Source organism: Oryctolagus cuniculus, chromosome 9, assembly GCF_964237555.1.
Source record: "Oryctolagus cuniculus chromosome 9, mOryCun1.1, whole genome shotgun sequence".
Lineage (NCBI taxonomy): Eukaryota > Metazoa > Chordata > Mammalia > Lagomorpha > Leporidae > Oryctolagus > Oryctolagus cuniculus.
Genome location: NC_091440.1, coordinates 88748059 through 88820147, shown reverse-complemented (window position 1 = coordinate 88820147; position 72089 = coordinate 88748059). Strand labels below are relative to the sequence as shown.

At 39.3% G+C, this 72089-nt stretch overlaps 1 protein-coding gene across 1 annotated transcript; it reads right to left on the bottom strand.

The window, feature by feature from the left end:
* Positions 1-38718: 38718 nt before the first annotated feature.
* LOC100356508 (olfactory receptor 10H5) lies at positions 38719-46559 on the bottom strand. Its single transcript, XM_070048337.1, has 2 exons — positions 46541-46559; positions 38719-39677 (listed from the first exon to the last, which is right to left on the bottom strand). Exons 1-2 carry the CDS (start codon positions 46557-46559, stop codon positions 38719-38721), a joined length of 978 nt encoding a protein of 325 aa, XP_069904438.1.
* Between the last annotated feature and the right edge of the window lie 25530 nt (positions 46560-72089).

Genomic DNA, 72089 nt, shown 5'->3' with positions numbered 1-72089 from the left:
TTTCAGAAGATCATATCAAATTTACTAAGGAGTTTCAGGCTCTAACTCTTGTCTTTAACTTGACCTGGGATGATCTGCACATTATCTTATTTACTTGTTGCATTCTGAAAGAGAAGCAGCATATCTGAGGCCCAAGTCTGTGTAGATTTCTCTGGTAGCTGAACAACCTAAGTGCTATGTTGTGGGGTCTTCATCAGTTCCAACAACAACACCTTAATGGAATTATCAAAGAGGCCCTAAGACTTTGGAGACTTGAGACCATATTATTTTTTATTATTTAGTATATCAAGCTTGTAAATTATGATAAAGTTAAAGAGGTAACATATAAGGAAGAAAGTCCAGCTTTATTCCAGGGATGGCTATTAAAGTCTTAAAGAAATATACTAATGCATACCCTAGCACTTTTGAAAGATAGATTCTATGTGATTTTCATTTCATTGGTCAGCACCCAGAGATTCTGAGGAAGCTTCAGAAACATTCTTGGGACCCCAGACACCCACAAACTACATGCTAGATACATTTCAGGTGTTTAATGATAGGTACAGGGCTTGAAGAAAAAGGGTATTCCAACTTGGGAAGCAGTCTAGGCAGCAGGCTTATTGAATAGCAGTCACTGTAATAAGCACCTGGTAATTTCAGGGTTAGCCCAGGGGGTATTCATCTATGGTAAATAAACTCAAGAGGATGTTTCAGGTGTGAGAAGCTGGAACATGGGTCTAAGAAATGTCCCTGGCTGAAAGTTCCACCCGGCTTTTAACCTCAATATAAATGAGAGAATCATTAGAAAAGGAGTTGTACTTAGCTTGAAGAGGCAGGAGGACTCCCAGTTTCCTCATGCCATTGCTTGAGGACCGATAGAGCCTGGAAACTCACATGACTCCACAAATCCATAAAATCAAGTCCTTCCTAGAACCCTGTAGATGCTGCAGGTAATAATATTGATTTTCTAATCAGTATGATAGCCAATTACTCTGTACTGAATTCTTCCCAAGCTTGTTCCCCCATCTCAGCAGCTCAGCCACAGAGTCCAGCCTCAGCCCAAACCCTTCCAAGCCCATATTGTTATCTCAAAGGACCTTTAGCTTTAGCCCAAGCTCTCCCACTGTCTCAGCAGCTCTAGTTCAGACATCCCAATCCCCTTCCAGCTGATTGCACCACATCAGTCAGAAAGTGAAGGTTCTCTCTCTCTCTTCCTCTCTCTGATATGTGTTAATTGGCAACTCTCTGCTGTAGGTTCACCTGGGAGTGAATTCTCCCAGGCTTATCATTTGAATAAACCTGGTCTGGCTGTTGTTTCATGCTTTGCCTACTCTTACAATGCCCCCCCCCCCATTGTGGTCCTGGTTCTTTGGAAGCTCATACAGCTCATACAGTCATCAGAGTCCCTGCTTTCTGAGTGTACACCTCTCCTTCCACCTGATGTGGGGAGTATCATGGCCCATCACATGTCAGGAGCTTTGATACTCTGTGGGTGATGACCAAGACTCTTCCTTCCTCCAAACTTTCCTTTTCTCTCTGAGGTGAACCAGTGGGTGAGCTGTCTGGCCCTTGTGGAACCCATCACATTTGGAGGGAACACCCAGCCAAGCTGTTCCTGTGTGGCTGAAACCCTGTTCACCTTTTACTTGCCCTTTCCTGTCATCTCCACTTTCCTTTCAGGAGAGAAACAGTGGATGCGTGGGACCAAGAATAACTTGGTGGGAGAACGTGGTTCCCTGGCTATGGTTACGCCTTGGTAAGATTAAAAATTTCCCAGGTGAAAACTGGACCCTGAATGTGCAAAAGGGTGTCTGAGAGTCAATCTCCCCCTTTTCACTTTCTTACCTTTCTGACCTGACCAAGTGCTTCTCCTTGGTGCAGGGGAGGGTTTACAGTTGCATCCATTTTGTGGCAGAGGACAGACTTTCATTCTGTTTTATGGCTGAGTAGTATTCCCTACTATCCCCGATGTCTTTATTCACTCATCAGTTGATGTACATCTGGGTTGATTCCATATTATTACTATTGTGAATCAAGTTGCAATTAACATGGGGATATAGAGAACTCTTTCATATATTGATTTTTTTTTAGTTTAGGTAAATTCCCAGAAATCGGACTGCTGGGTCCTATGGTAGACCTATTTTCAGCTTCCTGAGGTATAATCATACTGTTTTTTACAATGGCTGTACTAGTTTACATTGCCATCAACAGATTAGGGAATCTTTCGTCCCACACCCTCCCAGCATTTATTGTCTTTCAATTTCTGTATGAGAACTAGTCTAACCATGGTGAGATGAAAGCTTATTGCAGTTCTTGTTTGCATTCCCCTGGTGGCTACTGATCCTGAGCATTTTTTCATGTGTCTGCTGGCTATTCAAAGTCCATCTTTTGAAACAAGCCTGTTTGACCCTTTGACAATTATTTAACTGGGCTGTTTGTTTTGTTGTTGTTGAATTTCTTGAGATCTTTGTAGATTCTGGATATTAATCCTTTAGCGGGATGATGAGAAAAGAAACATGCTTTCCTTTTCCTGGGTTGGGTGAGTAGTCTGCCCTTCCCGCTGTTAGGGCCCCAGGCCAGACTCAAAGACAGCACAGTCCGCAAGGCTCTCCTGTGGTAATATCACCAGTGTCATGGGCTGCCACAGTCTGCTCTCATCTTGAATATGAAGCTAGGGTATCCTGCAGCACTCTGCTGTGGTACTCATGTGTGGTGTCCTAATTCATTGCTGAACGTCTTCACTTTCCACACTGTCCCTTTTCTCTAGAATTTCCACTGCAAATTTCTCTCCAACTCTCCCCTGGGAAGGCACTTCCTCCCCATTTTCAGCTATCTTCCCCTCTTATGAAGCACTACATCTTTTCCCTATTCCGCCATCTTGGAATCTTCCAAAAGATTTAAACTTTTTAAAATTAAAAATCCAATTAAAAAAGAGAAAAAACCACGCAGGTTCAAGGACCACTATGATCTCATGTGTTCCTGTCATTTAAAAATATACCCACTGGGGCTGATGCTGTGGTGTAGCAGGTAAAAGCTGCTGCCAGCAGTGCCGGCATCCCATATGGGTACCAGTTTGAGTCCTGGCTGTTCCACTTCTGATCCAGCTCTCTGCTATGGCCTGGGAAAGCAGTGGAAGATGGCCTAAGTCCTTGGGCCCCTGCACCTGCGTGGGAAACCTGGAAGAAGCTCCTGGCTCCTTGCTTTGGATCAGCACAGCTCTGGCCATTGTAGCTGTTTGGGGAGTAAACTAGCAGATGGAAGACCCCTCTGTCTGTCTGTCTGTCTGTCTGTGTGTCTCTCCCTCTGCCTCTCTGTAACTACCTTTAAAATAAATAAAACTTTTAAAAAAGAATATACCCAGAGTTGGAAAGTCCATTTGTATGGCTGTTTTTTATTTCTTATGTTTATTTTAATTAACTTTTAACAGATTCCATAAGGTTTGTAGATACCAGTCTAAAACATCGTAATATTCTCTCCCTTCCTCCCTCCTTCCCACATTTGTTGCTTTTGCCTTTCTTTCTTGTAGTTATTTTTCAGATAATATATTATAAATACACATCATAGTACAAAAGTTTTCTACTTCATCAGATAAGAAGTCTCACAAGTTAAAAGCAAAATGCACAGTTTAGTGGGAATATAGCGGCACTGTGGCACTGCAGGTGCTTTACCTGCTATGCCACAGCCTTGGCCCCTGAATTATCTCTTTCACAATGGCTGTACTGGTTTACATACCCACAAACAGTGAGTTAGGGAACATTTTACCCCATATCTTTAGCAATATTTATCATTTGTTGATTTCTGTATGAGAGCCAGTCTAACGTGGGTGAGATGAGAGATCATTGTGGTTTTAGTTTGTATTTCCCTGGTGGTAGTGAACATTTTTTTCTAAAGATTTATTTTATTTATTTGAAAGACAGAGTTAGAGAGTGAGGTAGAGAGACATCTTCTATTGCTTTCCCAGGCCATAGCAGAAAGCTGGATTGGAAGAGGAGCAGCCAGGACTAGAACCAGCGTCCATATGGGATCTTGGCACTTCAGGCCAGGGCTTTAACCCACTGCACCACAGTGTTGGCCCTGATCCTGACCATCTTTCCATGTGTTTTTTGACCATTCAAATTTCATCTTTTGGGACAGGCCAGTTCCAGAATGGGAAAAAAATATTTGCTAACTATGAAACTGATAAAAGATTAATATTTAGAATCAATAAAGAGGTAGGAAATTTAACAACAACCAAACAAACAATCCAGGTAAGAAATGGACAAAGGACACAAGCAGGCATTTTTTAAGAGAGGAAGTTCAAATGGCCAATATACACTTGAATAAATGCTCAGGATCACTAGCAGTCAGGGAAATGCAAATCAAAACCTTAATGAGGTTTCACCTCACTACCATTAGAATGGCTCTCATATGGAAATCAAAAAACAAAATATGGTGTTCAAGTACTCTGGCCTCAGAATCAGCCCTTAAGGCACACAGATCTGGCTGAAAAGCCCATGAAAGTATCTCAGGCATGGAAAGCCAAGACACTCTGACAAAAAAAAAAAAATGACCTAAATGGAAGATCCTAAATGGAAGATCTCTGTGAGTGAGATCCCAGTGGAAAGAACAGGTCATCAAAGAAGGAGGTACCTTTCTCTGAAGGAAGGAGAGAACTTCCACTCTGACTATAACCTTGTCTAAATATGATCAGAGTCGGTGAACTCAAAAGGCTTCCATAGCCTTGGCAACTCATGACAAGAGCCTAGGGTGATTACTGATGCCATAAACAAGAGTGTCAATTTGTTAAGTCAACAACAGGAGTCACTGTGCACTTACTCCTCATGTAGGATCTCTGTCCTTAGTGTGCTGTACATTGTGATTTAATGCTATAACTAGTACTCAAACAGTATTTTTCACTTTGTGTTTCTATGGGGGTGCAAACTGTTGAAATCTTTACTTAACATATACTAAACTGATCTTCTGTATATATAGAGAATTGAAAATGAATCTTGATGTGAATGGAAAGGGAGAGGGAACGGGAAAGGGGAGGGTTGTGGGTGGGAAGGAAGTTATGGGTGGGGGAAGCCATTGTAATCCATAAGCTGTACTTTGGAAATTAAATAAAAGTTAAAAAAAATGCTGTTTAAGATGTGGGGGAAATGGTACACTAATCCACTGTTGGTGGGACTGTAAATTGGTGCAGCCACTGTGGAAGACAGCAATGAGATAACTCAGAAAGCTGAATGTAGATCTACCTATGATTCAGCCATCCCACTCAAGCAATTTACATAAAAGAATGAAATAAGCATATGAAAGAGTTATCTGTCTATCCATGTCCATTGTAGCTCAATTCACAATAGCTAAGATATAGAATCAACCCAGATGTCTATCAATCAAAGACTAGATAAAGAAATTATGGTATATAAACACTATGGAATACTACTCAGCAGTAAAAAAAAATGAAATCCTGACTTTTGCAACAAAATGAATGCAACTAGAAAGCATTATACTTGCTGAAATAAGCCAGATCCAAAGTCAAATATATGTTTTACCTGATCTGGGGTAACTAATATAGTACCTAAAATGCAGTGTGTTAGAGTGAAATGGACATTTTTTCCAACTTTTATTTAATAAATATAAATTTCCAAAGTACAACTTTTGAATTATAACAGCTTTTCCCCCCATAACCCCCCTCCCATCTGCAACCATCCCATCTCCCACTCCCTCTCACATCCCATTCTTTATCAAGATTCATTTTCAATTATCTTTATATATAGAAGATCAATTTAGTATATAGTATATTTTTCCAGATCTGAGAAGAATGTCTTTGGAATTTTGATTGGTAGCACATTGAATCTATAAATTACTTTTGGGAGAATGGACATTTTGATGATATTGATTCTTCCAATCCATGAGCATGGAAGATTTTTCCATTTTTGGTATCATCTTATATTTCTTTCTTTAAGACTTTGTAATTCTCATTGTAGAGATATTTGACATCCTTGGTTAACTTTATTCCAAGGTATTTGTTTTTGTGGCTATTATGAATGGGATTGATCTTAGAAGTTCTTTCTCAGCCAAGGAATTGCCTGGGTATACAAAGGCTGTTGATTTTTGTGCATTAATTTTATATCCTGCTACTTTGCCAAACTCTTCCATGAGTTTCAATAGTCTCTTAGTGGAGTTCTTGGGATTCCCTAAACAAAGAATCATCATCTGCAAAGAGGGATAGTTTGACTTATTCCTTCCCAATTTATATCCCTTTAATTGATTTTTCTTGCCTAAAGAAAACTGGCTGAAACTTCCAGTACTATATTGAATAACAATGGTGAGAGTGGGCATCCCTGTCTGGTACCAAATCTCAGTGGAAATGCCTCTAACTTTTCCCCATTCAATAGGATGCTGGCCGTGGGTTTTTCATAAATTGCTTTGATTGTATTGAGGAATGTTCCTTCTATACCCAATTTGCTTAGAGTTTTCATCATGAAAGGGTGTTGTATTTTATCAAATGCTTTCTATGCATCTATTGAGATAATCATGTGGTTTTTCTTCTGCAGTTTGTTAATGTGGTGTATCACATTGATTGATTTGCAAATGTTGAACCATCCCTGCATACCAAGGATAAATCCCAGTAGGTCTGCATGGATGATCTTTCTGATGTGTTGTTGCATTCTATTGGCCAGAATTTTATTGAGGATTTTTGAGTTTATGTTCATCAGGGAAATTGGTCTGTAATTCTCTTTCTCTGCTGCATCTTTTTCAGGTTTAGGAATTAAGGTGATACTGGCTTCATAGAAAGAATTTGTGAGCATTCCCTATTTTTTGATTGTTCTGAATAGTTTGAGAAGAATTGGAGTTAGTTCTTCTTTAAATGTCTGGTAGAATTCAGCTGTGAATCCATGTGGTCCTGGGCTTTTCTTTATTGGGAGGGCCTATATTACTGATTCAATTTCTGTCTCAGTTATGGGTCTGTTTAGGTTTTCTATGTCTTCATGGTTCAATTTCGGTAGGTTGTATCTGTCCAGGAATCTATCCATTTCTGATAGATTTCCCTGTTTGGTGGCATACAACTCTTTGTAGTAATTTCTGATGACTCTTTTTATTTCTGTGGTGTCTGTTGTTATATTCCCTTTTTCATCTTTTTCATTGATTTGGGTCTTTTCTTTTTTTAGTTGGTTGGGCCAAAGGGGGGGCCAATTTTGTTTATTTTTTCAAAAAACCAGTTCTTGGTTTTGTTGATCTTTTGTAATGTTTTTGTTTTTGTTTTGTTTTTGTATTCAGTTCTATTGATTTCTTCTTTAATGTTAATTATTTCTCTTCTCCTGCCTGTGTTTGGTCTGGTTTGCTGCAGTTTTTCTACATCCTTAAGATGCACTGATAGCTCATTTGTTTGGTGCCTTTCCAATTTCTTGATGTAGGCACCTATTACTATAAACTTTCCTCTTAACATTGCTTTTGCCGTATCCCATAAGTTTTGAAATGTTGTGTTGTTATCCTCATTTACTTCCAGAAAGTTTTAGATTTCTCTTTTGATTTCTTCTATGACCCATTGTTCATTCAGGAGCATGTTGTTCAATCTCCATGTGTTTGCATACACTCTAGGGATTCCTGAGTTGCTAATTTCCAGCTTCATTCAGTGGTGGTCTGAGAAGATGCATGGTATGATTTTGATTCTTTTAAATTTACTGAGACTTGCTTTATGGCCTAGTATATGGTAAATCCTAGAGTATGTTCCATGTACTGCTGAGAAGAATGTGTATTCTTTAAGTGTAGGATGAAAAGTTCTGTATATATCTGTTAGATCCATTTGGGAATCTGCTGTTTCCTTGTTGATCTTCTGGTTGATCTGTCTATTGCTGGATGTGGAGTATTGAAGTCCCCCACTGCTATTGTATTGGAGTCTAAGTATCCCTTTAAGTTCCTTAACATATCTTTTAAATAAACCGGTACCCTGTAATTCTGTGAATTAACATTTATAATAGTTATATCTTCCTGTTGAATTGACCCCTTAATCATTACATAGTGCCCCTCTTTGTCTCTCTTAACAGTTTTTGTGATAAAGTCTTTTTTGTCTGATATTAAGATGGCTATGCCAAATCTTTTTTGGTTTCTGTTGGCATGGTATATCTTTTTCCAACCTTTCACTTTCAGTCTGCATGCATCTTTGTTGGAAAGATGTATTTCTTGTAAGCAGCAAATAGATGGGTTTTGTTTTTTAATTCATTCAGGCAGTCTGTCTTTTAACTGGAGAGTTGAGGCCATTTATATTCAATGTGACTATTGATAAGTAGTGACTTTGCACTGCCATTTTTCCAAAGATATTTCTAATATATGCTTTGAACTTCCTGTGATCTTTTACTGGGAGATTTTCTTCCATTACCTTCTTTGGTATTGATGGCTGTGTTTCTTTGTTTCTGTGTGTAACACATTTTTAAGCATCTTTTGCAGGGCTGGACAAGGGGTGACAAATTCTTTCAATTTGTTTGCTACAAAAGGTCTTTATTTCACCTTCATTCACAAATGAGAGCTTTGCAGGATATAATATTCTGGGCTGGCAGTTTTTTTCTCTTAGTGCTTGGGCTATATCTCACCATTCCCTCCTAGCCTGTAGGTTTTCTGATGAGAAGTCTGCTGTGAGTCTAATTGGAGATCCTCTGAGAGTAATCTGACGTTTCTCTCTTGTACATGTAAGAATCTTTCTTTATGTTTCACTGTGGTGAGTTTGATTACAATGTGTTATGGTGAGGATCTCTTTTGGTCATGTTTACTGGGGGTTCTATGTGCTTCCTGTACTTGGATGTCTCTTTCCTTCTCTAAACCCGGGAAGTTTTCTGCTAGTATCTCACTAAAAAGACCTTCTAATCCTTTCTCTCTCTCCATGCCTTCAGGAACTCCTAGAACCCGAATGTTGGGTTTTTCAATAGTATCCTGTAGATTCCCAACAATATTTTTTAGATTTCTAATTTCCTCTTCTTTTCTTTGGTTTGACTGTATACTTCCCTGTACTCTGTCTTCTAAGTCCGGTATTCTCTCTTCTGTCTCACTGATTCTGTTTTTAAGGCTCTCATATGTGTTTTTCATTTGTTCTGTTGTATTCGTCATTTCATTTTGATTTCTCTTCAATATCTCAGTTTCATGTTCTACTAAATTCCTCATTTCATTTTGATTCCTCCTTAAGATTTCATTTTCATGAGAGAGATTTTCTGTCCTGTCCTGTATGGATTCTTGTAGTTCATGCATTTTTTGATAACTTCTAAATGTTCTTATCATAAATTTTTTGAATTCCATATCTTGCATTTCTTCTATCTCATTATCTTCATAATCTTGTATTGGAGTGTCATGTTCATTTGGGAGCATCACGGTGTCTTCCTTGTTCTTGTTTCCTCAGTTTTTGCATTTGTTGTTTGGCATTGTGGAGATATTCTTTAGTTTCTTCCTCTTTTTTCCCATGTGGTGGCTTTTCTCATTATACTATGACTTAGATTAAGTGGACTGTCTGCTATTGGTGAATCTCTAGAGGCTTGTGGTTGGTGTGGCCAGAGAACTTTATTCAGTTCTTCAGGGTTAAGGGTGTGCCAAACGTGATGCACCCAGGTTTGGTGTGGTAAATCTTCTCTCCCTCTTTTTTTTTTTTATTCGGAAGGGAAGTAATTCTGCTCAGCTGAGCTCTTCTCCTTGATGGCAATCAGTGCCTGAGTGCTAGCCCCAGTGGTTATAATATTTGTCTTCTCTGTCTCAAGGACCACACAAGGATCTGTACAGTCCTCAGTGTAAGCTCAGATTCTCCTGCAATGTCTTTTACCAGGTAGCCAAGGCTACTGAGTTTGTGGCGTCTCATACTGAGACTGCTCACATCTCAGCCTCACTGTGAGTTCTCCCACACACCCTCAAATTTTTTTTTTTCACAGTCCCGGCTCATAAGCTCCAGACATTTACTAGGTCTTAGTCTGCTGTAATTACTTCCATCCAGAGTCAAGTTTTTATGTTTGGCTGAGAGCAGGCACAGCCCCTAGCTGGGGCAGCTGTTATGTATGCCCAGAATGGTGCCTGCTCTATTGTCTTGCATGCCTTTTAAGGTATGTGGAAAGAGAGAATCCTGTATGTACAGACCCTTTTGTTTTTTTTCTCTCCTCTAGTTAGGCTTGTATACTTTCCTCCACAGAGCTTCAAGCCTCATTGCCTCTAGGCTCTTCCTGTCATTTTTTCTGCCAGTGTCTCGGGCTCCTGCGGTTTCACCTCACCTCCCTTTCCAGTGCTGGTGCAGAGGAGAAGATTCTCGGCAGCTGGGCTCCCGGGCCATGGGCACCGTGTCCTCCACATAGATCCACTGTGTCCCTCTAATTCCGGAAGAGTTCCCTCTGCAGTTTTTTCTCTAACTCTTCCCTGAGACTTTACTATCTCCACTTTTATTAAACTATGTTTTCCTGGACTATCAGTGAGCTCCCTCCCTATTCCACCATCTTAGAGCCCCTCCTCTTATGTTAATTTTAATTAATTTTAACAGATTCCAGAAGATTTATAGATGCCAGACTAAGAATATCATAATATTCCCCCTCCTTCCTTCCCATACTCCTTCCTTCTGCCTTTCTTTCTGTCTTGCTTTTAATTTTTCAGATAACATATTGTAAATGTACATCACAGACAAGGGCTTTCTACTTCATCAAATAAGATGTTTTACAAGTTAATAGCAAAAAAAAACACTAGTTTAGTGGGAATGCATACATTGGCTATAAAGTTTACTTAAATTTTAGCTATTTCCTCTCAACTTGTTATGCACAGGAAAAATTTTGTGCAGATTGCAATTCAAATAATTACAATTTTAGACTGAGCCACACTGCCTAGTATAAACGTTCCATATTCTCTTATCATATCATTGTTTGATGGGCATCTGGATTGATTTCATATTTTAGTTATTGTGAATTGGGCTGCAATAAATATGTGGCACTCAGAACTCTTTCCTATGCCTATTCCATTTGGTTTGGGTAAACTCCCAGGAGTAGGATGGCTATTTTCAGCTTTTTGAGGTATTGCCATATTGTTTGACACATTGGCTGTACTAGTTTGCATGTTTTACCCCACATCCTCCCCAGCATTTATTTATCTATCTGTATGAGAGCCATTCTAATAGTATGAGGTTAAACCTCATTGTGGTTTTGATTTGTGCTTTTTTGATGGCTAGTGATCTTGAGCAGTGATCCTATTGGCCATTTAAATTTTATGTTTTGCGAAATGCCTGTTAAAGTTCCTTGAACACTTTTTTTTAACTTTTATTTAATGAATATAAATTTCCAAAGTACAGCTTATGGATTACAATGGCTTCCCCCACCCATAACTTCCTTCCCACCCACAGCCCTCCCCTTTCCCGTTCCCTCTCCCCTTCCATTCACATCAAGATTCATTTTCAATTCTCTATATATACAGAAGATCAGTTTAGTATATAGTAAGTAAAGATTTCAGCAGTTTGCACCCACATAGAAACACAAAGTGAAAAATACTGTTTGAGTACTAGTTATAGCATTAAATCACAATGTACAGCACACTAAGGATAAAGATCCTACATGAGGAGTAAGTGCACAGTGACTCCTGTTGTTGACTTAACAAATTGACACTCTTGTTTATGGCATCAGTAATCACCCCAGGCTCTTGTCATGAGTTGCCAAGGCTATGGAAGCCTTTTGAGTTCACCGACTCTGATCATATTTAGACAAGGTCATAGTCAGAGTGGAAGTTCTCTCCTTCCTTCAGAGAAAGGTACCTCCTTCTTTGATGACCTGTTCTTTCCACTGGGATCTCACTCACAGAGATCTTCCATTTAGGTCATTTTTTTTTTTTGTCAGAGTGTCTTGGCTTTCCATGCCTGAAATACTTTCATGGGCTTTTCAGCCAGATCTGCATGCCTTAAGGGCTGATTCTGAGGCCAGAGTCCTTGCACACTTTTTAACAGGATTGTCTGCTGGTTGCTATTGAGTTTTTTGAGGTCTTTATAGGTTCTGGATTATTGTTCAGTTTATGTTTTTGAATATTTTCCAGAGATTCTTGAATTGTTAATTTCCAGACTCGTTCCACTGTGGTCAGAAAAGAGTCATGGAATGGTTTCAATATTTTTGAATTTGCCGAGTCTTCTTCCATGACCTAGCATGTGGTCTATCTAATGAAAGCTCTATGCACTGATGGAAAGACTGTATTCTGCAACTGGGGGATGAAAGGTTCTGTGGATATCAATTAGGTTCATTTGGTGCATAGTGTAGATTAGCTCTGCTGTTTCTTTCTAGATTTTCTGTTTAGTTGATCTGTCCATTGATGAAAGTGTGATGAATTCTCCCCTTGCTATTGTGTTGGCGTCTCTGTCTCCCTTTAGATCCATTAACATTTGTTTTAAATAGCTAGGTTCTCTGGCATTGGGTGTATATACATTTATTATAGTCATATCTTCTGGTTGATTTGATCCCTTAATGATTACATAAAGTCATGCTTTGTCTCTTTTAGCAGCTTGTGTGTTAAAGGCAATTTTGTCTGATATTAGGATGGCTACACCAGTTCAGCTTTGCTCTCCATTTGAATGTGTACGTTTTTCCATCCTTTCACTTTCAGTCTACGTTTATCTTTGTTGATGAGGTGTGTTTCTTGTGGGCAGCTAGTAGATGGGTCTTTTTTCAAATCCATCCAGCCAGTCTTTTAATTGGAAAATATAGGCCATTTAGATTTATGATTACTACTGATAAGTAATGACTTGGCCCTGCCATTTTCCCATAAATATTCCTATTATTTGTTTTGGATATTCTTTGTATTTTTCCTTGGAGATTTTTTGCCTTCATATTGTTTCATGATGAGGGCTATCTTTCTGTGTATAGCACATCCTTAAGCATCTTTTTTTTAAGGGACAGGGTTTATTGGGGAAACCCAGCAGATTGGAGGGGTGGGGTGAAGAAAGGAAAAAGAGAGAGAAGGACAGTCTAAGAGAGAGACAGAGAGGAGAGGAGCTAGCGAGGAGAGAAGAGAGAGTGAGCAGGAGATAGAAGGGAGAAGAGAAAAGAGCAGAGACAAGAAGGAGACCAGAGGAGGAGGCTAGAGCCTTAAGCATCATTTGTAATGCTGGATGAGTGGTGACAAATTTTTTCAATTTCTGTATGTTACACAAAGTCTTTATTTCACCTTCATTCATAAATGAGAACTTTTCAGGTTGCAGTATTCTGAGTTGACAGTTTTCTTTCTTTTAGGTTTGGACTTTGTTTCCTCTCTCTATAAAATCATATCATCTGCAAACTAGGATCATTTGACTTCCTCCTTTCCAGTTTATATCCCTTGATTTAATTTCTTGATTAAATCCCTTGATTTAATGTCTCTGGATAAAACTTCCAGTACTTTATTGAATAATAATGGTGAGAGTGGGCATCTTGGTGGAAATGCTTCCAACTTTTCCACATTCAATCTGGTGCTTGCTCTTGGACATACACTGCTTTGATTGTATTAAAAAGTGTTCCTTGGGGCTGGTGCTGTAGCATGGCAGGTAAAGCTGCCACCTCCAGTGCCAGCATCCCCTGTGGGTGCCAGTTCGAGTCCTGGCTGCTCCACTTCCAATCCAGCTCTCTGCTATGGCCTGGGAGAGCAGTGGAAGATGGCCCAAGTCCTTGGGCCCCTGCACCCAAAAGAGAGACCTGGAATAAGCTCCTGGCTGGTTGCTTTGGATTGGCACAGCTCTGGCCATTGCTGACAACCGGAGAGTGAACCAGCAGGTGGAACACCTCTCCCTCTCTGCCTCTCCTTCTCTCTCTGTGTAATTTGACTTTCAAATAAATAAAATAAAAAAAACCCCTGTTCCTTATATGCCCAGTTTGCTAAAGATTTTTATCAAGAAAGGATGTATCGTTTGGCGTCATGGCTCACTTGGCTAACCCTCCACCTGCGGCACCGGCACCCTGGGTTCTAGTCCCAGTTGGGGTGCCCGGGTACTGGTCCCGGTTGCTCCTCTTCCAGTCCAGCTCTCTGTTGTGGCTTGGGAAGGCAGTGGAGGATGGCCCAAGTGCTTGGGTCCCTGCGCCCGTATGGGAGACCGGAAGGAACCACCTGGCTCCTGGCTTCAGATCGCGCAGCACTGGCCGTGGCGGTCATTATGGGAGTGAACCAATGGAAGGAAGACCTTTCTCTCTGTCTCTCTCTCACTGTCTATATAACTCTCTCTCTGTTTCTCCCTCTCACTGTCTAACTCTGCCTGTCAAAAAAATTAAAAAAAAGGATGTATCAAATGTTTTTTCTGCAACTATTGAGATAATCATATTAATTTTATTCTTTAATTTTTGCTTATGTGATGTATCACATTTATTGATTTCTGAATGTTGAATTATCCCTGTATACGAGGAATAAGTCTCATTTGGTCCAGGTGAATGATCTTTCTGATGTACTATTTAATTCAATTAGCTAGTACTTTGCTGAAGATTTTTGCATCTATGTTCATCAAGGATATTGGTCTATAGCTCTCTTTCTCTGTTGTATCTCTATCTGGTTTATAAATTAAGGTGATGCTAGCCTCATAGAAGAAGTTTGGGAGGAGAACTCCCTCCCTTTCAATTGTTTTGAATAGCTTGATTACAATTGGAATTAGTTCTTTGAAAGTTCAGAATTCAGCAGTGAAGCCATCTGGTAATAAGGTTTTTTTCCCCCTTGGGAGAGTCTTTATTACTGACTCAGTCTACATCTTGTTTATTGGACTGTCTAGGTTTTCTATGTCTTTATGACTCAATTTTCATAGATTATAATGTGCCTAGGAATCTTCCATTTCTTTCAGACTTTCAAATTTGTTGTTTTATAGCTCTTTGTAGTAATTCATGATCATTCTTTTTATTTCTGTCATCTCAGCTGTTACATCTCCATTTTATTTTTTTTTAACTTTTATTTAATGAATATAAATTTCCAAAGTACGATTTATGGATTACAATGGCTTCCCCCACATACCGTCCCTCCCACCCATTACCCTCCCCTCTCCCACTCCCTCTCCCCCTCCATTCACATCAAGATTCATTTTCGATTATCTTAATATACAGAAGATCAGCTTAGTATACATTAAGTAAGGATTTCAACAGTTTGCTCCCACACAGAAACATAAAGTGAAAAATAATAGATGATTTTTTTTAACTTTTATTTAATGAATATAAATTTCCAAAGTACAGCTTATGGATTACAATGGCTTCCCCCCCATACCGTCCCTCCCACCCACAGCCCTCCCCTTTCCCACTCCCTCTCCCCTTCCATTCACATCAAGATTCATTTTCGATTATCTTAATATACAGAAGATCAGCTTAGTATACATTAAGTAAGGATTTCAACAGTTTGCTCCCACACAGAAACATAAAGTGAAAAATAATAGATGATTTTTTTAACTTTTATTTAATGAATATAAATTTCCAAAGTGCGACTTATGGATTACAATGGCTTCCCCCCATACCGTCCCTCCCACCCACAGCCCTCCCCTTTCCCACTCCCTCTCCCCTTCCATTCACATCAAGATTCATTTTCGATTATCTTAATATACAGAAGATCAGCTTAGTATACATTAAGTAAGGATTTCAACAGTTTGCTCCCACACAGAAACATAAAGTGAGGAATAATAGATGATTTTTTTTAAATGATGATGAAGTCAGATCAGACCTATTGTCATGTTTAATCCCAGTGAGAGTCAAGTTGGGAGTTGATAAAATTTCTTTCTTTCTTTTTTTTTTTTTTTTGCAGAGGATCAGTTTAGTATACATTAAGTAAAGATTTCAACAGTTTGCACCCCCATAGAAACACAAAGTGAAATATATTGTTTGAGTACTCGTTATAGCATTAAATCTCAATGCACAGCACATTAAGGACAGAGATCCTACATAAGGAGCAAGTGAACAGTGACTCCTGCTGTTGACTTTACCAATTGACACTCCTGTCTATGGCATCAGTAATCTCCCTATGCTCCAGTCATGAGTTCCCAAGGCTATGGAAGCCCTCTGAGTTCTCCGACTCTTATCTCGTTTAGACAAGGTCATAGTCAAAGTGGAGGTTCTCTCCTCCCTTCAGAGAAAGGTACCTCCTTCTTTGAAGACCTGTTCTTTCCACTGGGATCTCACTCGCAGAGATCTTTTGCCAGAGTGTCTTGGCTTTCCATGCCTGAAATACTCTCATGGACTTTTCAGCCAGATCCGAATGCCTTTAGGGCTGATTCTGAGGCCAGAGTGATACTTAGGACATCTGCCATTGTATGAGTCTGCTGAGTATCTCACTTCCCAAGTTGGATCACTCTCCCCTTTATTTATTCCATCGGTTAGTGTTAGCAGGTACTAGACTTGTTTATGTGCTCCCTTTAACTCTTAGTCCTTTCATCATGATCAATTGTGAACTGAAATTGATCACTTGGAATAGTGAGATGGCATTGGTACATGCCACCCTGATGAGATTGAATTGGAATCCCCTGGTATGTTTTTAACTCTACCATTTGGGGCAAGTCAGCTTGAGCATGTCCCAAATTATACATCTCTTCCCTCTCTTATTCCCACTCTTATGTTTAACAGGGATCACATTTCAGTTAATTTTTAACACTTAAGAATAACTGTGTATTAATTACAGAATTAAACCAGTCGTATTAAGTAGAACAGACAAAAAAACTACTAAGAGGGATAATGTATTAAGTTGTTCATTAACAGTCAGGGCTATGCTGATCAAGTCACCGTTTCCCATAGTGTCCATTTCACTTCAACAGGTTTCCTTTTTGGTGTTCAGTCAGTTGTCACCGATCAGGGAGAACATATGGTATTTGTCCCTTTGGGACTGGCTTATTTCACTCAGCATGATGTGTTCCAGATTCCTCCATTTTGTTGCAAATGACTGGATTTCGTTGTTTCTTACTGCGGTATAGTATTCTAAAGAGTACATATCCCATAATTTCTTTATCCAGTCTACCGTTGATGGGCATTTGGGTTGGTTCCAGGTCTTAGCTATTGTGAACTGAGCTGCAATAAGCATTAGGCTGCAGACCGCTTTTTTGTTTTCCAATTTAAATTCCTTTGGGTAAATTCCAAGGAGTGGGATGGCTGGGTTGAACGGTAGGGTTATCTTCAGGTTTCTGAGGAATCTCCAGACTGACTTCCATAGTGGCTTGACCAGTTTGCATTCCCACCAACAGTGGGTTAGTGTCCCTTTTTCCCCACATCCTCGCCAGCATCTGTTGTTGGTAGATTTCTGCATGTGAGCCATTCTAACCGGGGTGAGGTGAAACCTCATTGTGGTTTTGATTTGCATTTCCCTGATTGCTAATGACCTTGAACATTTTTTCATGTGCCTGTTGGCCATTTGGATTTCCTCTTTTGAAAAATGTCTATTGAAGTCCTTGGCCCATCTCTGAAGTGGGTTGTTGGTTTTGTTTTTGTGGAGTTTCTTGATCTCTGTAGATTCTGGTTATTAACCCTTTATGTGTTGCATAGTTTGCAAATATTTTTTCCCATTCTGTCGGTTGTCTCTTCACTCTCCTGACTGTTTCTTTTGCAGTACAGAAACTTCTCAATTTGATGCAATCCCAAATGTTAATTTTGGCTTTGACTGCCTGTGCCTCCCGGGTCTTTTCCAGAAACTCTTTGCCTGTGCCAATATCTTGAAGGGTTTCTCCAATGTTCTCTAGTAACTTGATGGTGTCAGGTCGTAGATTTAGGTCTTTAATCCATGTTGAGTGGATTTTTGTGTAAGGTGTAAGGTAGGGGTCTTGCTTCATGATTCTGCATGTGGAAATCCAATTTTCCCAGCACCATTTATTGAATAGACTGTCCTTGCTCCAGGAATTAGTTTTAGATCCTTGATCAAATATAAGTTGGCTGTAGATGTTTGGGTTGATTTCTGGTGTTTCTATTCTGTTCCATTGGTCTATCCATCTGTTTCTGTACCAGTACCATGCTGTTTTGATTACAACTGCCCTGTAGTATGTCCTGAAATCTGGTATTGTGATGCCTCCAGCTTTGTTTTTGTTGTACAAGATTGCTTTAGCTATTCGAGGTCTCTTGTGCCTCCATATAAATTTCAGCACCATTTTTTCCAGATCTGAGAAGAAGGTCTTCGGTATCTTGATTGGTATTGCATTGAATTTATAAATTGCTTTTGGGAGAATGGACATTTTGATGATATTGATTCTTCCAATCCATGAGCATGGAAGATTTTTCCATTTCTTGGTATCCTCTTCTATTTCTTTCTTTAAGGTTTTGTAATTTTCATCTTAGAGATCTTTAACGTCCGTGGTTAAGTTTATTCCAAGGTATTTGATTGTTTTTGTAGCTATTGTGAATGGGATTGATCTTAGAAGTTCTTCCTCAGCCATGGCATTGTCTGTGTATACAAAGGCTGTTGATTTTTGTGCATTGATTTTATACCCTGCTACTTTGCCAAACTCTTCTATGAGTTCCAATAGTCTCTTAGTAGAGTTCTTTGGGTCCCCTAAATAAAGAATCATGTCATCAGCAAAGAGGGATAGTTTGAGTTCCTCCTTCCCAATTTGTATCCCTTTAATTTCTTTTTCTTGCCTAATAGCTCTGGCTAGAACCTCCAGAACTATATTGAATAGCAGTGGTGAGAGTGGACATCCCTGTCTGGTCCCAGATCTCAGTGGAAATGCTTCCAACTTTTCCCCATTCAATAGGATGTTGGCTGTGGGTTTTTCATAGATTGCTTTGATTGTATTGAGGAATGTTCCTTCCAAACCCAGTTTGCTTAGAGTTTTCATCATGAAAGGGTGTTGTATTTTATCAAATGCTTTCTCGGCATCTATTGAGATAATCATATGGTTTTTCTTCTGCAGTCTGTTAATGTGGTGTATCACATTGATTGTCTTGCGCACATTAAACCATCCCTGCATGCCAGGGATAAATCCCACTTGGTCTGGGTGGATGATCTTTCTGATGTGTTGTTGCATTCTATTGGCCAGAATTTTATTTAGGATTTTTGCGTCTATGTTCATCAGGGATATTGGTCTGTAATTTTCTTTCAGTGCTGCATCTTTCTCTGGCTTAGGAATTAAGGTGATGCTGGCTTCATAGAAAGAATTTGGGAGGATTCCCTCTCCTTCGATTGTTCTGAATAGTTTGAGAAGAATTGGAGTTAGTTCTTCTTTAAATGTCTGGTAGAATTCAGCAGTGAATCCATGTGGTCCTGGGCTTTTCTTTGTTGGGAGGGCCTTTATTACTGTTTCAATTTCTGTCTCAGTTATGGGTCTGTTTAGGTTTTCGATGTCTTCCTGGTTCAATTTAGGTAGGTTGCATGTGTCCAGGAATCTATCCATTTCTGATAGGTTTCCCTGTTTGCTGGCATACAAGTCCTTGTAGTAATTTCTGATGATTCTTTTTATTTCTGTGGTGTCTGTTGTTACATTTCCTTTTTCATCTCTGATTTTATTGATTTGGGTCTTTTCTCTTCTTTTTTTAGTTAGTTGGGCCAATGGGGTGTCAATTTTGTTTATTTTTTCAAAAAACCAGCTCCTAGTTTGGCTGATTTTTTGTAATGTTTTTCTTGATTCAATCCTGTTGATTTCTTCTCTGATTTTAATTCTTTCTCTTCTCCTACTAGATTTGGGTCTGGTTTGCTGTAGGTTTTCTAGATCCTTGAGGTGAATTGAAAGCTCATCTATTTGGTGCCTTTCCAATTTCTTGATGTAGGCACCTATTGATATAAACTTCCCTCTTAACACTGCTTTTGCTGCGTCCCATAAGTTTTGGTATGTTGTGTTGTTATCCTCATTTACTTCCAGAAAGTTTTAGATTTCTCTTTTGATTTCTTCTATGACCCATTGTTCATTCAGGAGCATGTTGTTCAATTTCCATGTGTTTGCGTATGCTCTAAGGATTCCTGAGTTGCTAATTTCCAGCTTCATTCCTTTATGGTCTGAGAAGCTGCATGGTATGATTCTAATTCTTTTGAATTTGCTGAGACTTGCTTTATGGCCTAGTATGTGGTCAATCCTAGAGAAGGTTCCATGTACTGCTGAGAAGAATGTAAAATCTTTAGCTGTAGGATTGAAAGTTCTCTATATATCTGTTAGATCCATTTGGGCTATAGTGTCGTTTAAATCTACTGTCTCCTTGTTGATCTTCTGTCCTATTGATCTGTCTATTTCTGAGAGTGGAGTATTGAAGTCCCCCAGTACTATTGTATTGGGGTCTAAGTCTCCCTTTAAGTCCGTTAGCAAATCTTTTAGATAAACCGGTGCCCTGTAGTTAGGTGCATATACATTGATAATTGTTATATCTTCCTGTTGAATTGATCCCTTAATCATTACATAGTGCCCCTCTTTGTCTCTCTTAACAGTTTTTGTGATAAAGTCTTTTTTGTCTGATATTAAGATGGCTACGCCCGCTCTTTTTTCATTTCTGTTGGCATGGTATATCTTTTTCCAGCCTTTCACTTTCAGTCTGTATGGATCTTTGTTGGAAAGATGTGTTTCTTGTAAGCAGCAAATAGATGGGTTTTGTTCCTTAACCCAATCAGCCAATTGGTGTCTTTTAACTGGACAGTTCAGGCCATTCACGTTCAATGTGACTAATGATAAGTGGTAACTTTGCCCTGCCATTTGCCAAAGATAAGTTCTAATATATGCTTTGAATTCCCTGTGATCTTTTGCTGTGAGGTTTCCTTCCTTGGTTTCCTTCCTTTACCTTCTATCATATTGATGACTGTGTTTCTTTGTTTCTGTGTGTAACACATCTTTAAGCATCTTTTGCAGGGCTGGACGAGTGGCAACAAATTCTTTCAATTTCTGTTTGTTATGAAAAGTCTTTATTTCACCTTCATTCACAAATGATAGCTTTGCAGGATATAATATTCTGGGCTGGCAGTTGTTCTCTCTTAGTACCTGGGCTATATCTCGCCATTCCCTCCTAGCTTTTAGAGTTTCTGATGAGAAGTCAGCTGTGAGTCTGATTGGAGATCCTCTGAGAGTAATCTGACGTTTCTCTCTTGCACATTTTAGGATCTTTTCTTTATGTTTCACTGTGGAGAGTTTAATTACAACGTGTCGTGGTGAGGATCTCTTTTGGTCGTGTTTATTAGGGGTTCTGTGAGCTTCCTGTACTAGGATTTCTCTGCCCTTCTCCAAACCTGGGAAATTTTCTGCTAATATCTCACTAAAAAGGCCTTCTAATCCTTTCTCCCTCTCCATGCCTTCAGGAACTCCTAGAACCCGAATGTTGGGTTTTTTAATAGTATCCTGAAGATTCCCGACAATATGTTTTAGATTTCTAATTTCCTCTTCTTTTCTTTGGTTTGACTGTATCCTTTCCTGTTCTCTGTCTTCTAAGTCTGATATTCTCTCTTCTGCTTCACCCATTCTGTTTGTAAGGCTCTCTATTGTGTTTTTCATTTGATCTATTGAATTCTTCACTTCAGTCACTATCCCAGTTTCCTGTTGTACTAGTTGTTTCGTTTCATTTTGATTCCTCCTTAATATTTCATTTTCACGAGAGAGATTTTCTATCTTGTCCATTAAGGATTTCTGTAGTTCAAGAATTTGTTTTTGAGAACTTCTTAATGTTCTTATCAATTTTTTGAGATCTGCTTCTTGCATTTCTTCTATGTCATCATCCCCATAATCTTGAATTGGGGTGTCTTTTTCATTTGAGGGCTTCATGGTGACTTCCTTGTTTTTATTACCTTGGTTTTTGCGTTTGTTATTTGTCATATTGGAGATATTTGGTTTCTTCACTGTGGTGCTTTTTCTTGTTATACTATGACTCTAGATTAAGTGGACTATCTGTTTTTGATGGAGCCTTAGGGCTTGAGATGGGTGTGGCCTGAGAGCTCTGTTTGGTGTGCCAAAGGTGACACTCCCAGTTTAGGCATGGTAAACCTCTCTCTCTCTCTCTTTCTTTCTTTTTTTGATTCAAAAGGGACGTTATTCTGCACAGCTGAACGAAGTTGGAGGTAGTTAGCAGGCAAATGATATACCCACAGGAGCCAGAGATCGGAAGCTCTTTCCCAAGGACCACACAGGGAATCTGTTCTGCCCTCAGAGTGGGCTCAAATTCTCCTTCAGTCTCCCACTGGGTTGCCAAAGTTACGGAATTGTAGCGTCTCTGGAGAGTGCTCACGTGAATTCTGTGAGTTCTCTCCCCCACCGTCTCGTTTTTCACAGTCTCAGTTCAGTAGCACCACAAATTTACTAGGTCCTAATCTCCTGTTAATTCGCCCTGCCCAGAGTCAGGTTTTTCTGCTAGGCTCAGGGCCGGTGCAGACCTGAGGTCGCTCTGCTTATGACGTATGTCCAAGATGGTGCCTGCTCTTTGTCTTGCTTGCCCTTGAGAGGTGAGCGGAGAGAGAGAAACCCGTGTCCGTACCAGTCACCTTTTTTTTTTTTCTCTCTGTCTCTCTTCCAGTTAGCCTGGTGAACTTTTGTCCCCCCCCCCGGGGGGTCGTTCCCTCCAGTCTCCTCTCTCCGCTTGCCTGCCGGTGTCTCGGGCTATTGAGGTTCGGCTCACCTCGCGTTCCAGCGCTGGTGTGTTGAGTCTGCCGCTGGTGTCCCAAACTGTGGGCTCCCACGCTCTCCACGCAGGTCCGCTCCCCTTCCAGCGCCGATGTGTGGACTCGGAGCCCTGGACGTCCCAAGTCTCCCCGCTGTTGTCTGTGTGGCACGCACTCCCCTTCGAGCACTGGCGTGCAGACCCCCTACATCTCCATTTTCATCTCTGATTTTATTAATTTGGTTCTTCCTCATTTTCGGTTAGTTGGACCAAATGGTGTATCAGTTATGTTTATTTTTTCCAAACAATCAGCTCTTCTTTTCACTGATATTTTGTATTTTTTGGTTTTAATTTAGTTTATTTCTTCTCTAATTTTAATTATTGCCTCCCTGTTGCTAATTCGGGTTTGGTTTGTTCTTTTTCTAGGTCCTTGAGATGCATTTATAGCTCATTTATTTGATGCCTTTCCAATTTCTTGATATAGGCCCTAACAACTATAAACTTCTCTCTTACTGCTTTTACTGTATTCCATAAGATATTTTGTGCTCTATCTTTCATTTGTTTCTAGAAATTTTTTTATTTCCCTTTTGATTTCTTGTATGATTTGTTCATTCTGGAACATGTTGTTTGCTCTCCATATTTGCATATTTTCTAGTGTTTATTTTCTTTTTGTTTTTAAAGATTTATCTATTTATTTGAAAATCAGAGTTATAGAGAGAGGAGGGGAGGGACAAAGTGAGGGGAGGAAGAGAGAGAGTGAGAGCGAGAGCAAGAGAGAGAGAGAGAGAGATCTTCCATCCTCTGGTTCACTTCCTGTATGGCTGCAATGGCTGGTGCTGCTTCAAGCTGAAACCTGGAGCCAGGAGCTTCTTCCAGGTCTCCCAAAGGGATAGCATGGGCACAAGAAGCTGGGCCATTCTCTGCTGCTTTCCCCAGGCCATTAGCAAGGAGCTAGATGGGAAGTTGAGAAAACAGAACATGAATCACTGCCCATAAGGATTGTGGGAATGCAGCTGGTGGCTTTACCCACTATGCCACCATGCTGACCCCTTCTAGAATTTCTTGTTAATTTTCAGCTTCTAGAATTTCTTGTTTAATTTTTCAGACCATCTGTTGTGGTCAGAAAAGATACATGGTATGATTTCAATTTTTTTGAATTTGTTGGGAGTTGCTCTATGGCATAGCATATAGTCTATCTTAGAGAATGTCTCATGCACTGATGAAAAGAATGCGTATTCTGCAGCTGTGGAATCAAATGTTCTATAAATACCAATTAGGTCCATTTGGCCCATATTATACCTCAGCTTTGTCATTTATTTGTTGGCATTTTGTCTAGTTGATTTGTCCATTGATGGAAGTGTGATGTTGAATTCCTTCCTTACTATTGTATTAGTGTCTAGGTCTCCCTTTTGATCCATTAACATTTGTTTTAAATAAACAGGTACCCTGGGATTTGGTACATATACTTTTTTAATATTTTATTTTATTTTTTTAAACTTTTTGAGGTGATTGGTTTATTGCCTTGGTTGTGATGATGGCTTCACAGGTATATATACATGTTCAAATTCATAAAATTTACATTAAATATGTGAAATTTTTTAACTTTTATTTAATGAATATAAATTTTCAAAGTACAGCTTATGGATTACAATGGCTTCCCCCCATAACGTCCCTCCCACCAGCAACCCTCCCCTTTCCCACGCCCTCTCCCCTTCCATTTACATCAAGATTCATTTTTGATTCTCTTTATATACAGAAGATCAGTTTAGCATACATTAAGTAAAGATTTCAACAGTTTGCTCCCACACAGAAACATAAAGTGAAAAATACTGTTTGAGTACTAGTTATAGCATTAAATCTCAATGTACAGCACACTAAGGATAAAGATCCTACATGAGGAGTAAGTGCACAGTGACTCCTGTTGTTGACTTAACAAATTGACACTCTTGTTTATGGCATCAGTAATCACCCTAGGCTCTTGTCATGAGCTGCCAAGGCTATGGAAGCCCCCTGAGTTCACCGACTCTGATCATATTTAGACAAAGCCATGGTCAAAGTGGAAGTTCTCTCTTCCCTTCAGAGAAAGGTACCTCCTTCTTTGATGACCCGTTCTTTCCACTGGGATCTCACTCACAGAGATCTTTCATGTAAGTTTTTTTTTTTTTCCCCAGAGTGTCTTGGCTTTCCATGCCTGAAATACTCTCATGGGCTTTTCAGCTGGATCCGCATGCCTTAAGGGTTTATTCTGAGGCCAGAGTGCTGTTTAGGACATCTGCCATTCTCTGGGTCTGCTGTGTATCTCACTTCCCATGTTGGATCGTTCTTTCCCTTTTTTATTCTATCAGCTAGTATTTTCAGACACTATTCTTGTTTATATGATCCCTTAGGTTCTTAGTCCTATCATTATGATCAATTGTGAACAGAAATTGATCACTGGGACTAGTGAGATGGCATTGGTACATGCCACCTTGATGGGATTGAATTGGAATCCCCTGGTATGTTTCTAACTCTACTTGTAAATTGCTTTTGGGAGAATGGACATTTTGATAATATTGATTCTTCCAACCCATAAGCATGGCAGGTTTTTCCATTTTTTTGTGTGTCATCTTCTATTTCTTTCTTTAGTGTTTTGTAATTTTCATCATAGAGGTCTTTGACATCCTTGGTTAAATTTATTCCAAGGTACTTTATTGTTTTTGTGGCTATCGTAAATCTTAGAAGTTCTTTCTCAGCCCTGGCATTATCTGTGTATACAAAGGCTGTTGATCTCTGAGCGTTGACTTTGTATCCTGCTACTTTACCAAACTCTTCTATGAGTTCCATAGTCTCTTATAGGAGTTTATTGGGTCCCCTATATACAGTATCATGTAATCTGCAAATAGGGATAGTTTAACTTCCTCCTTCCCCATTTGTATCCCTTTAATTTCTTTTTCTTGCCTGATGGCCCTGGCTAACACTTCTAGGACTATATTGAATAGCAATGGTGAGAGTGGGCATCCCTGTCTGGTGCCAGTTTTCAATGGAAATGCCTCCAATTTTTCCCCATTCAATATGATGCTGGCCATTGGTTTATCATAAACTGCCTTAATTGTGCTGAGGAATGTTCCTTCTAACCCCGATTTGCTTAGGGTTTTCATCATGAAAGGGTGTTGTAGTTTGTCAAATGCTTTCTCTGCATCTATTGAGATAATAATATGATTTTTGTTTCACAATTTATTAATGTGATGTATTACATTGATTGACTTTCGAATATTGAACTATCCCTGCATACCAGGGATAAATCCCACTTGTTCTGGGTGAATGATCTTTCTGATGTGCAGTTGGATTCAGTTTGCCAGAATTTTGTTGAGTATTTTTACATCTATGTTCATCAGGGAGATAGGTCTGTAGTTTTCTTTCTCTGTTGTGTCTTTTCCAGGCTTAGGAATTAGGTGATATTGGCTTCATAGAAAGAATTTGGGAGGATTCCCTCCCTTCCAATTGTTTTGAATAACTTGAGAAGAACGGGGTTAGTTGTTCTCTAAATGTCTGGTAAAATTCGGTGGTGAAGCCATCCAGTCCTAGGCTCTTCTTTTTTGGTAGTGCGTTTATTACTGATTCAATTTCTTCCATGGTTATGGATCTGTTTAGATTTTCTATATCTTCACGGCTCAGTTTAGGAAGGTTGTATGTGTCCAGGAATCTATCCTTTTCTTCCAGGTTCCCCAATTTGTTAGCATACATCTCTTTGTAGTGGTTTCTGATGATTCTTTTTATTCTGTTGTGTCTGTTGTTACATTTCCATTACTATCATTGATTTTACAGATTTGGGTCTTCTCTCTCCTTTTTTTATTAGTTGGGCCAATGGTGTGTCGATTTTGTTTATTTTTTCAAAGAACCAGCTCCTGGTTTTGTTGATCTTTTGTATTTTTTTTTTTTGGTTTCAATTCTGTTTATTTCTTCTCTGATCTTTAGCATTTCTTTCCTCCTTCTGGATTTGGGCTTGATTTGCTGCTGTTTTCCTAAATCCTTGAGGTGCATGGAGAGTTCATTTGTTTGGTTCCTTTCCAGCTTCTTGATGTAGGCACCAATTGCTATAAACTTTCCTCTTAGCACTGCTTTTGCTGTGTCCCACAGGTTTGGTACATATACTTTTATAGTCATATCTCCCCACTGAATTAATCCCCAATCATTACCTCATGCCCTTCTTTATCTCTTTTAACATTTTTTGTGTTAAAGTTTATTTTGTCTGATATTATGACGTTTATACCATCTCTTTTTCGCTTTCCATTAGCATGGAATATCTTTTTCTGTCCTTTTACTTTCAATGTGCATGTATCTTTGTTGGTGAGCTGTTTTTCTTGTAGGCAGTAAATAGTTGGGTCTTGTTTTTAAATCCAATCACTCAGTATCTTTTAATTGGAGAATGTAGGCCATTTACATTCAAGATTATTGATAAGTAATGAGTTGGTCTCACCATTTTTCCACAGATATTCCTATTGTTTGCTTTGAATATCATTTGTACTTTTACTAGACTTTCTGCCTTCACATTCTTTATTGATTTTGACTGTCTTTCTCAGTTTCTGTGTGTGGCACACCCTTAAGTGTCACTTGTAAGGCTGGAGGAATGGTTACAAATTCTTTCAATTTCTGTTTGTCTTGGAAGGTCTTTATTTCACCTTCATTTATAAATAAGAGCTTTGCTGGGTGCAGTATTCTGGATTGGCAGGTTTTTTTTTCTTTTAGGCTTGGACTATTTCTCTCCTAGACATAGGGTTTCTGATGAGAAATCAGATGTCAATTTAATTGTAGATCCTTTCAAGTTAATCTTGTGTGACTCTCATGTCCATTTTAGAACCTTTATGTTTTAAATTTGAAAATTTGAAATAGCATGTTGTGGTGAGGATCTTTTTTAAATAACTTTTTTACTTATATTAAGTAAACAAATTTCATGTATTTCATGTATACTGATTTAGGAGCATATGATACTTGCCACCTGACCCTCCCTCCTTCCCATGATCCCACCCTCACTCCTTCCTTCCTTTTTTTTTAAATTATAACAATGATGTACTAGAGTTGTGTTGAGAGTAAAGCTTATTGTTAGGGTAAGGGCTTCAGTTGCAGCCATGGTTATGGTTATGGTTAGGGTTATAGATAGATCTTGGGTTATGTTTAGTATTGGAGCTGGGCTTAGGATAAGTTAATGGTTAGTTTTCATACTATGGAAGAACTAGGTTTACAGGTACAATAAGGTCTGTGAGTAGGGAAGACTTAGGGCTAGGGTCAGTTTAGGGCTTGGCTGAGGCATAGGATTAGGGTAAATGTTACAGTCAGGGCTATAATAGTACTTAGAATTAAAGTTATGGTTAGGTATAAGGTTAGATTTGGAATCAGGTTAGGACCTGGCGAGAGTAAGGATTAATGCTAGGTTTATATTTAGGTTTTGGACTAGGGTTACAGCTATGTTTAGTGTTATATTTAGTAGTAAGGCAAGAGTTAATAATGGTGGGGTTAAGGTTAGAGTTTGTGCTCTGGTTAGGATTAAGGTTAAATATAGGTTTATGTTAAGGGCTAGGGTTAGATTTAGAATTATGGTGTTACTTTTATGATTATAGTTAGGTCTATTATTGTTATGGTTATGTTTACAGAAAGGGTTAGAGCTAGGAAGAGGGTTAGGATTAAATTTAGGGTGAGAGTTAGGTTTAGAATTATAGTTAGAACTAAAGTAAGGTTAGGATTATTATTAGGGCTAAGATTAGAATGAGGCTGAGTTTAAAGCTAGGTTTGGATTTGTAGTTAGTGTTAACATTAGGGTTACGCTTAAGGTTAGGTGAAGGATTGGTGTTAGGGTTAGGACTAGACTTTGAGTTATTGTTATGGTTTAGGATGAGAATTAGGGTTAAGGTTAGAATTAGTTATCAGGATAGTTTTACAGTGATGGCTAGAGTTAGGCTTTAGGCTACCCTAAGTGCTAGGATTATGGCTAGGGTTAGAATCAGAACCAGGGTTAGAGGTAGAGTTAGAGCTATCACAATTTAGAATTAGGTCAGGGTTAGGTGTTAGGCTAGTTGGGGTTAGATATTAGTATTAGGGCTATTCATGAATTGTTTTCTTTTTTGTCAGGAATTTTTATAACTAGATTTGAGTTCTTGAGAGTATTCATTGTATCTACCAATCTTTCAGAGGTTGTTCAATTTACTTTGCCAAAAACTATTCAGAAACACTGATCACCTAAATTACAATCTCTATTTACATTCTATGAAATACATGAACATTTTTGATCAATTTAGTGCCTGTGATGTGTCCTGCATTCATATATTTACAGCAAGTACCTGTCATGGAATTAATTCTTCTCTGTATTTCATCTCAGTCCACTTCTGTCAACTCTCTCACCTGCCATTACAGGGCCAAAGTTCAAGTATTTTTCATCAAGCTTTCATTAGGCTTTAATAAGGGTTTGGGCTTTTTTCCTGGGCACTCAGCACAGTGCAGCTTCACCCACCTGGAATCACAGCATTAACTGTAAGATTATAGAACAATTTATTTTAAAAATGGGTAGTTTTGACCACATGCGCAATATCAAAATTTCACTGAAACATGAACAAATTTATGTTCATTTCCTATATCCTAGTTGTTGCATTCCTGCAGTTGTCCAGAAACTTTGCACCCTCAACTTAATGCATGCTTTTCTGCTTGCTATGTCACTTGTCATCACAAATCCCCAAGACTCTCACAGGAAAATGGAAAATTTCAATTTGTTTTAACTTTGAGAGGAGGTGGGAAAAGGTCTCTAGAAGAGAACTTGGGTTTACTTTTTAATTTTCCTCTTTTTTATGTCAGCAATTTTAAGCATTGTACCTGATTTCTTCAAAGTGACCTTCTCTCAGAGAAATAAATAAATTTTTTAAAAAAAATTTTTTTTCTTCCTCCTCCTCCTTCTCTTTTTCTTCTTCAATTTATTTATTTATTTGAAAGCCAGGGTCACAGAGAGGCAGAGGCAGAGACAGAGAGAGGTCTTCCATCCACCGGTTCACACCCCAGATGGCCACAAAAGCTGGAGCTGCACCAATCTGAAGTCAGGAGCCAGGAGCCTCCTCCAGGTCTCCCGTGTGGATGCAGTGGCCCAAGGACTTGGGCCATCTTCCACTGCTTTTCCAGGCCATATCAGAGAGCTGAATTGGAAGTAGAGCAGCCAGGACTCGATCTGGCACCCATATGGGGTACCGACACTACAGGTGGAGGCTTTAGCGGCTATGCCACAGCGCCAGCCCCTAAAATCTTTTTTTAAAGAAATATTTAATGCTAAAAAGGATAAATATACTCATCCTTATTGAGCATCACTAATTTACACTGAATATGTACAATTTTACACATTTGTAGAACTTTAAAAAATTTAAAAAAAGGAAATTTAAACCCTCAACATTGAATGTTAGAATATTGTTTCTCTATTTTCTGTTGAAAATGTCATTGCTATCTGGGGCTTTTAAAGGCCATGTTTGATCAAGATTTGCATGATTTCAAATCCTGCTTCCTGATTATATGTCCCATCTGATTAGATTGATGTTCTCCATCATATTTGACATCTGAATAAACAAAAAGATGCTTAAAGCAGTGAAGTTTATACTTTCAAAGATTAATTTATTTTTTTGAAAAACAGAGTAACACAGAGTGGTGTACACACACACACACACACACATACACACAGAGTGAGAGAGAGATAATCCATCCACCAATTCACTCCTGAAATGAACACGATGGCTGAAGTAGGATCCAAGAGCCTCTTCTGGATCTTCAATGGGGGTGTCAGGGGCCCAGCCTCTTGGAGCATCTTTCATTGATTTCCCAGGCCATCATCAGGGAGCTGGATTGGAAGTAGAACAGTTGGGATGCTGGTGTTGTAGGTGGAAGATTCACCCATTGCACTAAAACAACTGACCCTCTTTTATTTTTTCTTTTTTTTGAAATTTGTAATTAGAAAAACTTTAGATAAACGAATAACAAGGGATACTTAACAAATGGTCATTCATTTAAACATTGAAACACAAGCCATTAAAACCCTTCCAACCTCATACTACATCAGAACACCTCCCTCATTGGGAGTCTCATCTAAATATCAAGCCTTTATGTACTATCTGTACATTAATTCCACAAATTCTTATTTTCCCCTTTTCAAACTGCTTACTCAGTATCTCCACATGACTATGTAGTAGGCACCCAACATTTTATGTGTTCAAAGTTCTAACTTTGAATATTCTCATTGATATTGTCTCTCTGTCTCTGATTCCTTTTTATTTCATATACACATACTTCTGTCTAGTACAGTCTTTCCTAGCTCAGAAAATTGTAAATCAATGTTAATTCCTTGGACATATTTTCAATTTTTATTTCTCCTACCCCATGTTCAATCCATTAGTAAATAAAAGTTAACTCTCCCTTCCAAATACACCCAGAACTCAGCTATTTCTCACCATCTTTACTTCTATGTCCTGGTATTGGCAACCATCTTCTTTCACCTATATGGTTTCCATACCTTTCGAGGTGGACCCTTGTTCTCCAGCCTTCTACTTCTACAGGATATTCTCAATAAAGAAGGAGATTTGAACCTTTTAGAAATACATTGTATTATATCTTGAGGCTGTCCAGTGGGGATGGGAGTCTGAGCACATTCAGACATAGGTAGAGTGTCCTTCACAAGCAGGTTGCCAGTTGTGGCTGGAAAGCCTGTCTCCAGGCCAGCCAGCATCTCCCCCATTAATAGCTTCTTGTGCTGCATGTGTGATCTTGTAGCTTTAAATCACACCTTCAGGGTGGGTGCAGTCTTTCACTCAGAGCTGGCAGGGAGAGGGGCTGAGCAGCTGGGGAGTGTTCCAAGAGACCCTGGCTATCTTGTGTGACCTTGTGGTTTTAAACCATGTCTTCAAGTTAGTTGCAATCTTCCACCCAGAGCTAGCAGAGGAGGGGACTGAGCCCCTAAGGAGACAGTCTACAGGAGACCCTTGCTATCTCCATGGTCCCCAAACCAATCAACATAAGTATGTGAAACCTTCTGTCCAATGGGCACCCCAATAGGATAACACAATGAACAGAAATAATGCTTTAAAACCCAGAACATTTCCTCAAAGTCAGTATCCCACTGGGGCACTCTGCCTGGTCTCCCCTCAGAACATATGCTTTCTCTGTTGCTTGCCAATCAACTAAAAGTTTCTGCCTCTTTTCAAGTTGTTTCCCAGCTTTTTATTTCTATACTAAGCTGAGGAAAAGAACCCATGATACTTTCCCTGGCAATCGCCTTCCCCTCTGTGATCAGTAACATATCTCCTACACTCAGAACATTCTAATGGTTCCCTGTCTTATACAGAAGAAAATCTGAAGTTATTACAGTATCATCCAAGCCCTAAAACCTGATCCTGCTTCTTCTCTGACCTCACCTTGTTGTTGTCTCACTCTGTTCCAGTACCCACTCTACTCTAGTACCCATGCTGTTCCTGAAACACACAAATCATACTTGTCTCAGTATGTGCCAACCTTTGGCTTGTCCATCTCGGGAGTCAGATGAGGCAGAATTGTAGTGATGCTGTTAAAATTGTTACTTCAACTGAACTTTAGGCCCTGCCCTACTACCTTAGTTCTGTTCTCCAGGAAGTGTCTCCTCTCTGAGGCCCCACGCATCCACAAATTTTTCCATGACTTGTCTCCATGGTATAGTTTCTAGGAAATAAAATACGTAATACTTTGCTCTTTCAAGAGTTAAAAGAAGAAATTCTGACCTTCAGGTTGATCTGTGGAGTGGTTATGTGATGAAGTTGGTCATTCTTGGGCAAATCACAGACCAACTCTTAGGTTACATTTCCAATAAGTCAAATGGGTTTAATGACAAAAAAATCTTTAAAAAAAAAAGACATACCTGACTATGTTCATTCAACAAACATTTATTGAGCACCTGCTATGTCCAGACACTTTTCTAGGCACCATGGAGATATGGCATTGGACCAATTAGACAAGATTACCAATCTCAATGTTTGTACTTAAGAAGGGAAAAAGTAGAGATGAAAAATAATCATACTGTTGAATCTCCATATCCACAATTTATTCATCCACATATTGAAATAATCATGGCTTAAAAAATTGAACATAAAATTATATGTGGACTGAACATGTACAGAATTTTGTTGTTTTTTTTTTCCTAAAATTACAGGAAACAACTACTTATGTAATCTTGAGATGGTATTAGCTATTTTAAATAATCTCGATACTTTAAAGTATATCAGCAGGGGCTGGTGCTGTGGCATAGCAGGTAAAGCCACAGCCTACAGTGCTGGCATCCCCTATGGTTGCTGGTTCGTGTCCCAGCTGTTCAACTTCTTTTTTTTTATCTTTTATTTAATGAATATAAATTTCCAAAGTGCGACTTATGGATTACAATGGCTTCCCCCCCATACCGTCCCTCCCACCCACAACCCTCCCCTTTCCCACTCCCTCTCCCCTTCCATTCACATCAAGATTCATTTTCGATTATCTTAATATACAGAAGATCAGCTTAGTATACCTTAAGTAAGGATTTCAACAGTTTGCTCCCACACAGAAACATAAAGTGAAAAATAATAGATGATTTTTTTTAAATGATGATGAAATCAGATCAGACCTATTGTCATGTTTAATCCCAGTGAGAGTCAAGTTGGGAGTTGATAATTTCTTTTTTTTTTTTTTTTACAGAAGATCAGTTTAGTATACATTAAGTAAAGATTTCAACCGTTTGCACCCCCATAGAAACACAAAGTGAAACATACTGTTTGAGTACTCGTTATAGCATTAAATCTCAATGTACAGCACATTAAGGACAAAGATCCTACATGAGGAGTAAGTGCACCGTGACTCCTGTTGTTGACTTTACAAATTGACACTCCTGTTTATGGCATCAGTAATCTCCCTATGCACCAGTCATGAGTTTCCAAGGCTATGGAAGCCCCTTGAGTTCTCCGACTCTTATCTTGTTTAGACAAGGTCATAGTCAAAGTGGAGGTTCTCTCCTCCTTTTAGAGAAAGGTACCTCCTACTTTGAAGACCTGTTCTTTCCACTGGGATCTCACTCACAGAGATCTTTTTGCCAGAGTGTCTTGGCTTTCCATGCCTGAAATACTCTCATGGACTTTTCAGCCAGATCCGAGTGCCTTTAGGGCTGATTCTGAGGCCAGAGTCCAGCTGTGTTCAACTTCTGATCCAGCTCTCTGCTATGGCCTGGGAAAACAGTAGAAGATGGCCCAAATCCTTGGGGCCCTGCACACACATGGGAGACTCGAAGTAGCCCCTGGCTCCTGGCTTCAGATGGGTGCAGCTCTGGCCATTGCAGCCAATTGGGGAGTGAACCAGAGGATGGGAGACCTCTCTCTTTCTCTGCCTCTCTTTCTCTCTCTGTGTAACTCTGATGTTCAAATAAATAAATAAATAAAAATAAATAAATAAACAAATCTTTAAAAAAGTATATGGGTTGATGCATATTCGTTACATGCATATATGCATTTTACACAAACATTTTGAATATTCTGGATTTTAGTTTCTGCAGGGTCCTAGAAGAAATCCCCTAAGGATACTGAGGAATGACTTTACAAATCACATTGCGTGTCAATTGTGATAAAAGCTGTAAAGGAAATAAATGTGTTTCAATGAAGGATTTGATGGAGATGGTAACAGTGTGGAAAGTCAAGTATGAACTTTCTGAGAAAGAAGACTTTAGGATAGACCTAAGGGTATTTGAAAATAGACAGCAATCAAGGGTTTTCAGATGGAAGCTGGAGCTGGTACAAGTGGCCTAAAGTCTAGGTGTGCTTGGTTTTCTGCAGGAATAGTGGGAAGACCACTGAGGTCAGAGCTGGAAGGGCTAGTAGCACCTGACCATGTGGCCTTGTTGGCCACTCTAGAGTTTGCTCCGTTATCTTTAAAAATGGATGGCTTAAGCAGAGGGGATATTTTAATATTTCTTTTAGAATGTCTTGGATTTGGGTAGAAACACCTGGAGATTTAGGAATGGAATAAAAAAGAAAACAAACATGAGGAGATGAATGGAATTTTATTACAATTGCAAGAGGATTGTGTTAACTTCAGGGAAGGGCAGAACAAGAGGAGTCAAGAAACAAATCCCATCTCTCAAGCAGGCCTCTATCAATCAGCATCACAACACTGGGTTCCAATTATCAGGCAGTAGCAGGTCCCCTAGAGTCTGGGGATCTTCCCTTACCAGTCTTTCTAAGTGTTCCTGCTTGCTAATCACCTCTCTGGGCTCTGGACCTACCTTGGGAATACTGAGAAATGTGCCACAGAGGAGGCCATTAGCAAGAAATGCAAACAGTAAGGAATACAGGGGTTGGAAACTTCAGAAAGTAGAAATGCATTCATAGAGGGGAGATCCTGATTAATGATGACAGGACCTGGGGGGAGGGCAGCCAGTGCCAGTGGGCAGAGATAGGGGTTGTTTCTACTTCTGCATTGCGGAGGGGCAGTACTCCTAATCCCTGGCTGAATGTACACTGATTTCTTGGAATTCATCATGACTTTACCTCGCCAGTTGAGTTAATGTCACTTCTGTTTTTGGCTTTTCTAGGGAAAGGAAATGTGAACTTTTTTTTCTCCTTTGGAGGGAAATTAGGCATGTGAGGTAGCCAATTTGAGTCTCCATTTTACATCACCAAAAAATTGAGTAATCATGATCAATAATATTTAATGTAATATTTTTCATTCAAAATAATTTATTTATTTTTGAAGTATATATATCTATGGAGTCCATGGAGATAACTTGATACTTGTAGAATCAAAATTAACTTTTAAAATTCATAATTAACCAAAAACCCAACACTTTAAATAAATAAGGAAGGCAAGGTTGTGCTTTCAGTACCCTGTGTCACTTGCCTTCCCCTGTCAACCTCTTGGGGTTCAGAGTATGCCACTTACCCTATGTTGATAGGTGCACTAAAGTTTACCTTCTCTGCTTGTTGCAGCTTTGCAAAACAACTCATACTAAGTCAAGTAAATGAATGAAAATAAGGTTTAGTTTCAGAATGCAATGAGAGTGATGATTCTAAAGAGGAAGTAGTTTGTCTTTCTGTGATGATCCTAGGGAACGTTGTGACTATACCTGTCGATAAGCCAGAAGCTACCTCTGCCATCAGCTCTTTACAGTTTGTGCAGAGTGATTCTTGCCTGTTTGCCAGAACCTTCCCATTTGTCTCAAGAGCTATGATCAGCTACAGAGCATGGGCTATACCCTAGGCCTTGTGCTTGTCACTTTAACATTCCTTCACCCATGATATCTCTGGAGAGGGGATGTTTACCTTCTTGGGTCCCTTTAAATTTTGTAAGGGAGGCAAAGATTCCCATAAATATTACTAGTAAATACCCTAAAACTTCTAGTATAACCAGAGAGCTGGCTTTAAAAGGGAGCCAAGATATTTATAGAGCAAATAATTTAAGTTGAGCATCCCTAATATGAATATCCAAAATATGGAATACTTTCAAATCCAAGCATTTTGAATTTTGACATGATTCCACAAGTGAAAAACTCCATACTTGACCTCATATGACAGATTTCAGTCAAAACAGAAACCCACAAAAATATTAAAATATAGGTTTATATATTTGAGTGTCAGAGTCACAGAGATTGGGAGAGACAGAGAGTGGTTTTCATCTGCTGGTTTCCTTCCCAAATGGTCACCAATGGCCAGAGCTGGATCGATCTGACACCAAGAGCCAGGAGCTTTTTCTGGGTCTCCAACGTGGGTTCAGGGGCCCAAGCACTTGGGCCATCTTCCACTGTTTTCTCAGGCTGTTAGCAGAAGGCTGGATTGGAAGTGGAGTATCCAGGATATGATCAGGTGCCTACGTGGGATTCTGGCACCTCAGGCAGAGGCTTAACCTACTATGACACGGTGTCAGCCCCACAAAAATATTTTTAAAAAATAGCCTTCAGGCTATATATATAAGATGTATATGAAACAAAAATTGAGTTTGGCTTTAGAATTGGGCCCCATTCCTAGGATACCTTACTATGTATAATAATCAGGATGTCCCAAATCCTGAAAAAAATCTAAAATCCAAAACACTTTTTTCCCCCAAGAATTTCAGATAATTGTTACTCAACCTGTACTTAATGCCTTCCCACAATAATAGTTCTATTTAAAACAGTTATCAGTTTGACCAAACTCATAAGGTGTCTTGCTAATTAATACTCTCACACTGTTTTTAATCCAATGAGAACAGTGTACTTATGGTCCTGGTCTTCCTTCATTTGCAACAGACTGACCTCCCCTCCTATAGCCTTCTGAGAAATATTCTTATTGACAGTTCCAAATTAAAGAATAGGTTTAATTATGAGTTTTCCACTTTAGGGGCTAAATGTTTAGCTAACTAATTTAGTATCTTTTTGATCAGTTTCCTCATATTCAAAATGGAATTAATAAATCTGCAGAGCTTACTTGTGAAGTAAAATAATTTGTGTGTGTTAAAATTAGTTTGCCAAACTTATTCTAAACAAAATTTTGTGTAGTAAATATAGAAAATTCCTGAATATCACCTCTTCAGAAATCACTAGGACAAGATAAGATCACAGAGCAATTATGTGAAAGTTTTATTTCCAAAACTCTGTGTTTAGAGGAAAAAATTAATTTTCCAATCTTCATGATAAAGGGTTATTGACAAAGCTTATCTTGAACTTATTATTAACACTGATGCAAAAAAATTTGAATACAATGATGGTTTAGGTAAGTAAATGTAGTAGGAAGTCAGTTGTATTGACTGTACTACTGCACTCAACTCAGGAGATCTAACCAATATAGAGTTTAATTACAGTCATTGAGCTTTAGTTTATTGTAGGAAGATCTATAACAAATTAAATTGTAAATTAAATAGCTTTTACAATTCATCTCTGTATTTTCCATAATGCCACCAGATCATGTTTGACTGGAGTTTCTTCACCTATTTTGATTCTGAGGGCTGCTAGATTTATGAATACTTTTTGCATTATTTTGTTTTTAATTGCTTAAATAATTCTATACTTTGAAAACATGTGTGTTGAGCAACTTAATACCTGTGATTAGTCTTCAGAGAATTGTAAACAAAACCATATTAAGGTAGCACCAAGAGAGACCAGCACTGTGACATAAGCAGGTAAAACCACCACTTGTGGCATAGGCATCCATGTGGGCACTGGCTCGAGTTCTAGCTGCTCCACTTCCAATCTAGCTCCCTGCTAAAGCACCTGAGAAAGCAGCTGAAGGTATACCAAGTTCTTGGGCCTCTGCAACTATATGGGAGATCCAGAAGCAGCTCTTTGCTCCTGGCTTCAGACCAGTCTAGCTTCATCCATTGTAGCTATTTGGGGAGTGAACCAGCATTTGGAAGATATCTCTTTCCCTCTTTGCTTCTTTCTCTCTCTCTAACTTCACTTTTGAAATAAATAAATATTTTTTAAAAATATAGCATGGAGAAGACAAAGTCAATTAAAAATGAAGTATTGATAAAGATGTGAAGAAATCAGAATAATCACACACTGTCAATTCAAAATGGAATATAAAATGGGGCAGTCATTTTGAAAAATACTCTGGAAGCTTGTTAAATGATTAAAAATAGAGTTAACATGTGATCAACCAATTCCATTCCTTTGTATATAGTAAAATAATTGAAGACTTGTCCACACAAAAACTGACACATTTTTGTTTATAACATCATTATTCATGAAAATAAAAAGTTCGAGATAATCAAAATGGCTATCAATGAAAAATGTATAAAAAGTAGTTGATCCATTATATTGAATATTACTTAACTCCCAAAAAGAATGAAGCATTGATATATGCTGCACAAAGGAATAACCTTGAAAAGCTATGCTGAGTGACAGCAGCCAGATATGAAGGACCATAAATTGTGTTCCATTCATATGAAGTGTTCATAATAGGCAAATCCATAAAGATAAAAATGGCAATGATAGCTGAAGTGCATAGAGTTTATTTTTAAGGTTACTACCTTAAAAGATATGATTAAATATATCTTTCAATGGGTGAAATATATTGTATGATAATTATACCTCAATAAATATGTCAAGACAAAGACAATATCTATCTGATAGTAAAGAGTTAAAAAATGGGAACTATTACTGGTTTAACTGTTAAAAATGAATGAAGGAGGGAGGCAGGAAAAAAGGGGGTTAAACAAAGAAATAAATGGATACTGAAAGAGAATGGGATAAAGGAGGGAGTGGGGGAGGGATGATGGGAGAGAAACAAGAAGAGTGATAAGAAGGAAAGACTCCCCATTCACCACCTTCCCAGGCAGAAAATGAGCAACATTAGGAGTTCTGGAGAAAGAGTTTGTTGAAGAAGCTCTTCTTCATGGCAATCTTCAGATCCTTGTTCCTAAGGCTGAAGATGATGGGGCTGAGGAACGGAGTGAGGATTGTGTAGGTTATGCCCATCAGGGAATCTCCTTCCAGAGACTGAAGACCACTGGGCTTGAGGTATATGACAGAGGCAAAGCCATAATGCACAACTACTACAGTAAGGTGGGATGCACAGGTGGAGAAAGCTTTGTGCCGCCCCTCAACTGAAGGTATCTTCAAGACAGTAGCCACAATGAATGCATAGGATAGAAGGATGAGGAAACAGCATCCCAGTAGAGCTGTGATGCACACCAGGCCCATGACTTTAGCAACCACCTGTACCTGACGTCCACAGGCCAACTTCAATAAAGGTGGCACGTGGCAAAAGAAATGGTGGATCACATTGGGTCCACAGAAGTTCAGGTGGAAAACAGACAGTGTCACCACCATCCCAATGACCGAGCCACCAGCCCAGGACCAGGCCACCAGACAGGCACAGCCATAGGGGCTCATGAGCACATTGTAGCGCAGGGGGTGACAGATGGCCACATAGCGGTCATAGCCCATGACAGTGAGCAGGAAGGAGTGGGTGAAACCAAACATGAAGGAGAAGAACATCTGACTGGCGCAAGCCACAAAGGTGATGGAGCTGTGGGTGAAGAGCAGATCAGCCAGCATGCGTGGGATGATGGCAAAGGTGTAGAAGATCTCAGAGATGGAAAGGGCACAGAGGAAGAGGTACATTGGTGTGTGTAGGCTGTGCTCACTCCAGATGGTGGCCATGATGAACAGGTTCCCCAGCAGTGTGAACAGATACATAAGCAGGAACAGTGGGAAGAAAATCAGCTGGAGGTTGGGGAAAGAGGAGAAGCCCATGAGGATGAATTCAGACATGGAGGTGTGGTTTAGCACCATAATGTCAGTCACACCTAGTTGGGGAAAGAAGAAGAAGATCCAATGGTTAAGAGCTCAGGCTTTTTATTGAGTTCTTTTTAAAATTAAGAATACATGTGTATTTTATTTTTCTATACTTTTAAATATTCATATAAAAGGAACAAATTTCATGTATTTCATATATACAATTTTAGGAACATAATAATACTTTTTTTTAAAGATTTATTTTATTTATTTGAAAGAGTTACAGAGAAAGGTAGAGGCAGAGAGAGAGGTCTTCCATCTGCTGGTTCACTCCCCAGATGGCTGCAATGGCCGGAGTTGCGCTAATCAGAAGCTAGGAGCCAGGAGCCTCTTCTGGGTTGCCCATGTGAGTTCAGGGGCCTAAGGACTTGGGCCATCTTCTGCTGCTATCCCAGGCCATAGCAGAGAGCTGGATTGGAAGAGGAGCAGCTAGGACTAGAATGGGCGCCCATATGGGATGCTGGTGCTTCAGACCAGGGCAATAACCTGTTGTGCCACAGTGCAGGCCCCCATAATGATACTTTCTACCTCCCTATCCCTCTCACTTACATCTTCCCTTCTCTTTCTAATTTTTCTTTTAATTTTTCTGATGACATACTTTCAATTTACCTTATAACCACAAGCTTAACTCTCCACTAAATAAATAATTCAACAAATAGTAAGTAGAAAATCCACTGCTCCTCAAGAGTTTAGACAAGGACTTTAATCAATAATCAAATCTCAATATGTCAATTTTCCTCATATACTTTACATTTTTTGGTATTCTTTTAATTAGTTACCCCACATCAGGGAAAACATGGTATTTGTCTTTTTTGGTATTGGTTTATTTTACTAATCATAATGGTCCCCGGTTGCATCCATTTTGCTGCAAAAGATAGGATTGCAGTCATTTTTATGGATGAATAGTATTCCATTGCATATATGTACCACAGTTTTTTTATCTACTCCTTTACCTGTTCAAGGCATGGTTAGTTCATCTGTAAAAGGGCATTAACACAGCTGTCCCTCAGTGTCCACAGAGGTTTAGTTCCAGGATCCCTGAAGATACCAAGACCTGTGGATACTCAAATACTCTATATATTATTCTGTAGTCAGGATTGATATTCAATGCAGCTGTTAAGACATCTCTTGGGATGCCTGAAGCCCATATTTGAGTGTCTGGGTTTGAAGTCTCAGCTCTATTTTGATTCAAGCTCTCTGATAATGCATACCCTGGGAGACAGAACACTCAAGTACATGTGTCCCTTTAGCCTATGTTGGATATCTGAATTGAGTTCCTGTCTCCAAGCTTCCACCTGTCCCAGAACTAGCTATTATGTGCTTTTAGGGGGGATCTCTCTCTCTCTCTCTGTCTCTCTGGATCTCGCTATTCCTCTCTCCCTCTTTTCCTGTGTGTGTTTCAAAAAATAAAAATAAATAAAAATGAAACAAATAAAATGACATGGCCTTTATATATTCACATTCACATTTTGTCCCGTATATTTTGAATCATTGGTAGATGATTTATAATATCTAATATGATGTAAATGCTATGTAAAGGGTTATTATGCTCTATTACATGACTAGAAAGTCATATGTGTATATATGTTATATGACTAGAAAGTATATGCTTGTCTGAAACGCATGCAACCTTTTGGGGTTTAATGGCTGGTTGGATCTATGGTGTAGATTGATTTTGAGGACTGATTATGATAATGTGTTTAGGTTTAAATAAGATCATGCATCTTCAGGGTTTCACACAGCTCTTGATATGTATTGAGAAACCAACAAACAGTAATAGTGATAATAATAATAATAGCTACTATTATTATTTTAAAATCTCAGTAGTAGAAACAGAGTATTTAACCACTTTAGAGATATGTGACCTTGGGTTGGTTCCTGTCTCTTTGTCAGCCTATTCTTTTCATCCTTAAAAATAAGTTTATAGTACTAATCCCGAAATGGCAGGGTTTTATGAGGATTAAATAAAATCATTCTTATGATATGCCTACTGGAAGTTTTGGAATAAACACTTAAGAAAATGAGGATAGGCATGATTGACCAGAATTAGGTCCTCTTAAATTACAGCAGCCCATGAGAGTAGTTCCCCTTTCATTGGTGAGTTATATCTATGTGAATTTTTGTTAATTACTGTTGTTTTGTAACTTCATTCTGTAGCTCTTTAAATTAAGATATTAAATATTTCTGTATTTAAGAGCAAATAACTATGTTTTTATATGTCTATTTAGCCTGTTAAGTATATATAAGCACACACTAATGGGCAGACATTCCTTTCACCAAAACAAAAAATACTTTAAGATTCTTTACTAATTTAGTTTATTTGAAAGTAGAGAGGCAGAGACAGAGCTCTCTCTCTCTCTCTCTCTCTGCCTCTGTCTCTCTGTAATTCTGTCTTTCAAATAAAGAAATCTTAAAAAAAACTTCACATGGTACCCTATAAATATGTAATTTTTTTCAACTTTTATTTAATAAATATAAATTTCCAAAGTACAACTTTTGAATTATAGCGGCTTTCCCCCCATAACCTCCCTCCCACCCACAGCCATCCCATCTCCCACTCCCTCTCCCATCCCATTCTTCATCAAGATTCATTTTCAATTATCTTTATATACAGAAGATCAACTTAGTATATACTAAGTAAAGATTTCAAGACTGCACCCACACAGACACACAAAGTATAGAGTGCTGTTTGAGTAGTAGTTTTACTGTTAATTCACATAGTACAACACATTAAGTAATATGTCAATTAAAATATATAGATCTAAACAAATTTTTAAAAACCAACAAAGAAGTATCACTTTATATATGTTATAATAGAAAAACTTAGAATATTGGATACTGTTACATGTTGGCCCACAAGTGATGACACAGAGACATAAGTCATTCTCACTGATGCCTGGTGGTTCATGGTCAAATTAAGAAACTCCTTTTCCTAAGTTTCACAAATGCTGCTCCTAGGTCTCCACCTTAATGAATATCTCACAGAACAGTGAGGGAGCATGATCCAGGACATTCATTGCAGCATTTTCTGGAAAAGCAAAGAGTCAGGAGAAGCATGGGTAACCCCTACTACTGACGGAGAATAATAAAATGTGGTGAATGCATACCATGAAATTCTAGATTACATTTAGTAACAAGTTGACATTGACATAGCAGCATGGATGACTTTTTTTGGCAATTAAAATAATGTTTTATCGAGCTTAACTAGCACCCCATTACATTAACACATATATTTGTTGAAGTTCCATTATTTTTCTCTTTCCTTAAATTTTTTTTTTTTTTTTTTTTTTTTTTTTTTTTTTTTTTGACAGGCAGAGTGGACAGTGAGAGAGAGAGACAGAGAGAGAAACGTCTTCCTTTGCCGCTGGTTCACCCTCCAATGGCCGCCGCTGCAGCCGGCGCACCGCGCTGATCCTGGCAGGAGCCAGGAGCCAGGTGCTTTTCCTGGTCTCCCATGGGGTGCAGGGCCCAAGCACCTGGGCCATCCTCCACTGCACTCCCTGGCCATAGCAGAGAGCTGGCCTGGAAGAGGGGCAACCGGGACAGAATCCGGCGCCCCAACCGGGACTAGAACCCGGTTTGCCGGCGCCGCAAGGTGGAGGATTAGCCTATTGAGCCACGGCGCCGGCTTCCTTAAATTTTTATTAATATAAAGAGAGCAGATTTCATGTATTTCAAGGGTACAGTTTTAGGAAGAACCATATTTCACTCTCCCCTTCTCTCCCAATGACTCTTGTGAGCATATTTTTGGCCACTCACAATAGCCAAGAGAGTAAATAAATCAAGGTGTTCATTGATGTAATTATGGATAAAGAAAATGTGATACAGGTACACAACTGAATCCTATTCACTCATAAAAAATGAAATCCTGTATTTTGTGGCAATTTGGGTGGAAATAGAAGACATTGTGTTAGGTGAAATAAACCTGGCGCAGAAAGACAAATACAGTATGTTCTCTTTTATATGTAGAAGCAATGACCTTTGCTATTATAGAAATAGAGATTAAGAAGGGGAGGATGCTTAAAGGGAAGTCAGGTAATGGGCACAAAAATATAGTTAGATAGGAGCAACATGTATTAGACTCGTATAGCACAAAAGGGTGACTGTAGTTTACAACAATTTATTAAATACTTTATAGAGAACTAGAAGATAGGTTTTCAAATGTTCCCAACATTTGAAATGTAAATTTGAAATGGTAAATGTTTAGGAGATGGAATTTTTTTTTTGACAGATAGAGTTAGTGAGAGAGAGAGAGACAGAGGGAAAGGTCTTCCTTCCGTTGGTTCACCCCTGAAATGGCCGCTACGGCAGGCACTCTGTGCCGATCCGAAGCCAGGAGCCAGGTGCTTCTTCCTGGTCTCCCATGCGGGTGCAGGGGCCCAAGCACTTGGGCCATCCTCCACTGCCTTCCAGGGCCACAGCAGACAGCTGGACTGGAAAAGGAGCAACCGGGACTAGAACCCGGTGCCCATATGGGATGCCGGCGCTGCAGGCAGAGAATTAACCAAGTGAGCCACGGCGCCGGCCCAGAGATGGAAGTTTTCACTACCACTAATTTGGTCATTACACATTGTATACATGTGCCAAATTATCACATTGTGCCTCAAACATTTATAATTCAAAAATAATTTTGAATGCAAGAAAAAATGGTAATGAGTAAAAATGTTAGAAAACATTATCAGAACTTCAGCAATAAACAACACATCACAGTGAACGCATCTACATACAACAGCACACATTTTAAGAATTCATGCAAATAAAAGGATACACTTTCAGAACATATTGTAATATGTCCTGTCATGCAAGGAGTATAGCAGTGGAGCAAGATAATAATGAGAATCAATCAAATAATATATCCATTGCTGTTCAGATCAACAATGACAATCTGTCATAGAGTAATGAGTACAATTTATTCAAATATCTCCAGTTAAGTCCAACAAAAATACTCTTTGACTAACTGAAGCTGTTTTGATAATAGGTTTTAAATTTCCAAGGAAGGAGATCATGCTAATCTTAAAAAAAAAGTCCCTCAAACCCCATCTTGAGACTTGCTGCTAAATGTTCTCTCAAAGCAAATTCACACCAATGTTTGCAAGACTCAGAATCCCACAAGAAAATGGACAGTTTGGGTCATATCAGGAAGAACCACCTCATGCGGAAACCAGCATCCATGGGCTCGAGAGGATGCAGCTAGTTGAGCCAGCCTTGACACCATCCTCTTCTTCATTCCTCTTGTCACTTAGCAGTCATCTCTGAAACTCACTCCTCACTTGTTCATTATATGAATACAGCTCCACCTCTCAGCTTATGTCCCTCATCCCCCTAGACCACTGTGCTTGTCTCCTCTCCTCAGCTTGACCCTTTCTTTGACTGCCAGAGATAATTCTGATAAAGTCATAGGCTATGAGTCAACCAGATACAGACAGGGCTCGAATCGTAAGTTCAGACTGTGTATTGGAATAAGCAGAGGCTTGCTGTCATGGGTGTGTGGATGGGATGCAAAGTGCACAGACAAGTTTTCATGGTATGCCAGCTGGCATTGTTGTCATTAGCTCTATCTTTATTGCTGATTGCTGTTTGCTGAGCTGATTGTCACCCATTCTTCCCTGCTAGGTAACCTGTGTAGGCACTATGGCAATAGAGGGCCTAAATAACATTCCAAGTTAACCTTCCTTCTGAAACTCTAAATGACCTCTAGTCCTTGGCACCTGTTCCCTCAGGCAGCTCACTCCTTCTTCCCTCCTGGATACAAAAAGGCTCCAGGGTCCCTGCTTTGAAATACACAAATATTTTCTAAAAATCAATCACCAAAAGGGTCCTCTATGCTCCCTCTCTCCCTCTGACACTTGATCAATGGATAAAAATCACAAGCAGGACTCTCAAAGTCCCCTGAATAAGCCTGGAATTGTGGGTGCTGTGAGGCCGGCATTGTATTTCTTGCTGAGAGCTCTCATTTAGAGTCCTATGCTAGTGCAAATGCAGCCTAGATCCCAGGTTCTGCTCCTGTGCCCTCGATCCTCAGGGGGGGACATCACTCAGCTCATTCAGCTCTCTTTTAATGCACCTGTGTTGTAGATTTAAGTCATTTTACCCAGATGAATCACCAAAGTCACACTGATTCTGAATGACACAATGACAGTGGCACCGAGGAAACAATCAGGAAGGAAAAGACACACAGAAGTCGTGGGATTGCTGAGAAAGGATTGGAGTGATGCAGCCAATGTCTGGAGCTACCAGAAGCTGAAAGGGGTAATGAAGCATTCTCCCTTAGAGTCTTAAGAGGGTGTGTGGCCCTCTGGACATCTGGATTTTAGACTGCTGGCCCCAAGAACTGTGAGAAAATAAATATGTCTTGTTCTAAGACATTGAATTTGTGTCACTTTGCAATGACAGCTACAAGAAAAAAAAACACAGGCACATACACACAGTGAAGGAAGAAGTACACACTTACCACTAAGTGCATTCATATACATAATAACACATTCAAAGTTGCCCTCACCTTACCTGGTAAAGTGGCCATTACTCAGCCGGAATGGACCCTGGAGATCATGACTACTATAGATTGGGGAAAGCTGTGGGCAGCAGATAACTCAGTGGATTAGAACAAGACATAATTATATTCTCACAGTTCTTGGGGCCAGCGGTCTGAAATCTATATATCCAGAGGGAATCAGGATAGATTGAACCAGCCTGGAGCCAGGCAGCTGAGGCTATAGATCCCTCCCTCTATTATCCTGCTCTTTGCTCCTGGCCCCAATTCAGATCCTCCCTGAACTCCAGTTTTCCTTGCTCCTCATGCCTTCTCCTTTCCAGCCTTCGTGATTTTTGCACTTCATCTTGGAAAGTGGCCCTGGAAACTGAGGGCTTCTCTTACCTTCCTTGAAGACCTGCATGTACGCCCTGTTGCTGGGGCATAGGGTGGACCCATGTAGTGTGCCTTGATCTGTGGTGTGAGAGGTGGAAGCTTTATCTCTGCAGGTGTCTTCCCCAGTGACAAGTTCCCAAAGGCATCACCACAGAGCTTTTCTGAGGATGAGGAATTCATGGTTCTGGAAGTCCAAGGAGGATGTCTGGGACTCTGGGAATGCCTGCACCTCCTCCTTCTCCCTTCTGTCCCTCTGTCCCTCCCTGTCTGCCTTCCTTCCTTCTTTCATCCTTTCTTCCCTTCCTCTGTTTTTTCTTCACTTCACTCCTTTCATATTTCTTCATTTTTAAATTTCTTTCCTCCATTCTTCCATTTCTCCTGTTTTTCTTGTTTTCATTCTTTCTCTGCCTTCTTGTTTGTGCCTGGGTCCATTTTCCTCCCAGCATCTGCTCTCACCTGTCTCAGATGTATTCTTCATTGAGACATCAATCTATACCTCCCTCCTCCTAGATATCATACACACACACACACACACACACACACACACACACACCTCTTCCCCTGGATTGGTAGGCATTTGGAGTAAATGGGACAGGACTCCACTATGATACTTTTCAGGTTGGTTCCTTCTGTCAACTGACATGAGCAAAGGAGTCTGAAAAAGTGTAGACACCTGCTCCTCAGACGAAGCATCAAGTATTGTTGCCCCTGGGAACCCAATGTACTTAGAGGGCAGGGAATAAGGCCAAGGTCACACAGCAGATGCTGCAGCAAGCCTTAGATGGAATGCAGGGGGCCTAAGACTCCAGCTCTGTGTTTTTGACCATCAGAGTGCACCATGAAACAATCATTGACACATTCAGAATCACCCAGTTCCCCATGGTTCCAGAAGCCCACTAATGAAGACTTCATGTTTGGAATTACTAGGCAAGGGGGTATGAAACAACAATGCTTACTAAACTGAATGGATGAAATGCAATTTTGGAAAATTCAGGGACTAAACAGTGTAAACAGTGAAAAAGAAAAAAATGTCATTTTTAAAACACAAATTCAAAATTAATGTTAGTGAGGAGAAGTTTAATACAGATTGGATGCAATCAAAAGGAGAAATGATGAATTGGCATGGACTCAGAAGAAGTTCTAAAGAAGAGGGCAAGTAAACATGGAGATTGGAATGATAATGCTGAATTTCATTTAATCAAAATTTCAGAAGTAAAAGTGGGGTTCATGGATTATTTGAAGAATTCATGATCAAATTTTTTATAAAGTTGATTTGAAGATATTTATTAATAGGTTCAAAAATAAAAGTGAGGCCAGTGCCGCGGCTCAATAGGCTAATCTTCCACCTAGCGGCGCCGGCACACCAGGTTCTAGTCCCGGTTGGGGTGCCGGATTCTGTCCCGGTTGCCCCTCTTCCAGGCCAGCTCTCTGCTGTGGCCTGGGAAGGCAGTGGAGAATGGCCCAAGTGTTTGGGCCCTGCACCCCATGGGAGACCAGGAGAAGCACCTGGCTCCTGCCTTCGGATCAGCGCAGTGTGCCGGCTGCAGCGTGCCAGCCGTGGCGGCCATTGGAGGGTGAACCAACGGCAAAAGGAAGACCTTTCTCTCTGTCTCTCTCACTGTCCACTCTGCCTGTCAAAAAAAATAAATAAATAAAAGTGAACATGCAAGCAGAATAAATTAAGAGGAATCAACACCTTGACACACCATCAAGTAAAAATGCAAAGTTAAAGCAAAAGAAAAAAAGTAAAAAACACCAGAAGGGGAGTGAGGATAGATTTTATAGTCAAGTGAACCGAAAGTTCTCAACATTGAAAGGAAACTCCAGAAATATATGAAATTATTTTGTGTGCAGAAATAAAATATCTGCCAAATAGGTTTTTATTATTTTATTAAAAATTTTAGAGACATAAAATTATGCATATATATGAGAAACTATAGGATTTTTTACTTTTATATATTGTGCAACATTCAGTCAGGGTGAATATCTCTTAACCATTTAACATTGCTTTTTAGTGAAAACACAAAATTCTACCTTCAAGCTTTTCAATACAGAAGCACACAGCACATTAGCATTATCAATAGTCAGTCTACTATGCAATAGAATCCCAGAACTATTTATCCCTAACTATCTACAGTCTACTATCAATTCTATCAATTTTCACCAAACTTACCTCCTTCTTCCTCAGCCTCTGGTAACCACCAGTCTATTTTTTTTTTAATATTTATTTGCTTATTTGAAAGGCAGAGTTACAGAGAGGCAGAGGAAGAAGCAGAGGCAGAGAGAGAGAGAGAGAGAGAGAGAGAGAGGTCTTCCATCCACTGGTTCACTCTCCAAATGGCCGCAACAGCTGGAGCTGTGCTAACCCGAAGCCAGGAGCCAGGAGCTTCCTCTGAGTCTCCCATGCAGGTGCAGAGGCCCAAGGACTTGGGCCATCTTCTACTGCTTTCCTAGGCCAGAGCAGAGAGTGGGATAGGAAGTAGAACAGCCAGGACTAGAACCAGCACCCATATGGGATGCCACCACTTCAGGATGACAGTGTTGCATTATATTCAGCAGGGACTCTGCTTTGTAAGTTTTTATTTGAAAAAAGAGAATCAGAGATAAACAGAGATCTTGCATCTATCAGGTCACTTTAGGAAAAACTGGCCTCATATAATGAGTTTGGAAAAGTTACCTCCCTAACAATTTGTATAATACTTTTCAAAAAATTGGTGTTTTTTTAAATTTTGTAGATTTTAGCAATGAAGACGTTTGTTGCTGATCTTTCGTTTGAACACATTATTCCTCATTTAATGTTCTTTCTCAGTATTGCTTTATTCAGAGATTTTATTATTATTATAGAAAACTTTTTATAATTCCCTTAATTAAACCTAAGTTTATTTATTTATTTTTTAACTTTTATTTCCTAAATATAAATGTCCAAAGTGCAACTTTTGGATTATAGCGGCTTCCCCCTCCCCCATAATCTCCCTCCCACCTGCAACCATCCCATATCCCACTCTCTCTCCCATCCCATTCACATCAAGATTCATTTTCGATTATTTTTATATACAGAGGATCAGTTTAGTATATGCCAGGGAAAGATTTCGGCGGTTTGCACATACACGGAAACGCAGAGTATAGAGTACTGTTTTAGTAGTAGTTTTACCATTGGTTCACACAGTGCAGCACATTGAGGACAGGGATCCTACATGGGGAGTGGGTGCACGGTGACTCCTGTTGTTGACTTGACAATTGACAATCTGATTTGTGGCATCAATGGTCACCCGAGGCTCTTGTCATGGGCTGTCAGGGCTATGGAGGCCTCTTGGGTTCGCCACCTCTGATCTTATTTAGACAGGGCCATGGTGAAGGTGGAGGTTCTCTCCTCCCTTCAGAGAAAGGTGCCTCCTTCTTTGATGGCCCATTCTTTCCGCTGGGATCTCACTCACAGAGATCTTTCATTTAGGCCTTTTTTTTTTTTTTGTCAGAGTGTCTTGGCTTTCCATGCCTGAAATACTCTCATGGGCTTTTTAGCCATATCTAAAACCTAGGGGGCTGATTCTGAGGCCAGAGTGCTGTTTAGGACATCTGCCATTCTATGAGTCTGCTGTGTGTCCCAATTCCCATCTTGGGTTGTTCTCTCCTTTTTGATTCTGTCAGTTAGTGTTGGCAGATACTAGTCTTGTTTAGGTGATCCCTTTGACTCTTGGTCCTATCATTATGATCAATTGTGAATCGAGACTGATCACTTTGACTGGTGAGCTGGCATTGGTGCATGCCACCTTGATGGGATTGAATTGGAGTCCCCTGGCATGTTTCTAACTCTACCACTAGGGGCATGTCTGATGAGCATGGGCCATACTGTACATCTCCCCCCTCTTTTATTTCCACTCTTGTGTTTGGCAGAGATCACTTTTCAGTTGGGTTTAAACACCTGAGAATAATTGCATGTTAATTAACGAGTTCAACCAATGGCATTAAGTAGAACAAAAAATGCTAAAAGGAACAAAATAGTAAGTTGTTCTTCAACAGTCAGGACAAGGGCTGATCAAGTCATTTTTTCTCGTGGTGTGCATTTCACTTCAACAGGTTTCCTCTTGGGTGCTCAGTCAGTTGTCACCGATCAAGAACGTATGATATTTGTCCCTTAGGGACTGGCTTGTTTCACTCAGCATGATGTATTCCAGATTCCTCCATTTTGTTGTAAATGAACAGATTTCATTTTTTTTACTGCTGTATAGTATTCTGTGGAGTGCATATCCCATAATTTCTTTATCCAGTCTTTTGTTGATGGGCATTTGGGTTGATTCCAGGTCTTAGCTATTGTGATTTGAGCTGCAATACACATTAAGATATAGACAGCTCTTTTGTTTGCCAACTTAATTTCCTTTGTGTGGATTCCAAGGAGTGGGATGGCTGGGTTGTATGGTGGGGTTATATTCAGGTTTCTGAGGAATCTCCAAACAGACTTCCATAATGGCTTTACCAGCTGGCCTCATATGATGAGTTTGGAAAAGTTACCCCTCTAACTTTTCAAAAGATTGGTGTTATTTTTTTCAATTTTGTAGATTTTATTAATGAAGATATTTGTTGCTGATCTTTCATTTGAACACATTATTCCTGATTTAATGTTCTTACTCAGTATTGCTCTATTCAGATATGTTATAATTATAGAAAACTTTTATTTAATAAATATAAATTTCAAAAGTAAAAAAATATATATTCTTATTTATTTATTTGACAGGTAGAGTTATAGACAGTGAAAGAGAGATACAGAGAGAAAGGTCTTCCTTCCGTTGGTTCACTCCCTAAATGGCTGCTACTGCTGGAGCTGCGCTGATCTGAAGCCAGGAGTCAGGTGCTTCTTCCTAGTCTCCCATGCGGGTGCAGGGCCCAAGCACCTGGGCCATCCTCCACTTCCCTCCTGGGCCACAGCAGACAGCTGGACTGGAAGAGGAGCAACCGGGACTAGAACCTGGCACCTATATAGGATGCCGGTGCTGCAGGCGGAGGATTAACCAAGTGAGCCAAGGCGCCGGCCCCAGGGAATTTTCTTTTAAAGATTTAATTATTATTTACTTGAATGTCAGAGTTACACAAAGAGAGAAGGAGAGGCAGAGAGAGAGAGAGAGAGAGAGAGAGAGAGAGAGACAGATCTTCCATCTGCTGGTTCACTCCCCAGATTGCCGCAATGGCCGGAGCTAAGCCAATCTAAAGCCAGGAACCAGGAGCTTCTTCTGGGTCTCCCATGCGGGTGCAGTATCCCCAGGACTTGGCCCATATTCTACTGCTTTCCCAGGTCATAGCAAAGAGCTGGATCAAAAGTAGAACAGCCAGGACTAGAACTGGCACCCATATGGGATGTTGGCACTGCAGGCGGTTGCTTTACCCACTATGCCACAGCAGGGACTGTGGAATTTTTTTGTGACTGCATGATAGGGTGCAAGGTGTAACTGGGTCTCTGGACAATTATTGTGTCTGGTACCAGAGGCACAGAGCTTCCTGATGGCCTGTGGGGTGTCACTGAAGAAAGTTCCTTGCTCATACTGAGGACCACACAAATGCTTTTTATGTATCATGTGATAGCATAGATGGGGGTTGTACCCACTGTGGGTTAACCCCAGCTATTGATTTACCCTGAAATAGAGATGAGGGTATGACTATCCCAACAGCTGGGATCATACCTTCTCCTTGCTGACAATAGGAAGATCTACCATGCCCAATTTGGGTGTCACCCTGGATTGTCACCCAATCCTGGAACACCAACCAGAACTCCTAGGCCACACCCAACACATGCCTCTAAATATTTACTGAAAGAGCAGACACTCCACTAAGCAACAGAGGCATAGTTCAAAGATAAAATCCACCAAAGGAGAAAACTAACAAGAATTTCCACTAATGCCTAAAAATAAATGCAGCAATTCAATAATCAAGAATAAAGAAGACATGACTCCACCAAAGTAACACAAAAATACCTCAATATCGAATGGGAAAATGAAGAAATTGATGAAATGTTTGAAAAGTAATTCAGAAGAATGATCATAGCATTATTGTGAATCCATGAGAAGCAAACTCATGAGTTAAACAAATCCATATGTGACATGGAAATACATTTTTCAATGCGATTGAGATTTTGAAGAGATATCAAACTGAAATTTTATAAATAAATAATTTAATATGTCAAATAAAAATCAGTGGAAAGCCTCAACAATATACATGGTAAGGCAGAGGAAAGAATATCCAAGCTAGAAGATAAATCTTTGGAAATTTTTCAGTCAGACCAAAAAGTGAAGATGGAAATTTAAAAAATTAAAAACAATGTCCAAGATTTATGAGATATTATCAAATGACCAAACATATGGATCTTAGGAGTTCCTGAAGGTGTGGAAAGAGATAATAGATGAGAAGGTGTATGCAGGAAAATAGTAACAAAAAACTTCCCTAATTTGGAGAAAGGGAATCCAAGTACAGGAATCACATAGAATTCCTAATAAAGGTGAACTGAAAAGATCGTCACCGTGACACATTGTAGTCAAACTTTCAAAAGTAAAATAAAATAAAATATTATAAAATGTGCAGGAGAGAAACAAGAGTTTCCAAGTTGGTAGAATAGAGAAAGGGCAGACTGCTCTAGGCTAGGTGAAAATAAAGGGGAGAAAGTACATTCTCAGGGGCAAGTTGCACAGAAAGTGCAGTGGAGAGCCTGCAGAAGGAGAGACACTGTGGATCTGTGTGGAAGGTGTGGTTGCACAACAATGAGCATGAACACAACACAGGATCCCAGCAGCCCTGAGTGCCAGCTTTGGAGAGCATAGTGAGATCACATTGCAGAGCCCATGCCACTGGTGATATAGCTGGAGGGACAACCTAGCAGACTACAGTCTTTGAGTCTGGCCCAGAGTCCTGAGGGGAACAGGGTGGCCACTCACCCAGAGAAAATAGGGCACATTTCTCTCTCCCTATCCCCTCCAAATGGTGCCCAGCAGCTGGCTGAGAAAGGGCAGGTGCTAATTTGGACATAAGTAGGTAGCAGCTATGGCAGCTCTTGTGCATGCACCCAGCAACTGGCAGGGACAGACACCATCTAGTCAGCAATGGTACCCACAGCAGCTTGGGTGCATGCACCCAGCAGTGAGTGGAGAGGAGAAAATCTGACAATAGTGCCAGCTGCAGAGACTCTTGCACATGCCCAGCAACCGGCAAATAGATGACTAGATTGTGAAATGAGTAGGTCTGTGACTGTTAGCTCCTGTTCATGTGTATGATCCATGTATTTTACCAGAGGAGAAAAACCCACATTCCCTACTGTTTTTGAGTCTGGCTTGGAGGATTGACAGGGGCTGGTCACAGACATATGACTGTAGGATGACCCCAGCCTCTCATTTCACAGGCAATGGGACTCAAACCATCTATGCAGAGCACCCACAGGCAGCTGGCTCTGAGAACATCTCAAGCTCTCTGTGGATGGGACAGGTTAATAGGGTGGAGTGGATCCTCTGCATCTATGAGTGTGGAGTCCTGTGTGCTGAGATTGTGGGAATTCTGGGACTGCATGAGAGGGTGTGGTGTGTAGCTGCATCTCTGGGCAATCACTGCATGCAGCTCCACATGCTCAGAGTTCTGCTCCCTGACTGCTGGGGTAAGACTTTGCAGTGGGATCTACGGTCACAGAGGATTGCATAGATCCTTTGTGCAGTTCATGGAGGGGCACAGATGAGTATTTCATCTGAGAACTAACATCCAGACATTGATAACTTTGGAGGAAAGGAGGTGAGAATGTGATTACACCAACAGAGTTGACCATACTCTCCTTCTGTTAATCAGAGAAGATATACCATGCCCAACTTGAATGTCACCCTAGATACTTGCCCCACATGGCCATACGCAGAACACACCTCTGGGTATTCACTGAAGGAGCAGACATTCCACTAAACTACAGAGGAATAGTTCAATGATAAAAGCCAACAGAGGGAAAGAAAACAAGTATCTCCAAAAATGCCTAAAAATAAAAACAGAAATTCCAGAAAAAAGAATAAGGAAGACAACATGACATCTCCCCAAAAGTACATAATAACATTTCAGTGTTGGAATGTGAAGATGAAGAGATTAATGTAGTGCCTGAAGATGACAAAACAACATATCAAAACTTATGGAATACAGCAAAAGCAGTGTTAAGAGGCAAGTTGATAGCAATTGGTGCCTACATCAAGAAATTGGAAAGGCACCAAATAAATGAGCTATCAGTGCATCTCAAGATTTCTAGGAAAACAACAGCAAACCAAACCTAAAACTAGTAGGAAAAAAGAAATAATTAAAATTAGATAAGAAATCAACAAAATTGAAACAATAACAAGAACAAAAGACCCAAAATATCATCAAAATGAAAAGCTGGTTTTTTGAAAAAATAAACAAAATTGACACACCATTGGCCCAACTAACCAATAAAAGGAGAGAGAAAACCCATTGACAAAATTAGAGATGAAAAAGGAAATGTAACAACTGACACCACAGACATAAAAAAGAATCATCAGAAATTACTACAAAGAGGTGTATACCAAAAAACCAAGAAACTTAGAGGAAATGGATAGTTTCCTGGATACATACAACACATATACATTGAACCATGAAGACATAGTTAATGTAAACAAACCCATAACCAAGATGGAAATTAAATCAGTCATAAAGACCTTCCCAACATAGAAAAGCCCAAGACCAGATGACTTCACTGCAAGATTCTAATATTTAAAGAAGAACTAACTCCAATTCTTCTCAAACTATTCAGAACAATTGAAAAAAGGGAATCTTCCCAAATTCTTTCTATGAAAGAATCACCTTAATTCCTAAACCTGAAAAAGACACAACTGAGAAAAAGAACTACAGACCAACTTCCCTGATGAATATAAACACAAAAATCCTCAACAAAATTCTAGCCATTCAAATTCAATAACACATCAGAAAGATCATCCACCCAGCCCAGGTGGGATTTATCCCTGGTATGCAGGGATGGTTCAGTGTTCACAGATCAATCAATGTGATACACCACATTAACAAACTGCAGAAGAAAAACCATATAATTATCTCAAGAGATGCAGAGAAAGCATTTGATAAAATACAACACCCTTTCATGATGAAAACTAAACAAATTGGGTATAGAAGGAACATTCTTCAACATAGTCAAGGCCATCTATGACAAACCCACGGCCAGCATCCCATTGAATGTGGAAATGTTGGAAGCATTCCCACTGAGATCCAGAACTAGACAAGTAGGTCTACTCTCACCATAGCTATTCAATATACTACTGGAAGTTTTAGCCAGAGCCATTAGGCAAGAAAAAGAAATCAAAGGGATACAAGTTGGGAAGGAGGAAGTCAAACTATTCACAAATTACATGATTCTATATGTAGGGGATCCAAAAGACTTCACTAAGAGACTACAGGAACTCATAGAAGAGTGTGTTAAAGTAGCAGGATATAAAATCAATACACAAAATCAATAGCCTTTGTAAACACAGACATGTCCCAGCTGAGAAAGAACTTTAAGATCAATCCTATTCACAATAGCTACAAAAAATACCTTGGAATAAACTTAACCAAGCATGTCAAAGATCTCTACAATGAGAATTACAAAACATTAAAGAAAGAAACATAAGAAGATACAAAAAAAGATAAAATGTTTCATGTTCATAGATTGGAAGAATCAATATCATCAAAATGTCCATAATTTCAAAGCAATTTACAGATTCAATGCAATACTAATCAAAATACTAAGAACATGCTTCTCAGATATAGAAAAAATGATGCTGAAATTCATATGGAAACACATAGCTAAAGTAATCTTATGCAACAAAAACAAATCTGGAGGCATCACAATACCAGATTTCAGGACATACTACAGGGCAGTTGTAATCAAAACAGCATGGTACTGGTACAGAAACAGATGGATAGACCAATGGAACAGAATTGAAACACCAGAAAACATCCCCATGATTTTTGCAGCTCAATTCACAAATCTAAACATGGAATCAACCCAAACACCCACCAACTGAAGATTGACCAAAGACATTATTGGATATGTACGCTTTGGAATACCACACAGCAGTAAAAAAATTAAATCCAGTCATTTACAACCAAATGGATGAATCTGGAAAACATCATATTTAGTGAAATAAGCCAGTCCAAAGTGACAAATACCACATGTTCTCCTTGACCTCTGATAGCTAACAGAGCACCTAAAAGGCAATCTGTACAAGTGAAATTGACACTATGAGAAGTAATGGCTTGAACAGCCTTTGACTTGACTATTGAGGAACAGTTTTATTTTTTAAATACTATTTGTTGAACTCTTTAATTAACATAGAGTTAGACATATGTGTATAAAGTTAATTAAAAATAGATCTCAGTAAAAAATGAGTGGGAATAAGAGAGGGACGAGGAAGAGGTATGGGATGGTGGGCACAGTGGGAAGAATCACCATGTTCCTAAAATTTTAATTATGAAATGCATGAAGTTTGTAACTGTAAAGCTGTATAATTCTGCATAGATTACTATGGACTTACTTCTAAGGGTACAGTTTAAAATCTTTCCATGGGTCTCCAAACCCCTTAAGCTGGGTGGTAAAAATACCATCTTAAGTGTTAAAGTGATCATGTGAATTGTATTAAGGGTCTGATAATAATAATAATAGATAGAATTAAAAAGGAGTGAATGCTCCAATATGGGAAGCACTCCTTACAGCAAATTCAAAGAATGACAGTCGCTTTAAATACTACTCTTACCTCAAATCAGACCTTAAGGCATTCTGGTCTGGCTGAAAAGCCCACAAGAGCATTTCCAGCATGGAAAGCCAAGACACTGAGGCAAAAAATATCCTACATGAAGGACCTCAGTGGGTGAGTCCCCAGTGGAAAGAAATGGTCATCAAAGAAGGAGGTACTTTTCTCTGAATGGAGGAGAGAACTTCCACTTTGCTTATGGCCTTGTCTAAATACTGACAGAGTTTGTGGATCCAAAAGGATTCCACAGCCTAGGAAGCTCATATCAAGGGCCTTTGGTGGTCATTGACATCATACATAAGAGTGTTAATAGTTAAATTAACAAGATTCACTGTGCACTAACTTCCCATGCAGGACCTCTGTCCACAAAGAGTGATATTATGACTATGTCTAAGTGTTCTCAAAAGATGTATCATTCTAGGGTGCTTCCTTAAATTTAATTAATTTTCTAAAGAAAAGAAGTTAAATTAACTTCAAGATGCAATAACTTTGAATAGCCCTTGTCTTGACTGTTGAGGAACAGGTTTTTTGTTTGTTTGTTTTATGGTACAAATTGTTGAACTATTTATTTAGTATAGAGTTAGTCTTCTGTGTATAAAGTTAATTAAAAATGGGTCCAAGAGGAGAATGGGACTATGAATTAGAGAGGGAGGAGGAGGAGGTGTGGGAAGATGGGTATGGTGAGAGAATCACTATATTCCTAAAGTTGTACTTATGAAATGCATGAAATCTGTATTTCTTAAATAAAATATTTCTTTTGGGGGAAAATAAAAAATGAAAAAGAAACATCTCTACAATAAAAATTACAAACATTAAAGAAAAAAATAGAAGAAGACATAAAAATGGAAAAATCTTCCATGTTTGTGGGTTGGAAGAAGTCATATCATCAAACTATCCATAGTACCCAAAGCAATTTACAGACTCAATGTGATCTCTACCAAAATGCCAAAAACATTTTTGTCAGACCTAGAAAAATGATGATAAAATTCATACAGAAACATAAAAGCCCCCGAATAGCTAAAGGAATCTGAATCAACAAAAACAAAGCCATCTAAAAAGCCCCTGAGAGTTTCTCCATCATGAAAAGCTAAGACACTGTGGCGAAAAATGACCCTAAATGAAAGATCTCTGTGAGTGAGATCCCGGTGGAAAGGACAGGCCATCAAAGAAGGAGGTACCTTTCTCTGAAGAGAGGAGAGAATTTCTACTTTGATTAGGGCCTTGTCTAAATAAGGTTGGAGTTTGTGAACTCAACCTTCCATAGCCTTGGCAGCTCATGACAAGAGCTCGGGTAATTACTGGCATCATAAATAAGAGTGTCAATTGTTAAATCAACAACAGGAGTCACTGTGCACTTACTCCTCATGCAGGATCTCTGTCCTTAATGTGTTGTACTATGAGAATTAACAGTAAAACTTGTCTTCAACAGTACTTAATACTTTGTGTGTCTGTGTGGGTGCAAACTGTTGAAATCTTTGCTTAGTATAAACTAAGCTGATCTTCTATATATAAAGACAATTAAAAATGAATCTTAATGAAGAATGGGATGTGAGAGGGAGTAGGAGATGGGATGGTTTGTGGGTGGGAGGGTGGTTATGGTGAGGAAAACTGCTATAATCCAAAAGCTGTACTTTCAAAATTTATATTTATAAAATAAAAATTTTATAAAAAATAAAGAAAGTACATTTAAAACAAAAACAAAAACAAAGCCATCACAATGACAGATTTCAAGACATACTACAGGGCAGTTACAATTAAACCAGGATGGTACTGGCACATAAGTAGACATGTGGACCAATGGAACAGAATAGAATGCCCAGAAATCAATCTGTGCATCTACATCCAACTAATCTTTGACAAATGTGCTGAAATCCATCCCTGCAGAAAGGATAGTCTCTTCAACAAATGGTTCTGGGAAAATTGGATGTGTGCATGAAGAAATATGAAACAAGACACTTACCATACACTTGATACAAAAATCAATTCTCCAAATGGATTAAAGTCTATATCTATGACCTGATGCTATCAAATTATTAGAGGAGGACATTGTGAAAACTCTGAAGACATGGGCATTAGCAAAGAGTCCTTGGAAATGACCCCAAAGCACCAGCAATCAAAGCCAAAATAGAGAAATAGGAATGCACAAGTTAAGAATCTTTTGCACTGTAAAGGATATATCCAGCAAAATGAAGAAGCAACTTATAGAATTGGAAAAAATATTTGCAAACTATGCAACTGATAATGGATCAATATTTAGAATCCATAAAGAACTCAAGAACATCAACAAAACATACAATCCAGTTAAGAAATAGACAAAGGTGGGAATGTAGACTGGTACAGCCACTGTGAAAGAGAGTATGGGGATAACTCAAAAATATTCATATAGACCTACCATATGACCCAGCCATCCCACTCCTGGGAATATACCCAAGTGGAATGAAATCGGTATGAGTGAGTTATCTGTGCCCCCATCTTTTGTTGCAGCTCAATTAATAGTAGCTAAAATATGGATTCAACCCAAATGTCTGCCAACTGAAGACTGGATAAGGAAATTATGGGATATGCACATCATGGAATATCACACAGTGGTTAAAGAAAATGAAATCCTGTCATTTTCAGCAAAATGCAACTGGAAACCATTACACTTGGTGAAAGAAGCCAGTCCCAAAAAGACAAATACCATATGTTCTCCCTGATTGGTGGTAACTAACAGAGTACCTAAAACATAATCTATAGGAAGTAATATTGACGCTTTGAGATGCGATGATTTTGAATAGCCCTTGTTCCTACTGTTGAGGTTTTTTTTTTTTTTATCTTCTCATACTACTTATTGAACTCTACTTAGTGTAGGGCTAAACTTATGTGTATAAAGTTAATCAAAAATAGATCTTAGTAAAAAAAAGAATGGAAAAAGAGAGGGAGGAGGAAGAAAGGATGAGAGTGTGGGTGAGAGGGAGGGTAGGGTGGGAAGAATACTTTGTTCCTAAATTTGTATATATGAGCTGTATGAAGTTTGTATCCCTTAAATAAAATTAAAAATAAATGAATAAAAAAATAAAAAGAAAATGCATTGTCAAAGTCCCACCTTACTATTGTATTGGAGTCTGTGTCTCACTTTAGATCCATTAACATTTCTTTAAAATAGTCAGATGCCCTGCCATTGGGTGTATATTCATTTATGAATGTCTTGTCTTTATGTTTTACTGCTGAAAGTTTGACTACAGCGTGTCCTGGAGAAGCTCTTTAGTCATCATATCTATTCGGGGTTCTGCCTGCCTCCTGTACTTTCATGGCCTTTCTTTCTCCAAATCAGGGAAGTGTTCTGTAACTATATCACTAAACAAGCCTCTAATTCATTCTTTCTTTTCACACCTTCAGGAACTCATAAGACCCATATTTTGAGTCATCTGATAATATCCCATAAGTAGTAAACACTGGTTTTTAATTTATCTAATTACTTCTTTTTTTCGGTCTGACAAATATCTCTAAAGAATCTTCTTCTAGATTGTATTTTTTTATTTCCTGTCTCACCTTGTCTGTTTCTAAGGTTTTCCACTCTATTTCTCTTTAACATACCGAATTCTTCATTTCTAGTATTTCAGTTTGATTTCTCTTCAAAATCTAAAAGTCATGGGAATTTTTTCATCCATGTCATGTATGGATTTCTTTAACTCATGAATTTGCTTCTCATTGCTTCTAAGTAATTCTATGATCAATCTTTTGAATTCCTTTTTTAGGCACTTCATCAATGTGTTCATATTCACATTCTACTACTGAAGCTTGTTGTGTTCTTTTAGGGGAGTCATGTTGTCTTCCTTATACTTGTATCTTGAATTTATGAATTTTATTTTTAGGAAATATTCATTGATTTTCTCCACTGATTGATTTTATTTCTGATCCATGCCTCTGTGGTTTAGAGGAGTGTCTGCTCTGTCATTGAATTCCCTAAGATGCGTGCTGGGTGCAGCTAGGGAGCTCTAGTCAGGGCCCCAAGGTGGGGAAAGTATCTAGGGTGACACCCAAGTTGGGCATGGTAGATTTCCTCTATTTTCAGCAGGGGAGGGAATTATAACCTCTGTTGGCATAATCGCATTCCCACTGCCTCTCTTCCAAGGTGATCAATGCCCAGGATTAGCCCACAGTGGGTGCAACCCTCAGCTGCACTGCCAAATGAACTACACAAAGGATCCATGCAGTCCTTAGTTTGAGCACAGTCCCCTCTGAAATGACACACCCCAGGCATAAGAGAGCTCTGAGCCTCTGGCACTGGACACAATGATTACCCATGACCCAGCTACACCGTTGTACTATCATGCAGTTACAGAATTCTCACTACCTCAGCACACAAATTTCCTATAGTCACAGGATGCAGAGGATCTGCTCTGACCCACTAGCCTGTTCTGTCCATAGAGACAGCAAAGACATTCCCAGAGCCAGCTGCCTGTGGGTGCTCCACCTTGATGGTTTGAGCCCTAGAGCATATGATATGTTGAGAAGTTGGGGACACCTCACAGTCCTATGTGGGTAACTAGCTCCCTGTCAACCCCCTAAACAGACTCAATGTCAGTGGAGAATAGATTTTTTTCCCTCTGGTAAAATCCTCCAAACACACACACACACACACAGCCACTGCAACAGCTACTGGTGTCAAAACAGTGCCTTCTCCCTGCCAGTTGCTGGGCACACTTACGTGGGATGGGGAGAAATAAACATGCTTTTTTTTTTTTAATCAGTGGTTTATGCAGTTATCCTGTCCTCTATCAGGGCTCTAGTTAAGTTTCAGAAACATTGTGGTCCACAAGGCTCTCCCTCAGGCAATATCAACAGTAGCAGGGGCTGCTGCAGTTTGTGCTCACCTTGAGCTCCAAAGCTGGTGTATCCTCCAGCTCTGGGCTGAGGGGATCATGTGTGGTGTCCATGCACACTGATGCACATCCACCTCTATCACTCTCTTCTAAGACATCCCTCTTCCTTCTGTAGACTTTCCTCTACAGGTTTCACTCCAACTCTCCCCTGGGAATGTGCTTCTTCCACTTTTGTCCCTGCTATTTTCCCTTTGTCTGAAGCAATACATCTTTTCACTATTCAGCCATCTTGGATCCCCTATCAATTTTTCTTTCATTGTCTAGTACAAGATCTTTTTTGGTGTGATTTCACATTTTAAAAGAATGCTTTAAGGAAGGTCTTTCACTCAGTGGGTTAAGCTGCTACTTAGGATGCTTACATCCCACAGTAAAGTGCCTGGGTTCAAGTCCAAGCTCCACTGTTCATTCCAACTTCCACTAATGCACACCCTGGTAGACAGAGGTGATGACTGAGGTAGTTGAGTTCCTACTACACACAAAGGAGAACAGGATTGAGTTTCCAGCTTCTGGCTTCTGCTCAACTCAATCCTAGCTGTCATAAGCATTTGAAGAGAGAACCATTGAATGGGAGCTCTCTCTGTGTGTCTCTGTCTCTGTCTGTCTTCCTTTCAAATAACCCAAACAACTAAAATCTTAGAGAGTGTTTTTTTTTTTGTTTTGGTGAAAGGAGGGTGTGCCCATTTGTGTGTATTTAGAAACATTTAATATAGGCTAAATACATATATAAAAGCTATTTTATGTTATATATAAACTTAATATCTCAAGTATTAAATAAAGTTATAGAGTGAAATTCCAAACAGCAGTAATTAACAAAAAGACACATGAGTTTAACTCACCAATGAATGGTGAACTACACCGAGGGGCTGCTATAATTTAAGAGGACCTGATTCTTGCCAAGTCTATCCTCATTTTCTTAAGTGTTTATTCCAAAAAGTCCTGTAGGCATATTATGAGCATAATCTTATTTAATCTTCATAAAATCTAGCAATTTGGGGATTATTATTATCAACTTATTTTTAGTGATGAAAAAATAAGGTCACAAAGAGATAGTAATCCGCCTAGGATCCCTTATCTCTAAAGTGGACACTCAGCACAGGAGTGCTGAATTCCCATCACTGAGATTTTTTGAAAAGTATTAAGGGCTATTGTTATTATCAGTGTTATTACTTATTGCATTCTTGATACATTTCATTCAGAAGCTATGTGAAATCCTGTAGGTAGATGATCTTATTTAAACCTCAACACGTTGTCACAAACAATCCTCCAAGTCTTCTGGATTCACATACACAGACTACAGATTGAAATATAATTAAGCACCAAATAGTAACATATGTATCAGACAAGTATAGGTTTTCTTGTCAGTATTCCATAAATAATAGAGTATAATAACTTTCACATAGTATTTATATGTTATGTATTATAAGTCATCTAGGGATGATTCAAAGTATATAGGATAATGTGTGAATGTTATAGACAAATATATGTCATTTTGTTTTTTAACTTTTGTTTATTTTTATTTCATTTGAGAGAGACAGAGAGAAGGAGAGGGAGAGGGAGTGGGAGAGAGGAAGGGAGAAGGAGAGGGAAAGAGAGAATCCTAAATTTACATAATAGCCAGTACAGAAACAGGTGGAAGCCAAGAGATAGGAACTCAACCCAGACCTCTGACGTAGGCAGCAGGAAACCAAACACTTCAGTCTCAACTGCTGCCTCCAAGGGGGTACATTAAAATGGTGCTAGAACCAAATTATAACTGTGACTTCAAACCCAGACACTCACATATTGGATGCAGGCATCCCATGCAATGTGTTAACAGCTGTATTGAATATCTACCCTGACTATATGACTATACCATAAAATAGAGAGTATTTGAGTAATTGTAGGTCTTGGTATCTACAAGAGTCCTGGAACTAAACCTTTGAAGACACTGAGGGACAAGCATGTTAATAACTTCTTCCAGATAAACTAACCATAACTTGTATAAATGAAGGAGTTTCAGAGATATCCTCCCAAGGTAGAATTCAATAAAAAACCTGAGTTCTTAACCACTGGGTCTTTCTCTTCTCTCCCCAACGAGGTGCAATTGACACGATAGGGCTAAACTACACCTCCATGTCTGAAAACATCCTAGTTGGCCTTTCTTCTATCACCCACCTTCAGCTGATTTTCTCCCTATTGTTCCTGCTTATGTATCTGTTCATACTGCTGGGGACCCTGCTCATCATGGCAACCATCTGGAGTGAGCCCAACCTATTAACACCCATGTACCTCTTCCTCTGTGCTCTTTCCATCTCTGAAATCCTCTACACCTTTGCCATCATTCCACACATGCTGGCCAATCTGCTCTTAACCCATAGCTCTGTCACTTCTACGACAGTCAGGTGTCCATCTCCTTTTGATTTTTAGGGTTTGGAGAATACAAAACTTTGGATGACAAAGGCTTTAAATAGCCATGTTTAAAATTATAAACTCATTAACCAACAAGAAGAGGCACTTGCTTATTCCACACAGTATTTTCCATGTACATGTAGGATTTTATAAAACATTTAAACTTTTTAGGCCTCTGAGCCATTTTCATTAATATAATCATCATGTCTGGTAATACAAGATCATTAGGCTTTTTAACAATTGGACATTTGTATCAGTAGCATTTTACATTATCATAACAAAATTTAGCACTGCTTTACATCTTGATAATACCTTTAATATAATCCAAATAGCCTATTAGTTGGTATCTGTACAAAATGAGAGGTATATATCCTTTGATATTTCCAGGGGACCAACTGGAAATATCAAAGTCAAAGTCTGAAAATTTGGAACTTTTACTTTTTTTTGAATGTCTGTCAAAAATGCCACAAAGCTTACAATATCTGCTTGAAATAGGATCCCTTACACAGCAGACTCATAGAATAGCAGATATCCTAAATAGCACTTTGGCCTCAGAATCAGCCCTTAAGGCATTCAGATCTGGCTAAAAAGCCCATGAGAGTATTTCAGGCATGGAAAGCCAAGACACTGTGGAAAAAAATGACCTAAATGAAAGATCTCTGTGAGTGAGATCCCAGCAGAAAGAATGGGCCACCAAAGAAGGCAGTACCTTTCTCTGAAGGGAGGAGAGAACTCCACTTTGACTATGACCTTGTGTAAATAAGATTGGAATTGGCCAACTCAAAAGGCTTCCATGGCTTTGGCAACTCATGACAAGAGCCTCAGGTGATTACTGATGCCATAAACAAGAGTGTCAATTCTTAAATCAACAACAGGAGTCACTGTGCACCTACTCCCCATATAGAATCTATGTCCTTAATGTGTTGTACTATGTGAGTTAATGGTATAACTAGTACTCAAATAGTACTTTATACTTTGTGTGTATGTGTGGGTGCAAACTGTTGAAATCTTTACTTAGTAGATACTAAATTGATCTTCTGTATATAAAGATAATTGAAAATGAATCTTGATGTGAATGGTATGGGAGAGGGAACAGGAGACGGGATGGTTGTGGGTGGGAGGGAGGTTATGGGGAGAAAAGCCACTGCAAAAATCCAAAAGCTGTACTTTGGAAATTTATATTTATTAAATAAAAGTTTTAAAAAATGTAATTATGAGTAAAGAGTTGCAATTAAAAAAAAGTAATAGGATCCCTTAACTTCATGACATAATATAGACCAGATTTGATCACTGATACAAAATGATTACTCAAAATTTTTCTTAAGATTTATTTTTTTGAAAGACAGTGTTACAGAGAGGTAGAGACAGAGAGAGCAGTCTTCCATCCACTGGTTCACTCCCCAGATGGCCACAATGGCTGGAGCTGTACCGATCCGAAGCCAGCAGCCAGGAGCTTCTTCTGGGTCTCTCACATGGGTGCAGGGGCCCAAAAACTTGGTTCATCTTCTACTGCTTTTTCAGGCCATAGCAGAGAGCTAGATCAGAGATGGAACAGCCGGGACTTGAACCAGCACCCATATGGGATGCTGGCACTGCAGGAAGTGGCTCTACCTGCTATGCCACAGTGCTGGCAGGAAAGATGAGGCATTTATCTGTAAGCTCAGGTGTCAAATAAATAAAGTAGATGGTTTGCCTCCTGGCTGGAATGAGAGCATAAAAATGGAAGCATACTTCATGTCTAAGGTCCTCTGAGTTTGATAGGTCTCCCAAAACTCTCTCACTGCCTATGGCATCCAGACGTGCACTGAAGCCCATAGGGAAGGAAGCAAGGTGAGGGTGGGATCAGCATGTGTCACCCACTCTTGCTCAGCCTGCCATGCCTGTAACCTGTATATATCTGGAAGAATAGCACACACAGGGATTGCTCAGTTCCTTTACTGGTGGTGTGCAAGACTGGGCCTCTGCTTGGTCAAATATATACTGTTGCTTTGTTCTTATACATAAGGAAAAATAGTTGTTCTGTGCCTCTCCTTGAGTCTTGTCTAATAGGCCTGATTTTGACAATGAACTTTCATGAGCCTTAGAAGAGGTGTTTGTAAGCTAGAGTTTGGTGAAAGAGTGCCAGTCCTGGTTACTACATATGTTGGTGACTAGGCAGGTGAAGGAATAAAGGAACTTAGCAAACTTCCCTGAGGTAGTACTACATAGGAAAAGTCTGGCAGTGGGGATCCAAAAGAACAGACTTGAGAAGGAAGGTGGGGGATACCAGAGACATGCTGAGACTTGTATATGCCACATGGGGACTGCATCTAATGGGAGTCTAGATCAAGAGACTACCTGTCTGCAAACAAGATAGCTAGACTTTAACCCAGAACTAATGAACAAATGATCTAGGAAATACCCACTAATGAGACCAGAAAATCGAGTTTGTAGGGATTGTGGAGACTTGATGAGCAAGCATTTAGAGAAGCATAGAGAGAGACAGGGAGAGACGAAGATCTTGTCAAGATCTGGGGTAAAGGAAAAAACTCACTGAGGCATGGAGCCCAGAACCCATGGCCCCACTCCAAGCTGCACCCAGTCTCACTGACAAGTTAATCTCTGGGAAGGAAGAAGAAAATGCAGTTTTCGGCTGACACCCTAACGGGCCACTGGGATCTGGGATCCAGTCAGGGAATCCTTGAAAAGTGCCAGAGTGGTCCTGGCCTGAATTTTAAGGCTATTCCAAACCTTTCTTTCAGTTCCATGTGTTGGGCCGATCCCCATGAAAGGAAGCTGAGCTGGATGAAACAAACATCCTCAGAGCTGAGACAAGAAGTATGAAGAGTAAAGCTTCTGGCTTTATAGCTCATGAGGACTCCAAAAAGCCAGGTGACTTGTTCCCTGCTGGAAAGTGCATTTCTCAGCCCAACACCATTCTGGCAGTCAGAGTCTGGTGCCTGGCCACAAGACCATTTGAAAACGCTGGAGTGTAGCCCCAGCCAGAATTCATCAGTTGTCTCAAGGCCTTCTTCCAGTCCCACAAGAAGGGCTGATCTTTCAAGAGGGAGGGGAGGTGTGAAGATAGCGTCTCAACTCCAGGGCATTGATCTGGCCTTAATCAGCAAGCCTCGCCCCTGAGTCTTAAGACCAGATGCCATGCTAATTGCTTTTTTTTTTTTAATTTTTTTGACAGGCAGAGTGGAGAGAGAGAGACAGAGAGAAAGGTCTTCCTTTGCCGTTGGTTCACCCTCCAATGGCCGCCGTGGCTGGTGCGCTGCGGCCAGTGAGTCGCACTGATCCGAAGCCAGGAGCCAGGTGCCTCTCCTGGTCTCCCATGGGGTGCAGGGCCCAAGCACTTCCACTGCACTCCTGGGCCACAGCAGAGAGCTGGCCTGGAAGAGGGGCAACCGGGAAAGAATCCAGAGCCCCGAACGGGACTAGAACCCGGTGTGCCGGCACCGCAGGTGGAGGATTAGCCTATTGAGCTGCGGCGCCAGCCCCGCTAATTGCTTTTAAGTGGCTGACAGGGACCTGGTGTTTTTGAGAAAAATGTGAGTTACTATGAAGGAGAGCAAGGCTTTCTGAAAAAAAAAAAAAAAAAAAAAAAGCAACAGCAGTCCACATACTCACCTGTCTGGTGGGATGATCCGACACTAGCTGGAGTTGAACTCAAGTGGGATCCACGTCACATTGGAGTTACAATCCAAGTCATGGCACTAAAATGTGACGGGAAAACAGCGGTGGAGAAATTATTATTACCTCGGGTCATTGTCTCACGTGGAAGAAGAATTTCCAAGCAGACAAGTAGAGAGATTTAAAAAGACGTATTAGAGTTAAAGACCTCCAGCCAGAGCAGCACAGAGGGGGGCTTCCAACAGAGGGAAAAAAAAAAAAAACCTTTCCTTCCTTTTTAACATTAAACTTGTAATAGTTCCCAATTTTTGATCATTTGTCATCATCTAGTTATGGCCTTTTCTTGACGTATTTATTGAGGTACGATAAACATACAATATAATTCACCCTTTGGAATATATGGTTAATTATCACCACCACTAATTTAGGATATTTTATTACCATCCAAAGAAACTATACAATTTAACTATCATCACCCTTTCCTGTCTACCATCCAGCCCCTAGCAACCAATATTATGTTTTCAGACTTTATGAATTTGCCAATTACAAACATTTCATATGAATGGAATACAATTTTTGATCTGGCTTCTGTCAGTATAACTTTTCAAGGTTCATCTGTGATACAGCATATATCATTGAATAATTATTTTCGAGTAATGTTGAGTAATATTCAACACAATTTGAGTAGTATTGAGTAATATTCAACACAATGAATCAACCATGTTTTGTTTATACATTTATCAGTTAATGAGCTTTTAAATTGTGTCTAAGGTTTTACTATCATGATTAATATGCTATAAACAATAATGTGCATATTTTTCTGTGGAACTTTGTTTTATTTTGCTATATAACAAAATAACTATGTTAATTCCATATTCATCATTTGAGGAGTTTCAGTATATTTTCCAAAGTAACTGCCCCATTTTACATTCCGATAAGCAGTGCATGAGTATTCTGATTTTGCCACACTTTAGCAATACTTTACTTTTACCTTTCTACTTATATTTATCTTAGTGCCATTTCAATGTGGTTTTGATTGCACTTCCTTGAGTGTTCAACACACATGATTTTTTAAATTATTGAATTTATTTATGCAATTAAAAAGAAAAAAATTATTCACAAATCTGGTGGCCCTCAGAACCAAGACAAGTGCAGAGAACTCTACAACATGATCTAAAGGAATTATAAAAAAAATACAGAGGTGAAGTGTAGAAACAGTTTAATTGATCACAGCTCAATTTATTACAGACCTCCCAGCAATTAACTAAAGCTCATTTACTGTAAGTAAACTCTATTGATTTGATCTGCTGGGCCAAGTACAATAGTCTATTTGATACCAATGGCACCCTACATCATTTATTTACATAAACCATCATCGTCTTTCTTAAATGACCCTTATTTAATAGTTATAGTTCATTCTAGGCCGGCGCCGTGGCTCAATAGGCTAATCCTCCACCTTGCGGCGCCGGCACACCGGGTTCTAGTCCCGGTTGGGGCGCCGGATTCTGTCCCGGTCGCCCCTCTTCCAGGCCAGCTCTCTGCTATGGCCAGGGAGTGCAGTGGAGGATGGCCCAGGTGCTTGGGCCCTGCACCCCATGGGAGACCAGGAAAAGCACCTGGCTCCTGGCTCCTGCCAGGATCAGCGCGGTGCGCCGGCTGCAGCGGCGGCCATTGGAGGGTGAACCAACGGCAAAAGGAAGACCTTTCTCTCTGTCTCTCTCTCTCTCACTGTCCACTCTGCCTGTCACAAAAAAAAAAAAAAAAAAAAAAAAATAGTTATAGTTCATTCTTTCAATGTAGTTAGAATTTTGTAGCTAATTCAAATGTTTTTTTGTGTCAGTGTTCATAGTCACTTCAAGGTAAGTTTGTTGATAATTCTTTATCATTATGAAGATTGGAAACTTGGAATTTTTCCTCTTAAATATGTACATAGATTTGAAATGAAAGTTAAACACAACTACTCTGTGATCTTTGTCCTAGTGATTTTTGAAGAGGTCAATTTTGACATTTTCTACATTAATTACACAAAAATTTGCCTTAGATCTTTCTAGTAAGCTAATTTTAACTTACAAGAATTCTTTTAAATCACAATGAAGCTATGTAGATTCATTAGTTCCATTTTGAAATTTAAGAAACTGAGCTATAATTATATAAATCAGTTATCTAAAGGTTTTGCCCCTAAAGTGGAAAATACAGAATTATACTCATTCTTTAATTTGGAGCTGTGAATCAGAATATTTCTCAGAGGGTTATGAGGAATGGAGGCCAGTTTGTTCCACATGAAGAAAGACCAAGATTTCAAATAAAACACAAATTCTAGCTAGCACCAATGAAATAAGACCAGAATCATAAATACACTGTTCTTGTTGGGTTAAAAACAGTGTGAGAGAATTAGCAAGATACCTTATGAGATTGGTCAAACTGGCTACAGGTTTTTAAAATAGACCTATTAGTGTAGAAAAGCATTAAATACAAGTCGAATATCACTTATCAGAAATTCTTGGGAAAAGAAGTATTTTGGATTTTGTATTTTTTCTAATTTTGGGATATTCATATATCTATAATAAGGTATCATAGGAATGGGGCCCAACTCTATAGCCAATCTTAATTTGTGTTTCATATACACCCTATACATATATCCTTTAGACTACTTTATACAAAAATTTTAGTGTGTTTGTATTTTGACTTCAACTTGCCAGTTGATGTCAGGTATGGAGTTTCTCAGTTGTAAAATCATATCAGTGTTAAAAATGTTTGGATTTGAAAGCATTCCATATATTGGGGTTTCAGATTAGGGATGCTCAACTTTCGTTAAATTTTTTGCTCCATAAAAATCATGACTCCTTTTAATGCCAGCTCCCTGGTTACACAAGAAGCTTCAAGGTATTTAACTAGGAATATTTATGGGAATCTTTGCCTCTCTTACAAAATGTGAAGGGATCCCAGAAGATCAGAGCCTCCTCTCCAGAGATATCATGGATGAAGCAATGTTAAAGTAACAAGAACAAGGACTAGAGTGTAGCCAATGCTCGATACTTGATACGGCTTTAAAGATAAATGGGAATATTCTGTCAAACAGTCTAAATTCAAACTGAAAGAGTTTTAAATAGCAGAGGTTACTTCTAGTTTTACAGGAGTCACAGTGTTCCTAGGGTCATCACAGAAAAATAAACTACTTCCTCTTTTTTCTCCAAAGAAGCCTTTTATTTAATGAGAACAAATTTCATAAGTATAACTTAGGAATATAGTGATTTTTCCCACCATCCCCGCCTTCCCACTCCCACTCCCATTCCCAGTCCCATTCTCCACTAAGAAAAAAAAAACCTGTTCCTCAACAGTCAAGATAAGCACTGTTTAAGTCATTGCTTCTCAAAATATCAATTTCACTTCTAGAGATTTCCTTTTAGGTGCTCTATTAGTTATCACAAATAAGGGAGAACATATGGTATTTGTCCCTTTGGGGCTGCCTTAGTTCACTAAGTATGGTGTTTCTTAGATTCTTCCATTTTGTTGCAAATAACCAGATTGCATTTTTTAACTGCTGTGTAGTACTCCATAAAGTACATATCCCATAATTTATCCAGTCTTCGGTTGACAGGCATTTATGTTGATTCCATGACTTAGCTATTGTGAATTGAGCTGCAATAAACATGGAGGTGCAGATGATTCTTATTTGCTGATTTCGTTTTCCTTGGCTAAATTCCCAAGAGTGGGATGGCTGGGTCATAGGGTAGGTCTATATTCAGATTTCTGAGGTATCTCCCAACTTATTTCCATAGTGGTTTTATTGGTTTACATTCCCTCCAGCAGTGTTTTAGGGTACCTTTTTCTCCACATCCTCACCAGCATTTGTTAGTTGACTTCTGTTGAAAGCCATTCTAACTGGGGTGAGGTGAAATCTCATTGTGGTTTTGATTTGCATTTCTCTGATGG